General features: G+C 31.8%; 4 protein-coding genes across 5 annotated transcripts; all 4 read left to right on the top strand.

The window, feature by feature from the left end:
• Positions 1-13,251: 13,251 nt before the first annotated feature.
• Positions 13,252-16,270, top strand: LOC108488606 (protein NRT1/ PTR FAMILY 3.1-like). The gene is made up of 4 exons (XM_017792893.2): positions 13,252-13,511; positions 14,193-14,410; positions 14,497-15,059; positions 15,141-16,270. Exons 1-4 carry the CDS (start codon positions 13,388-13,390, stop codon positions 16,051-16,053), a joined length of 1,818 nt encoding a protein of 605 aa, XP_017648382.1. The 5' UTR covers positions 13,252-13,387; the 3' UTR covers positions 16,054-16,270.
• A 14,131-nt stretch (positions 16,271-30,401) lies between these two features.
• On the top strand, positions 30,402-33,105 carry LOC108487541 (ATP-dependent Clp protease adapter protein CLPS1, chloroplastic-like). Its single transcript, XM_017791912.2, has 4 exons — positions 30,402-30,769; positions 31,753-31,851; positions 32,110-32,219; positions 32,798-33,105. The coding sequence occupies exons 1-4, from the start codon at positions 30,559-30,561 to the stop codon at positions 32,876-32,878; spliced, it is 501 nt and encodes a 166-aa protein (XP_017647401.1). The 5' UTR covers positions 30,402-30,558; the 3' UTR covers positions 32,879-33,105.
• Positions 33,106-35,568: 2,463 nt separating this feature from the next.
• LOC108487482 (endonuclease III homolog 1, chloroplastic-like) lies at positions 35,569-40,973 on the top strand. 2 transcript variants are annotated; one of them, XM_017791836.2, is made up of 11 exons: positions 35,577-35,787; positions 35,863-35,984; positions 36,259-36,322; positions 36,783-36,851; positions 37,258-37,376; positions 37,993-38,059; positions 39,025-39,116; positions 39,355-39,492; positions 39,566-39,670; positions 40,175-40,258; positions 40,627-40,973. In XM_017791836.2, the coding sequence occupies exons 1-11, from the start codon at positions 35,634-35,636 to the stop codon at positions 40,765-40,767; spliced, it is 1,155 nt and encodes a 384-aa protein (XP_017647325.1). In that variant the 5' UTR covers positions 35,577-35,633; the 3' UTR covers positions 40,768-40,973. The 2 variants fall into 2 exon arrangements, 1 of the variants encoding a protein (XP_017647325.1); XR_008272079.1 differs by lacking the exon at positions 40,627-40,973 and having other exon boundaries at positions 35,569-35,787; positions 39,355-39,500; positions 40,175-40,201.
• An 806-nt stretch (positions 40,974-41,779) lies between these two features.
• On the top strand, positions 41,780-43,668 carry LOC108489434 (putative pentatricopeptide repeat-containing protein At1g12700, mitochondrial). Its single transcript, XM_053020259.1, has 2 exons — positions 41,780-43,063; positions 43,116-43,668. Exons 1-2 carry the CDS (start codon positions 41,951-41,953, stop codon positions 43,542-43,544), a joined length of 1,542 nt encoding a protein of 513 aa, XP_052876219.1. The 5' UTR covers positions 41,780-41,950; the 3' UTR covers positions 43,545-43,668.
• The last annotated feature ends 28,421 nt before the right edge of the window (positions 43,669-72,089 follow it).

Raw genomic sequence — 72,089 nt, 5'->3', positions numbered from 1 at the left:
TATATGCCATTAGAGATTGTATTGTGGCAAAGGAAATCTAGTTGCAGGTCATCCCTTCAAATAACGAAGATGGTTTTTTTCAAGTAGCCTTCATGAGTGGCTAGTGGATAACTTGCAACACAAGCAAAGCTTGGTGACTGGGGAAGTGGATTGGGCGTCACTCTTTGGCTTCCTAGCATGGTGCATTTGGAAAAATAGAAACCTTTATATTTTTCAAGGTACGACATGGAGCGTTATTGAGGCGATTAATATTTTTTATAGTTGAGCTAAACAACATGCTTCCTGGAATAAGAATAGTTTCTACAAGTGGTAACAAGGGAAAATTCCTTGGGAGGATGGATGGGTTCATTTAAATACAGACGGTGCTGTCAAAAAGGACTGTTGAATCACTGCTTCAGGAGGAATTCTGCAAGATCATGAAAGAAAGTGAATCTTGGGCTTCAATAGGCCATTGGGAAAGTGTTCAGTTTTTTAAGATGAACTGTGGGGAATATTTCATAGATTAACCATGATGCAGAATTGAAATTATGAGAGAGTGTTGATTCAGACTGATAGTGTGGAGGTTGTAAAATCTATTCAAGAATCCTCTTCTCATCCTCGAATTCAAATTTAATCTCACAAATTCATTTGTTACTGATGAAGGTTGGTTGGTGGTTGTTACAATACATTCCTAGAGAAGAGAACAAGGATGTGGATAAATTTAATGTAATTTTTTGTTTCTTTACACCAAAAAAAATAATTCTTCTAAGGGTACTCTAGTCATTTAAGCATTTTTCCTTATGCTATTACAACATCTATTCCATTCAACTAAACACAAGAATACTATTACAACTCTATTCCATTCCATCAAACCAAACAATTGAATTACTAATTACAACTCTATTATATTACAGTCATATTCCATTCACCCCAACCAAATATGGTGTAAAGATGTAATGACCCAATAGTCACGGATATCGAAAATTGTGATTTCGAGTTATTGTTCTCGTAAAATAAATTTGTAAATATTTATTAGAAATATTTACGAATGTTAATTGAGTGATTAATTAGGATTTGATTTAGTGAATTAGTTTGAATTTAGAGTAATTTGAAGAAAGGACTAGATTGTATAAAGAATAAAAGTTTAATTATAGATTAAAGAAAACTTAAGGGCTAAATTAGCAATTAAACCCTAAGTGACACATGTGTGGTAAAATAAATTACATGTGTAGAAAGTATAATACATACATTTGTAATATAGGTATATGTTTATTTATTATTTAAGTAAATAATAATAATTACTAAAATATAATAATATAATAGTTAAAATAAAGTAAATAAAAGAAATTAAAAAGAAAAAGAAAGAACAAAGGTGGAAAGATACAGAGCGGGAAAGAAAAAAAAAAGAAAAAAGAAAAAGAAAGGAAAAATAGGGTTTTGACGTTTGAAGTTAAAATGGTAAGTCAATTTAGTCTATTTTCTTGTAATTTTGATGTTTTTGGAATCCTAGAGATAAGTACTACTTGAATCATGTGGAAATTTAGAAAGTTAGTGAATTTTTAGATGTTGATTAAGTTGAACAAATGGAAGAATTATGAGTTAAAGTGATGGAAATTCAAGTTAGAAGTGGGAAAAGGATTGAAATGTAAAAGAGGTGCAAGTTTTGGTATAGTGGTGATTAAATTGAAAAGATTTCATAATTAATGTTTTATGGTGAAAATTGAGTGTTGAAACTTGTTTAAAGATAGAGTAGAATGAAAATATGGGATTTGTTTTAAACAAAAAGTGCTAGTCTTGTTTAGGGACTAAATTGGAATTTAAGCAAAAGTTATGTAGAAATTGAAATGTATGATGTTAAATGGTGCATTGATAATTTTTAATTGTTTAATTTTTCGTAGCTAACGTAGTACTGGAAGCATCAACAAAGAAAGGAAAAGAGAAGATGGATGAAGAATAATTCGAAAAACTACGGTTTGTATTTCTATAAACCATATTTAATAATTAGTTGTCGCTTTTATTAATTAATATGTATGGTAAATGAAAATGAGGTAAGTATTGTTATTAATGTACTGAATCAAATTGAATATGAGAATCGAAATGAATATTGACTGAAAAATTAAATACCCTATTAACAATGCCGGGCTAAGTCAGATATAGTTGGCATGCCATAGGGTTAGAAGTGTTCAGGGATATTTGACCTGGAATCGATAAGGCACTATAAGTGTCGCATCTTTATTCTTTATTCGGATTAATTCGATGAGGTACTATGTACCATCTTATTCTTATTCTTATTTACTTGGTTTAGCCAATGAGGCACTATGTGCTATACTGGTGTGTGGGTTGGATTCGTGTATCCGTCCAGGTCCGAGTTATGTTAATAGGGGGTAAATTATTGTACTGAACAATTGAATGTTACTGATTGATACTGAATAAAGACTGACACTGTATATTTTACTAGAATAGTATAAAGATAGTTGTTATTGTGAAATGGAAGTGAATGATTGAATTGCTCAATTATAAGGAAATCGTAATTTTTATAGTTCAAATGTTTATGAGCTAAAGTTTGTCTTAAGCATTGGTTTATAGAAATACCACTGAGTGCATACTCAGCGTACGGTTTGTTTCTGTGTGCAAGTTAGGTACAAAAAGGATTAACGACTCAGCATCCAAGCCACTCCCGAACTCAAAGTGGTGAAGTACTTTTCTTTTTGATAAATGGCATGTACCTAGGTTGTCAAAGTGATCGTTTTGGAATTTTAGTGAAAAAGTTGTTGTAAATACTAGAAGTTGAGTTTATAACATGCTAAAGTTAGTATGGAATATGCATATTTTGGGTATGAATATATATATATATATATATATATATATATAAGTTTGATTAGCATGATATTATAGAGTTTTGTTGATATACATTATGGTACCAATGAGGGTATATTAGTTGAATGTTTAAGTTGGTGAATTGAAAATGTTTTAGATGTGTTTAATTGTAATTTGAAAAAGTTAAAAGTTTAGGACTTGAGTTGCTTGCGGTTCAAGAATTGCAGGGTTGGTAAGCTTGACGCTCAAGGCTCATTTCGAGTCCACACGACCTTGCGCACAGGCGTGTGACCAGACCGTGTGAGACACACGGCTTGCACACGGGCATGTGGTTAGGCCGTGTGTCCCCTGTACCTAAAATGTTGTAAAACAGAAGGCTTAGGTATTGCCACACAGGCGGAGACATGGGCATGTGTCTCAGCCGTGTGAGGTACATGGCCAAAGCACACGGGCATGTGCCCTGGCCGTGTGAAAACTGTACTAGATTCGAATTGAAAAATAAATCCACACTGGCTAAGCACACGGGCATGTGACTTGGCCGTGTGAAATCAATTTGTTCATGAGTAACAAGTTAAAGAGCTCCACGGGTAGAGGACACGGGCGTGTCCAGGCCATGTGAGCCACACAGTACGTCAACACGAGCATGTCATAGAGACACACCGGCATGTCCCCTAGACCACACGGACGTGTGGTACTGTTCATTAAAGGAAAAATTGGAAATTTTACGAAAATTTTTATAAGCTTCCGATTGAGTCTCGGTTTATTTCTATCCTCTATTTTGGGCCTTGAGTGTCCAATAAAGGGACAATAAGATATAATTTCTGAACTGTATAATATTTATTTCCATATTATTTATTATTGAACTATAATGACTGGTAATTCTTTGTAATCCTGTTTCGATGCCAGAAAAAGATTAGGAAGTGTCACAAAAGATTTCAACTTCCAAACAGTCATTGTAGGCTCAAAGCATCAAATTAAAGAACCAAAATCTAAGAAAACCCATAATAATTTCATCCATACCAAACAACATCCATTCTAAACAATTTTATTTAATCACACTAATAAGAAACAGCATAGCAATCTAAAAATAATAATAATAAAGTAATAATCTTTCAATATTTTAGTGCATTTTAAAGAGATTATACATTCTTTAACCACTCTAAAAATGAAGTTCAAAATCAAAAAGAAAGAAATAAGGAATTGAAATATTACAATGATAAAATTGTATTTAATTATTTACATGGCTTTAAAAATATTGAAAATGTTAGAAATAATTAGAAAAAAAGTTAGAAAAAAATTAAATTGGAGGAAGGTTGGTGACCACCACCAAACGCTTGCATGTTTGATTGGAAAATACTACACCAAAAATATATTAAATTAAAGCAATGATGTTTGCAAGTATTCAGGTCAAAATGTAATAAAGATGTGTATAATAGAACACAGGAAAGTATTCCGAGAATTGTACCCAAGGGAGGATGAATTAAACCAAAGATTACTTCTACAATAACAAGTCTAAATAGTAATAATTTAAAATTATATTACGACAAATAATAAAAGAGATGAAAATCATAAAATAAGTTAAACTAAACTAAATAAATAGAAAAATAACAAACAACTAAATTAGAACAACAAGCAGAAGATTAACTCGTTTCAATTGTTGTAACTAACTTCAGAATTCGGGTTTAGATTGAATTAGCTATTAATTAACTAGTATTACCACTCAGCCTTTACTAACTAACTAATGAGTAGATACTCGCTTATCTCCCGACCTCACTTTCTCCACTAAGATAAATTATGATTTACCCGGTAAACTTATTTCCCGATTTTGTTTAATCTAAATTACTTCCTAGGTTCTTCACTCCTAGGGTTTAAGCATACATAATTTAAACCAACTAATTCTTATAGGAACCCTTCTTCCTCCGTTAACTATTCTCACATCCACTTGTTAATCTCCCTAGAGAATGAGCCTCTCATGGATCTAAATGTCATAACTCTTAGAATTAATTTCAACATGTAAGAACACAATTAAATTAAACAAAAGAAATGTTTATGAACCTTCCAATGTTGCAGTTACTACCAATTTATCTTTCTACTCTATTGAGTTTTTTTTTTATTTTTTATTTTTGCAAACAATGAGAAATTATACAATAATTTGTAAGTGCTTTATTTGTCATCTATACTACATTTCATTTGTTTATGGTTGTTATTAGTAAAAGAAAAAAAAGTCTTACCTATATAATTTTCGATAAAGTACAAATACAAGTCCAAATTATTATAAATGGATAATTTGATTAATTAAAATATAAAATCAAACTATTACATTAAAACTGATACAATTCAGGTATTCAAGATATAAGACTTTTGCCTTTACTAACTGAGACAAGGCCTCATTAGCAATATTAATTATATTTAAATATAATATGTATTCGTATCATATTAAAAATATATTATAACCAACAAGTATTATATATAATAATAAAACATATCACGTTTCGAATATATATATATATATATATATATAAAATTAAATTTGAAAGAGGATATTATTAAAACTGTCAACTACAAAGTAGAAACATAAATTATGAAAGACAGAAAATATATACTGAATGCATCAAAATAAGATAAAGAGACGTAAGAAATTGGATGTTCACGGGTACATAAATCCTGGAGCACATGGCACCGGCACCCATTTTTGTAAACCCGTGGATGCTATTTTAACAAGTATTGTAATTCTTAAAAAAAAAAAAAAAAAAAAACAATTATTGTAAGTATATTGTCCTTATTCTTTTGTATTTTTCCCAAGATTCTTTTGACATTTTGAGTGTTTATTTTTCAATAGTGTGTAATACTTAAGTATAAAATGGAAAGTTGCCACTTAACCTTTTCTTAAATTGAATAGGAAAAATAAAATCTCACAACCATCTTATTCATAAGCGCATTGTTCAAGAAAATGTTAAAATACTTTTTTTAGTTAAATGATTTGAATATCTGTGGTCAAACTTTTATTTTTACCATTATACTATAAAATTTTATAATTTATATGATTTGGTATCTATATTACTGTATATGATTTGAATTTTATAAATTTTAATTATATAATTTATCTTTTATTTTTAATATCATTAGTTAACTTAAATAATTAATATTTATTAATTATTTTAATTAAATTATTAATGTCAATTTTTTAAATTTAAAAATAAAGAGTCTAAATTCTAAAAATAAAAATATTAAACTAAATTCCAAAAATACTGAAACACATATAAACTTAGAACATACTTTAACTTTAAAATTTTCAATATCCAAACAAATAATTATCCATCTTGAAACTTGAGTGGAGAATTATACTAGTTTGTTATTACATTCAAGACTCTCTGGTTCAATAAAAATTGGATTTTTCAAGGGTAAATTACATCAACAATCACTCAACTTTGATGTAGCTGACAAAATAGCCACTCTGATTTCAATTCAGCACTTAACTTTCAAAAAATAACAAATCAATCTTCCTACCAATTTTTGTTACAGAGGTAACAAAAAAGTGACCTGCCATTTGACCGGGCATGTTGGAGTCTTGTTGTCATTTAAATAGCCCCATATTAAGAACCCTAATTGGGTAGTAGAAGAATAAGAGGAAAAGAGAAAAAGAGAAGAAGAAATAGAGATGTCGCTCGTTTTCTTTCATGTCGCTCCATTCCATTTTACAGTCATTTTACAGTTCTTCAAAACCCATTAATGTAAAATAAGCTTTTCTCCTCTTCTGTCCATTTAACCAACATTAGAGATTTGAACAAAAACTCATTCAACCAACCATAAAGATATGGGATTTCCAAAGGACAATTTTAAAAACATTTCTAAGAGAGCTCATCAAATATGAAACAATTATCGATTGATGTTGGAGAAATTGGAAATTAGGGCTTGAGATTTGAGATTATTGAAGGTGAAGACATTTTTTAAACCTCAACTAATTGTTATGGTGCCACACTTCTTTTTCCCACAGTTCTGACTTACAAACCCTATTTTTCTTTAAATTAAATATCCATCATTTTTTTTTTGTTCTTCTTTTTATACTTGAAAATAGTGGTAAGTGATATAACTTCACTTTTTAACCATCAAAGATTTTAAATGGTGGAGGAAGCAATCAACCCTCGCCCTCTCCAATTTTTTCAAGGTCTTACTTTGGGTTCTTGTTTTTATGTAAATGAAAAAGAAATTAGGTTGTTGGTTTCTTGGTGAAACAAGAAGAATTGTGAGAAGTGGAGGAAGAAGAAGAAGAGAAAACAAAGGTGGCAGACAGAGCAAAGGCAGAGGCAACAACAATGATTATGGGAGTGGTAAGGGTCGACAACCTTAAAAATGCCATAGGTTTTGTTTGGCAATTTTTTCTTTTGATAGTTAGTTGAAGGAGAAGAAAAGGAGAAAAATAAGAAGACCCTTCTGCTTCTCATATCCAACGTGACAAGTTAACTGGCCACGTTATCTAGTTAACTGGCCACGTCAACTGCCCATTAAGCCTATAACAAAAAATGGTAATAGGTAACTGATTTGTCACTTTTGGATAAAGTTAGTGATTGATTTGTTATTTTTTCAAAGTTGAGTGACTGAAATGAAAGCAGAGTGATTGTTTTGTCAGCTACATCAAAGTTAAGTGATTGTTGGTGTAATTTACCTTTTTTTTAAAAAAAGTATTAATATTTTATATGATGCGATTTAAACTCATTGAATTTATATTAAAAATAATATTATTTAGTTAAATACTTATTTTTATTAACTATTTATTATATTTAATACAATTTTAAAATTGAGTGGATTGTTTTGAATTTTCATATGAAGAATTTTTAATTTTTATATTTTCAAAAGGCTAGCATTTTAATATTTATAAATTCAAAATGAAGCATTTGTAATTATTTTATTTGAATAAATAATTGATTTAGAAAAAAAAAAGGTTGTCAGCATTTTACTAATTAAAAATAATTATAAAAAGAATAATTATATTAAAATAAATAATATAAAATATTCAATATGAATATAATTTTAATTTTAAAATTTATTAAAATTTTATTTTAATAAAATTTTAAAATATATATTAAATTAAATAAAATAACTTTTGAAGTGTAGGTCTTTTATCTTATAGCGGGAGCATGTATTTTAAATGAAATAAAATTAAAACAGATTTTGAAAAACCACATATTTAGGTGGAATTTGAAAAAGAAATTGAGCTACTCAAATCCTCCTTGAAATTACTCTCAAATTGTAAATTTTTTAATATTTTTAAAAATTCTTCAATATTTTTATAAATCTAAAATAAGTATATTTTGATAATTTAATTATAGTTTAGAACATTTATAACTATAATTAGATTTTATAATTTAAATATATTTTTATATTTTTTATAATATAATATATAGTAAAAATAATATTTTGTGCACTTTGAGTGAAATTTTAAATTTCATAACTAAAGTTGAGGGGTTGACAATTAGTAAAATATATTTAAAAAGAAAAAAAAAAAACACATAACAATTTTTAAGACAACTTGTGGAATAAAAAATTACACTATTAGTGTATCAAATATTAAACCTATATATATACACATATATATATACACACATTTTGACTTTTAATATTCTTGCTAATCATTATCTATTATCACCTTATCGCTACAATTTGTTTTTTAATTCAAACATATATATTATTATTACAGTAATTAATCTTATTTTACTACTATTTAATAGTATTTGGGTAAAATAAAAATTAAATGTTGAATTTTAATATTAAATTTATAATTATTGAATCTGAATATTTAAAATTCAAAAATTATTTAAAACAGATCCCTCTTTCAATTTTTTCTAATTTTAAATTATGTGGAACTTGTGTTATCATTTCATAATTTAAAAATAATAATTCATACTAAAATATTTTATAATTAAATTAAACAAAATAATAAATTTTTATAATTTAATTAAGCCCTTATTTAATTAATACTGATTTCTTTATAATCATTTAGATGTTGTAGGTTGAAGCATGTTTAAAGACATAATTTTTTTAATTTAATTAATTATAATTCAAAAAATTATGAATAATTAAAGAATTGTGGAAGAAAACTCGATCCAAATCCCAAAACATAAAGTTATCAATTGAATGACAAGTGATATAAAATTTGGGTAAACTATTAAAATTATCATTTCAAGTTACATTTTAATTATTTATATTTAAAATATTACATTTTAATCACTTATGTTATCGTTTTGTTATGAAATGATCATTTTATCGTTAAGATCTATTACCTACCAAACAATAATCTGACGTGACAATTAAAATGGTTTTAAATGCCAACATGGATGTTTAGCCTAAGTAAATTAATTAATTTTTAATTAAATAAATTTAATTAATTGAATTTTCTAAATTTATTAAAGGAAGATGTTAATTTGGTTTCCTCAAATAATCAAAACCAATGCATCAGATTAATCCTTGATCTAGAAAAAAACCCTTGGTCTATTTTTTCTTTTAGTTTTTGTTTCCATTTTGACTTAAAAAACCATCTATTTTCATAATCATCTTTGTTGAATCGAAACAATAGAAATCAAATTGATTGTTTCATCAATCGGTTGGATTTTTTATTCAAAATAGAAGAACAAAGAATCGATTCAATGGAGAGTCTAGGTAGGGACAAAGTCAAAAAAAATTTTAGGGGGGCCCGAAATTAAATTGTCTATATTTTTATAATTTTTAAAAGATTAAATCAAATTTTTATCTTTTTTTGGGAGGTCAAAGTGTAATTTTACCTTTATTAATTTAAAATTTTTAAAATTTAAAAGGTCAAAATGGCAAAATTTTCATTTTAGGAGGGGCTGCAGCCCTGCCAGCCCCCTAAATTTGCCTCCGTGTAGGCGTGGATTATAGTAAGTAATGGGTTTTTTTGTTTTTTACCTAGGTTTTCGGTACAGATATTATGATTTTTTTTTTGTAAAAAGGTGGTCCATCTTTTCATATTTTTATGTACGTGTGACAAACAAAAAGGACATGTTTCATCTTTGTTTATTTGTGTCTTGTAGGCAACCACAACGGCAAGTAAGTATAGAGATTGGTGAGTTTATTTCTTCTTCCTCTTCTTCTTCTTCTCTATTGTTCTGCTCCTCTTCTCTTTTTTTATGGTAACAAAAAAACCCAAAATTGTTACTTCTTTTTAAACAGGAGAAAATTGGGTTTTAAGGCAAAATTTAATATTCTATTTTTATAAAAAAAAATTAACTTTTATCATTTCAGTTGGACATCTACGTTGGCATTTAAAACTCATTTTAATTGTCATGTCGGACTATTGTTTGGGAGGTAACATATCTTAACGATAGAGTGACTATTTCGTAACAAAACAATAACGTAAGTGACTAAAACATAATATTTCAAATATAAATCACTAAAACGTAACCAAAGCAAATAAAAATAAATATTTTAATAAATTACCGTATAAAGTTTTGGGTTTGACATTGAATAACAAATAAAATTCTATTCACATTAATCTGGAAGTTTAATTACTGGACAAACCTACTCGACTCGGCTTGTCCTTGTCAAAAAACAACCAACTGCACAAGATCTAATACGCATGCTGTTTTTTATTTTCCTATACAAACGCATGCTGCATTTGATTTTGATGTAATACTTTCCTTTTCCTTATTTTTGGTAAACTATTTCATGATTTTCAAGAAATGATGAAGACGTAATCGTATGTTAAGTTATACCATAAATTATGAAATTGCGTTGGTGACTTAAAATTTGTTAAATTAATTAATTAATATGTTAATTTTTATTTAGAAATCTACTTTTCTTGTAAAATTAAAAAATTATGCTCGTCTCTTAGAATCTGTTAAATTGGTCTATCAATTTGTTATTTTTCTCTATCAATTAATTTTTCTTTTTTTAGTGTTAAAATCGATTGAATTTGTTTAAAAATAAACTTACGTTTTTCAATGCAAATCTTAGGTGGCATAGTCAACAATAGATTTGTGTTTCTTGTTCTTCCTTTTTATTTCAACGATTATTTAAAAGGATCTTACGAGATCTCACACTATAATGAGATCTTTAAATATATGCTACCTATTGATTCACACTCAATTATTAGTAAATATTTTTGTTATTTAATTATGAAAAATTACCAAATGATTATCTAATTATTTGATATATCTTGTTTGGTCATTAGTAGTTAAATAGCTAACCGAAAAATGACATAACATCTTTGAAATTTGTCATAATAATAAATTTAACCTTCAAAGCTTTTATATAGTATCAATTTAGTTTTGATGTTAAAAAGTTTAGCCCTCAACGTTTAGACATTGTGTAATTTGATCATTTGCTATAAAATTTTTTTCTTTGTGACCTTTTTGTCTAAAAAACTTAAAAAATTATTAGTTAAATTTAATCAAATATATACAAAAAATACAAACATCCATAAACTCAAGATCATAATTCTCATATTTTCTCATTTCTCTAATCGTTGGATTGAAAACTAACGGTTGAGATGATTCAGTCTCCACCGACTCAACCTTCACTGATTTCATAAGACTCATGCTTGTATTGTTCAACATTGATTCAAGTGAGTTGTCCTTCTTATTGTCAATATAGTTGTTACCCTTTTTGGAAAACACTAACATTTTTGGAAAAAGACTGATGGTTAAACTAGTCAAGTCATCGATTCTCGATTTAATTGATTCGATTAGTCCAACCGCCAATCTAATTTCAAGTAAATAAATTATTAAAATTTTATAAAACTTAAAATATAAACATATTTAAAAATTATAAAAAACAATTTAGCCTTTGGCTCAACCGATTTATTATATCGATTGAATCGACTTGTACTGGTTTGCTGGTTATCGATTCTTTCCTTTGCTCCGAACTAGTGTACTAACCAGTTGCCAATCTTACCCAATTTCAACAACCTTGACGAACACAAAAAGCTTCAACACTCTCTCAATTAACTCAATATTAAAAGAAAAATGAAAGTTGGCTTTGAAATCATTAAAGTGCAGAGCAAGAAATGCAGTAAGTTCAGTCGAGTCCGAGGAATGAATAAGCTAAATAATTTGAAGAGTCGGGAGTAGTTCAAATAGAGTTGTGAATGAACTTGTATTATCAATCGCGGAAGCCGGCATCAAATAGTGGATTTGGTCGATGTGTAGGAGTATTTAAAGTGCTGCCACTTCATCTCCTTCATGACATCGTCTTATTTCCATGGCAAAAAAGAAGAAGAACAAATAAATCTATCCAAATTTTGAAAAATGCCAAATTCAATTCCTCAAAAATAAAACAACCCACTTCGTTAATTCAACCCAATAGTTTCATTTATTTTTTTTAGCTTTGATTTACTTTATTAATGACCACGAACTCAAGTTAAAAAAAAATGAATTAATTGTCATAAAGAGATATTAAATTTTCAACCATTTCAAGTATAAGAAAAAATCATAATTGGAGATTATCTTGTTTAATAATAAATAGATTTTTCTTAAAAATGTTTTTATTTCTAATTTATATATTGTAAATTGAATTATATTTTGTGTAAAAAATATGAGAAATTAAGGTAATATGTAAATATTAAGAGTTAACTTTTAAGAATTAAAGCTAAATTAACAAAATGTATAAACATTAATGATAAAATTATTATATCAAAATTTAAATACTTACATGTCATGTTTTCATTAGCATTTTAAAATTGGTGACAACAAAAAAGTCTATAATAAATAATCATTTTATAATTTTTCATAATCAAGTGCTAAAAAATTACTAATAATTGAATAATTATAAGTATATTTTACAAAAAAAAAGTTTGTAAAGCATAAAGCATCTTAACTAAGGTTTACAGAATTGAACTAGTAGTTGAATCGATCATGTCACCAATTCGCGACTCGTATGATTCGATTAAATAAATTATTAAAAATTTTAAAATATATATGTTTAAAAGAACAGTTCAATTGATTCAATTGATTTTTTTATTTAGTTCAATTGATCCATACTAACTCATGAGTCAATTAATCTGATAACTCTTTTTCAACTGATACCTCATCGATCTAATTAGTCTTATGATTGATCCAATCTTATTCAAATATTAACCGGTTGTAATTATTCGATTTGAAAGTTGCTGCAATTTTGCTTTTCTTGCTAACTCTTTTGCCTAAAAAGCTAAAATAAATTATTAGCTAAGTTTGATCAAATATATACAAAAATAAAAACATCCAAAAACTCAATATCATAATTCTCACATTTTTTCTCATTTCTCTTAATAAATTATTAAAAATAAAAAAAGACAGTTTAATTAATTTTTTAATTCTATTCAATTAAACTGTGATTTTCTATCTAACCAATCTAATTCAAATCTTAACAGGTTGTAATTATTATAAAGACAGATATGAATTTCTTGTTGTTGATGGACAAAAAATATACATATAAATGGCAGTAAAGCTCGAAAATTGTGACATAAGATCAGACGTCACTTATGATAGTGAAAGTCAAGCTCAACTGAACCTTTCTCATCGGTTTCATCATTGATTCACATAATATACTCACTGCCCACCCACACCACCCTATATGTACCTTAGGTAGCTGCTAAAACACCATGGACAACAAACCTGCCCCCATGGATTTGCCTACTCCCAACAAGCTTGTTGAAGAAGAAGATGATGATAGCATGCTCAACAACAAGAAGCTTGGTGGCATTAAAACAATGCCATTCATTCTTGGTTAGTTTGCATTCTCTGTCCTTTCTTTTTTTCTATTTCAGATTTCATAAATCCTTACAGTATTCAAAACCTGAGCAAAGTTAGTTCATTTTTCTTTTATTTTCATATTAAAAATTATATATATCGTATTTTAATGTAGATTATTAAAGATAAGTATATTTTAATGACTTAATAGAAGAAAAATATGTTAAATAATTAAATTAAATATTTTTTAAAAAATTTGTATAGGTACTGTTTACAAATATGGTAGAATTTAGAAAAAAATATTATAGGCCCGAGCATAGTCATAGATACCTCTACACCTTATAAAGGTATTATAAGATTTTTACGTTGGGAATCAAATTACATTTTACCCGTTTACTTAAAATATGGATAAACTAATCCTTTCTATTAAAAAAAGATCGATTTATTTTATAATTTAACTATATCTGAATTAATTTAACTATTTTTTAAATAAAAAGAATATAATACAATCTTATCTTAGTATAATGGCTTGTGCAGTATTTTAGCCTCTACACCCCTGTTGAAATGCAATAACTAGCCTTTCATTTCAGTGGCATAACCTTTCTTATAAAAATCTTAAAAGCTGAAATTCAGATCCCCAATTTGTTAACTATTACATTACCCATGGACTGAATCCGGATTCGTAAACTAACTGTATTGGAAATTTGATTTGGACAGCAAATGAAATATGTGATAGATTTGCTTCAAGTGGATTCCATAGCAATATGATAACGTATCTGACTCAAGAACTAAACATGCCACTGGTTCAAGCCTCCAACACCCTCACCAATTTTGGTGGAACTGCCAGCTTTACCCCCCTCATCGGTGCTTTGATTGCCGATTCATTCGCCGGTCGCTTTTGGGCCATCACTGTTGGATCCATCATTTACGAACTGGTATCGATCCCTTGCACTCATTTTGGATCCCTCACTGCCAAACTAGTTTTTCAATAAGTTGGATCATGTTGCCCTTGTTGTTGCAGGGCTTGGTTAGCATCACCTTATCAGCAGTGCTACCATCGCTACGTCCGCCCCCTTGCCCGACACAACAGAACTGCCAGGAAGCTTCAACGTTTCAACTGTGGATATTGTACATTTCACTTCTCCTCACATCGTTAGGCACCGGCGGCATTAGGCCTTGCGTTGTAACATTCGCCGCGGACCAATTCGGCTCGGACAAAGTGATCACGGGTCGGTCCAAAAAGTGGAATTTCTTCAATTGGTACTATTTTAGCATGGGGTTAGCCACATTGACTGCCTTGACAGTGGTGGTTTATGTACAAGAGAATGTTGGTTGGGGCTGGGGTCTTGGAATCCCAACCATTGCCATGATCGTATCAATCATTGCCTTTGTTATGGGCTCACCCCTTTATAAGAAAATCGAACCAGGTGGCAGTCCACTGATTAGATTGGCTCAAGTCATTGTTGCAGCCTTTAAGAAAAGAAAGGAAACTGCACCAGAGAATCCCAAGCTCTTGTACCAGAACAAGGAGCTTGATGCAGCCATTTCTCTTCATGGAAGACTTGTTCATACAGATCAATACAAGTAAGCCATGGTTCTTTATTTGTGTCCGATATTTAGGCGTATTCGAATGGCTTGAATTGCTTATTCGATCTTTGTTTTCAGATGGTTAGACAAAGCTGCAGTAGTGACAGAATCCGAGTCTGTAAGTTCCAACCCACCTAATCTATGGAGGTTAGTCACAGTCCATAGAGTCGAAGAGCTTAAAACTATCATCCGAATGTTGCCAATTTGGGCTGCTGGGATTTTACTCGTCACCTCATCTTCACACCTGCATAGCTTCGTAATCCAACAAGCTCGAACCATGGACCGACACTTGTCGAAATCATTCGAAATCCCACCAGCAAGTCTGTCCATCTTTGGCATCCTAACAACGCTCTCAGGCCTAGTATTGTATGAACGCCTCTTCGTTCCGCTAGCAAGACGGTTCACTGGACAGCCTTCGGGCGTCACGTGTTTACAACGAATGGGAATCGGTTTTGTTATCAACATCGTGGCCACGATCGTTTCATCGTTCATCGAGATCAAAAGGAAATCCGTCGCAGCCCATCACAACTTGCTGGATGATCCCAAAGCCATAGTTCCCATCAGTGTGTTCTGGTTAGTCCCTCAATTCTGCCTCCACGGCATAGCCGAAGTTTTCATGTCAGTTGGACACTTGGAGTTCCTGTACGACCAGTCGCCGGAAAGCATGCGAAGCACGGCAGCAGCCCTGTATTGGACAGCCATTTCCATGGGGAATTACATTGGGACATTGCTGGTTTCGCTTGTTCATAAATACACAGGTGAAAACAGTAACTGGTTGCCAGATAGGAATCTGAACAGGGGAAAACTTGAATATTATTATTGGCTTGTTAGTGGGATCCAAGTCCTGAATCTCATTTATTACATAATTTGTGCTTATCTTTATACTTACAAACCAATAGAAGAGGTTAAAGAGGAAGAAGAAGATGGTGAATTCAATGGAAAGAAGATTTCAGAAAAAGGAGTTGAGCTTGCTAGAAACGAAACAGCTTAGTTGGCTTTGCTATTAAGGGAGTTATGTTAGTTGGTGACTCGGGTCCGTGTGATATGAATATGATCAAATTTTCACGTTTTTACTATCACATCTTTATATTTTATCTATTAAAAGCGAATATTTCAAATATTTGAAATGTTTAAGCATTTATTTAATAATGAATGTTAATGAAGGGTTTACAAGCTCAAGTTTTATTAATATATCTTTTGATAAACTATATTGTATGTCACCATCATTTCTACTTTACCATTAAAATTTTATTAATCCACTAATAAATTATTAATTTGATATTTTTTATTAAAGTTAAGAATATCTTTATAATTAGTTCAATTTATTTACAAAATAAAGATTTTAATAATATCATCATCAAAATTTGAATACTTTAATATATAGTATCACCATATTTAAATATTTAAATTAAATATAAAAGTGGTACTCGAATTTATCCATTTCTCCCAGATTGATACTTATTTTTTTTGTCCCAGATTGGTACTCAAACTTTTTTTTCATCCACTATATTGATACCTAAGACTAAAGTCGTTGATTTTTTGCTGACATGGCAATGTTAACCAATCATGGATTGCCGTGTGACATCCTCTTGCACCTCCTTTTCTTTTATTCTTTTTCTTTTTCTTTTTTCTGATTTCATCGTTTTCTTAAATTCTCCCTCACTATCCAATCAATTCTAAATTGGAAAATTTTGTTAATTTATTAAATTGCTGAACTAATGTAAAAAAAATTGCAATCAGTTCATTTCACAATTTCTACAATATTTGTTTTTTTAAAAATTAAAAGAAAAACAATTAAACATATAAACGGCTGAAATTAAACTTATTGAAAGTGTTACAATACATTGATGGTACCAATATATAGAAAACCTTAAGAGTTGTATTAGGAAAAAGAAATACTAACATTTGATTGCATAACAGTGTTGGATTACACAACTCTGGTTTTTCTGGGGGATGTACAATTATGCATAGCCAAGCTTGCAGCATGAAGAAAGTAGTGGGTTTTGTTTTTCATTGTTTGCTAGTATATAATTGCAATTCTAAAGTGAGAGAATCTGTATTTAATTTTTTACAGGTTAAGAAAAAAAAAAACTTGGGCTTTTATGCAGCCATTGATGTGCAAAAATACCAAATATCCTTTGGTTTTTCATGGTTTTTTGCTGCTTTTGAAGCACCAAAAATACCAACCATCCTTTAGCCATTGATGTGCAAAAAAGAAATATGTATTTTGTTTTTTCTCATACTTCCTGAGGAAACAAATAGAAAAAAAAATCCAACTACCTAAAACTGAAAAAAGGTAAAAAAGTTGAATGAGGAAATCTAAAAAAAGAAGTGGATCAAGACTTTAAATATAAAATAATGATAACTCAAAACCTGTAAACTAAAAAGAAAGCAAAGTAAACCAAAAAAAAAAACCTATTTTTTTTTGTTCTTTCCCATATTTTCTCATGAAACAAATAGAAAAAATTTAACTACCCAAAAATTTTATTAATTATCGAGTTTCAATAATAAGTTTTTCATTTCAAGTCTATTGGGTAATCCAGATCTTTGTAACTTAAATTTGAACTCACTGCCTCCACACCCGAGAATCAAACTCAATACCTTCTACGTCGAACAAAGAAGCAACAACAGTAACAGAAGATTAAGGAGAGGAATTGAAATCAACCATTGAAAGCAAACATGTTTAGCAGAGAAAAGAATAAGAAAAGGGAATTGGAAAGAAGAAGAGAAAATGAAATTAGGAAGAAAAAAAAAAAGAGATTAGGAAGAAGAAATGTCATTTGGAAAAAGAAACAACAAAAATATTTTTAAAAATATTTTTTATTGATTTTTAATTTTTTTTAATTATAACTCATCATGATGTCATTTATTCTACGTTTAACAATCTTATTTCACCACCTGTCCTAAATTTAATGTTGTTAGTCTCAAGTATCGATATAGTGACGAAAAAAAAGTTAGAGTATCAATCTAGGACAAAAAAATCTATAAGTACCAATACGAGAGAAGTGGATAAGTTCGGATATCAATTTTATACTTAACCATATATAATTAAAAAAATTGAAAAAATTTTCTTATAGTTACGCCATAAGAACATATCCAGATAAATTTGAGGTGTAAAAACAACTTCACACAAAATCTTAAATTATTTTTCTTAATTTTCTACAAAAAAAATCAAATTATTTCTTTATTTTTCTAAACAATCAAACAACCAAATAAAATTTCAAAAATTAAAAGAGAATTTAAAAATAGTTTTGGTTTACAAAGAAAAAATTGTAAAAGAAAATTTGAACTCTCCGCCAAAAAAAAATTCCACCTTTTAGCTAATTCTTTTTATTTTATTATGTTTTAATTTTTTTAATTAACGGGTTTCTTTAGTTTTGATCATCATTGTCTTATTTTATTTTTAATTTTTAAAATTGTATTTGGTTGTTTAATTGTTTTAAAAGTAATGAAATAATATGGGGTCTTTTATAGAATATTAAGAAAAAATGAAGATTTTGTGGAGAAGCTATTTTTTCGAGTAAAATTAGATAAAAAAACCATTTTAAAAAAATAATTAGAGATTTAGGTTGTTTTTCTTCCCGAATTTAGGGGAAAGAGAAAAACAAAAAAACACGTCCTATAGGAAGTGTTTTCTGCTGAGGTGGCAGCTAGGACGCGCTTTTAAGCTCCCTATTGTCACCTCAGTAGAAAATGCTTCTTGCAATATGCGTTTTTTGTTTCTAAATTTTTTTTTTGTGTTGGGTGTTGAAAATTTGGCGATAAAGATTTATTTGTGTTTGTGTTTGTGTTTGTGTTTGAGGTAGACATTGTGATAGTTTTAAGGTATGTTTGAGTTCACAGTGCTGCAATAGTGCTCAGAGACCCCATACATTTCATTTATCGTATGGGGATGGAACCATCACCTTAGAAGCTTATTGCATTGCAACTCAAGCTCCTAGTTCACGGTGGTCATATAGTGACGGGTTGAAGTATAACTAGGGCTCTCAATTGACGGTGATTATAAGATTACAGGTTAAAATATAACTCGGGCCCCTAGTTGTCAGTGGTTATGCGATCACAGGTTCAAGTGTCATGAAAGATGATGCTTTATAAACCCCATACATAAGTTTGAGACCATAATCATATAGAAAGACAAAGGGGCTTTCCAATATAATCAACTTATTATTTTTCTCCATATTCATCAAAGGTAGTACCCTTAACCTTATTGTCTATAACCTATGACAGAGTTAGGGGCAAAAAGACCTTTAAGAGGAGGAGTGATTGTGACGGTGGAGAAAAAGCTGAAACTCGAGTCAGGGTGGGGGCAACAATTGGACTTATTAATGAGTTCTTGAATCATAACCATTGTTGTCGCCCCAAGTCACGTTTCAGCTTTTCTCCATCAACACAATCACTCCTCTCTCTGAAAGTCTTCTTGCCTCCAACTCTATCACAAGTTACGGATAATGTGGTTAAGGATATTACCTTTGGTGGAGATGGAGAAAAAAAATAAGTTGAATATATTAGAAAACCCCTTTGTTTTTCCTATGATTATGGTCTCAAACTTATATATATGGTTTATAAAGCATCCTCTTTTGGTGGCATTAAATTTCAACCCGTGACCGTATAACCACAGTAAACTTGGAGACCTAGTTGCAATGCGATGAGTTTCTAAGGTGATAGTTCCATCCTTATACGACAAATGAAATGTATCGGTCTCTAAGTGCCTTGGCATCACTATGAACTCAAACACACCTTAAAACTATCACAATGTCTCCATCAAACACAAACACAAATAAATCTCTTCCTCCAAAAATTTCAACACTCAACAAAAACAAACAATTTAGAAGAGATTTTTTTTATTTTCTAAGGGACAGTGGGCAAGAGAGTTGATGGAGTAGGGGGAGAAAAACCCCTTTTATATATGCAAACGGAGGGAAATTTAAAAAAATATAAATTATGTGGAAGCCTATGACCGTCTAAGATTCTCAAGATAGGATGTATGAAAATTATTCCAAGATTCCCAAGTTCTGAAAATTTTTCACGGGTTAAGGTTAGGGTTAAAAATGTGAGGGAAGAAAATGCCTCCTATAAAAGGCATTTTTAGCTGAGGTGGTAGCAGAGATGCTAAAAACGTGCCCTGTAGGATGCATTTTCAGCAGAGGTGGTTGTCAAGCAGGCTGAAAGCACGTTTTACAGGGCGCGCTTTAAGCGTCTTTGCTGCCACCTCAACTGAAAAGCCTTTTACTAAATGTGGTTTCTTCTCTCACATTTTCAACCCTAACCCTAAACCCAACCCTATCCTTAAACCAAATATCCTCAAGCCAAAGAATCCCGAATAAAATTCAAACATCACATCTCAAAAAAATTTTGAAAAATGCTTCTAAAAAGAAATGTTTTAAAAAAACTATTCAGAATTTTCAGGAAAACACTTCTTGTTAGAAGAGTTTTTTAGACTTTTCATATCCAATCTTTTCCAACATTTTGAAGTTATGTTTAATTTCTAGGGGTAGTATTTCTTATAAAATGAATACATTTTTGTAGAGGTTTCATACTAAAATTTTTAGCAAATTGTTTAATAAGGAGATTTGCATAACGAGAAGATTGTTTATGTTAAAAATTTGAATTTAAAAAATCGACGCAACAAAGTAAATTAGTTCAAGTATGTGTTGTTGTTTGAATTTGGATAATGCGTACTAATTTTTCTATATAGTGTTTTGGTTTTAAACATGTGAAACAGGTTATTTGGTTGAAGATGATTAAACAATTTAGAGTTGTTATTTATTGCAATGGTCAAATTTTTGACACAAAAATTGAGGTCGCTTTTGTATTAGACCAATCTACAAAAATGGCTTTCAACTCTAGCATAAAATTGCACGAACTTTGATCAAAAATTAGAAGAAAAATGGCCAATTCAAGTCGGAGAAGAATTTCAAGCTTGAAATATATATATCTAACGTCACTGAAACCCGTTAGGTATGATATATTTGAGCTCACAAGCGATATGAAGGTCGAGGCGATGCTTAATTCGCATTGCTATAATGGATAAGCTATACAAGATTTATATGCCCACTTTGTTGACGTCGATGAAGGTGTTTCGTGTTCGATAACAGTTCCAGTTAATACTTACCAAGAAGAAGAAACAGAAAGTGTAACACCCCTAACCCGTATCTGTCGCCGGAATAGGGTTACGGAGCATTATCAAAGTTTACAATTCAAACGAACATAATTTTAAAACATTTCAAATAATATCAATAATCATTTTAAATCCAATCCAAATCATACATATTGTTCCCTATACAGGCTCTTGAGGCCCTAAAAACACGTTAAAAACAAGTCAGGACTAAATCAGAAACTCAGAAAATTTTACAGGAAACAAGGAAAATTTTCAAAACTCTAGGGGTTACACGACCGTGTGGGCATTCGAAATAGGGACATATAGTCGTGTCTCAGCCCATGTAATTCACTGACTAGGGTCACACGGCCAAGCCACACACCCGTGTGTTAAGCCGTGTACCCTTCAAAATAACCCCACATGCCCGTGTGCCAGGTCATGTTCTAAGCCGTGTAACAGACTGACTTACAACCCTTTGAAAGCTACAGGGGACACACGGCTGTATCGCCTGGCCGTGTGTCACACACAACTGAGACACACGTCCATGTGGACAAAAATAGGCCATTTACAAGCCATTTTTCTCATCTATTTTGGCATGTACCTACAACCAAAATTTCACATATATACAAGCTATTATAAAGCACCAAAATCATGCATATTCTAGCTATTCAAACATGGTATAAGATCATACAACCAATATGACCTTAGGCACCTCAAATGACAACATAAAAACATGTATAACCATGTACCCTAATTTGGCCAAAATAATCATCTAACTTCTAAGCATAATTGTATCAATACATATCATTAAATTTACTTACCAAAACATACTAAATGGTGCAAAACATGCCATTCAACTACTAAAATTAACATTTATAAATGTCATTCACAATAAAGTACCAATTCACCATTTTTCCAAACATGTCAAACACTTATAAAAAATTAAGCATCATAACTACTTAAAATCAAACTAATTCACATAGCATACTTGAAGTGTTCAGTCATCTTCATATGGCACCAAAAGATTTATACAACTTCTACTTATATAGGTTCCAAAAGTTTTACCTAATTAAGCATAAAGTTCAATGATCTCAACTAGAAACAAACATAACAAGTTACTTACAATATTTACATCCATAAAAAATATTCAAGTACTATAGTCCCTTTCCTAATACATGCCACTTAAACCAAAAAACAAGAACCAAAATGACTTCCAAGATGTTGATGGTAGTGTGCAAGCTTTTGAGTCGATCCAATCAAAGCAACGATTCTAAAGGTCCTACAAGAATAAATCAAACTATTAAGCATCAAACAGCTTAGTAAGTTCGATATTAGTTCCATTTATACTTAACCAAAAACTATTAAATTAATGCAAATTTTCAATACACCAGCATATAGTCTGCTAGGCACATAGCCCGAATAGTCACCGGCATAAAGCTTGCTAAGTACATAGCCTGAATAAGCACCAGCACAAAGCCTGCTAGGCACATAGCCTGTTAGGCACATAGCCCGAATAATCATCGGCACAAAGCCTATTAGGCACATAGCCCAAATAATCACCGGCACAAAGCCTGCTAGGCACATAGCCCAAATAGTCACCATATTTTTATTTCGGTAGAACACAATAAATAATAACACGTATAGTTTGAAACTAATTACTCATAATAGGACATAAAATACATAAGACATTAAAATAAAAAATTAGATTAAATTGTGAATAAAATGAAATTTAAACAAATAAATACATCAATTAACAATACTAAATGCACTACAATTGTTTATCATGGTCTTGTCATTAATTATGAGTTTGGGTCGAGTTGATTTGTGATACCAACTCAATCAACAACATTATTAATACTAGAAACTCTACCATATGAGTATGTGTGTGTGCTTAAAAATAACATACAATAAATAATGATATATGGTTTGAAACTAATTAATAATAATACATGAAATATGTACGATTTTAAAATTAAAAATTATATTAAATTATAAGTAAAACAAAATTTAAACATATGAATGCATCGTATTAAGTATATTAAATGAATACAACTATTTATCATTTAAGCCTAAAATTATTAAAATATTATTAAAAATTTAGAAAAATATAAAAATTATTAATATATATATAATTGACGAAGATAATAAAACATGCATAATAAAGTTACAATATATAAATAAATTAAAATAAAGCCTTGCTTAAGTGGTAAACTTAATATTTTTTAATGTAATTAGATGGGTTCAAATCCTACTGTAAGTATATTTTTATTGTTTTTAACTTAAGAAAACTAAAGTACCTTGAATAATATAACATATTTTAAATATACAAGGTCATTTTGCAAATTTTCTAATTAAGTTGGTACCTAATTATCTCGTGATATCAACTCAATCAAGGATTTTATTAATAGTGTAGATTTTAGTCTTCCAGTTTTTTAACTTTATGAATAGGATTACAAAATCTATTTATGGTGCATTTAATTTTTTTGTTAGTGAACTATGAAATGTAACAATTTTTTTTTCTTTTTGGTGTTAAATATAACCCAACACAATAATCACATTACACTATTTAAAAATAATAGATTCTCAGCAAACATTTGCAGCCCCTTATTTCTATCGAAAGCTAACTTTGTTACGTAATTTGCTTTTGTGTTCTCTTCCATAGAAACATATAAAAGTTCCCATTTCACCATTCCCACCAAAATCTGTTGAATACGTATAATAAGTGTTGAATGTGAAGGCCTTGAAAATGCTTCTTTAATAAACTGAATAACCTCCAAACTATTTGGCCCAATTGACACTTTGCCCCATCTCCTATTATGGATAACAATCAAGTCGTCTAGGATACCCCATAACTCTGTGTTAAATACAAAACAAAGTCCCAACCTTCTATTAAATCCAAGAATCCATTGACCATGGCTACCATTTATCACTCATTCTAACGCAGCCTCACCCAAGTTCACCTTGATTGCTTCATTAAAATATATTTAGATCCAGTTCCATAAAGAAAGTGATGTGACCTGTATGTTTATTGAACTGGTGTTGTCGGCCTTATGTGCGTAAGAACATTGCATGGCCCACTTACAGGAACATTTGATTATATATTTATCACTTCATGATGTATCCTAAAAAATGAAGAGATTCTTATTTTCCATATAGTTCAAGTGACTAGTCCAAAAAAACACGACTATTTGATAGCCCCTAAGGAAAAGTTATGTTTATTCCCCAAATTAGCTACAAGCCACTCTTATACGTCTCCAGAAAAATAATCATGTTTATCAATTGGAATGACCTACGACCAAACTATTTTAGCCGCAGGGTAATCTCTAATGGCATGAATAAGATTTTTCGAATTATGCCGACAAATCTAACACAGATCATCTCCCCCGATACCTCTCATTACCCGCTCAACTTGGGTGAGTAGTCTATGTTGAAGAACGACCCAAATGAAACTTTGGATTCTTTGAGGACCTAGGAATTTCCACACCAATTTCCAATATACTCCATTTGATCCCAAGATCTCTCCCTAAGCATCGTGTAAGCATTTTTAATAGAAAACTCCCCTGAATTAGTCTTCGCCTAATCTAGATTATCAAGTCCTGTAAAAGGATGAGGAGAGGGAAACTTACAGTACGTTTAATAATGTCTTTAGATAGCCAAACTCTAAACAGCTCTTGATTCCAAAAGCTTTCATCTGTGACCATGTCTTTAAAAAGACAATTCTTACCCAAGCCAGTTTATCAAGTCCTACAAAAAGATAAGGAGTGGGGAAACTTAGACTGCATTTAATAATATTGTTAGACAATCAAACTCTAAACAACTCCAAATTCCACAAACCTTCATCTATGACCATGTTTCTAATAAGACAATCCTTATCAAGATTATTATGAGAAGGAATTTGGTTGACTAATGGTCCTATATCTGGTATCTAGTTATCCTTCCAACATCTAACATTGCTTTTATCACCCACTGACCAAATTAAGTTTTCTCATAATAAAGGCCAAATCTTTGAAAGAGATATTCAAAGTAAAGAACAATTTACACACGATATAGCTTTAAGAATACCTTCCTTAACTCTATATTTGGATATGAGAATACGAACCCACAAAAAGTTAATGTTTGTCACGATACTGAAACCCAGTTTAAGCAAAAATAAATTATTTTGGTCCCTTATTTGACGAAAACTGAGACCACCACAATCCTTAAGTTAACAAACTGTCTACTATCTTGCTAAAGATAACTTCTTGTTATTTCCGGGAGAGCCCCAAATAAATTGTCTCACCAACTATTCAATATTCTTGCAAATATTTTATGGGACAATAGGAGACTACATGAAAAAATTAGGAATTGAAAGTAAGACCGATTGAGCTAGAGTTACTCTACCAACAAAAGATAATTGTCTTGCCTCCCATCCTTAAAGCTTGTTTCGAACCTTGTCGACAACAAATCTCAATGAGTTATTTGTGATTCTTTCATGAAGAAGCAGAATTCCTAGGTACTTACCTAGGCTATGGACTTTGCAGAATCCTAATACATTACACAAATTATCCTTCACCTCTACCTCTACTTCTACCCCTATAGAGAATAACACATTTGTAGAAAGCACAAAATTCCTCTAATAAATTCTTAATCAATTTGTCTTGTTTCAAGTTAGCTTGTCCAAAGATGATCAAATCATCTACAAAGAACAAATTCGATAAATGATGACCTGAATGCGACAAACATATAGACTACCATAATCCAGAACTAATGCTCGAGTGAATGCTATGCCCGATTCATTCCATGCATAAGACAAACAGATAAGGTGATAGAGGAAAACCTTGCCTTGCCCCTCTTGCTAGATGGAATTTTGAGAAGGCACTCCGTCTCAAAGAATTTGCATAGTGGAATTAGATATTGCAGACATAATAATTTTACTCAGGAAGTTAGGAATATCAGTTGCATGAATGGAAACTTTAGTGAGATCCCATCTTACTCGGTTGTACGCTTTTTCCAAATCTATCTTAATGGCCATCCACCTCCTATTCTTCTGTTTGTTCCTCATAGAATGAATTACTTCTTGAGCAACGATAACATTATATGTTATATTCCTTCCTGCAATGAACCCTGCTTGTTCTGGAACAATAATTTTAAGGAAAACCATCTTAAACTGATTACAATTATTTTTATTACTAGCTTATAAAGAGTAAACATAAATTTATTGATTTAAATTGGGCATAACTCCCTCGATTTGGAACTTTCGATAACAAAACTATCAGTGTGTTATTTAACTTCTGATCAATATTCTTTCTAAAAAAGACTTGTTGAATCCATTCACAAATCACCCCACCAATCGAGTCCCATTAGTTCTAAAAAAACAAAGCATGAAACCTGTCACTACTTGGTGCTTTTAAAGGAGCCATTTCAAACAAAAAAGCCTTAATCTCTTCTCTCAAAACCTCATTTCCCAAAAACATGATGTCACTATGATCAAGTCTCGGGAAATTACTAGGTCCAAGTTCAAGCATGTGATTTAGTATTTCATCATATAATTTCAAGAAGAATTTAACTGCTCGAGTTTAGAGTTCACCAATATCATAAATCATTCTTTGTATAGTACGAAAATGATAAAACTTCATATTACGATCACCCAAATGCAACCAATCGCACCTTGGTTTATGTTTCCATAAGAGTTCCTTGTGGTGAAGGACGGTGTCGAGTTCCTCACGAACCTAAAATTCCTTATTAACTAAATAAAAATATTGCGATTTTTCAAGTGCCCTTTGAATCCCAGCCAATTTCTGTAAGAATTGTCTTTTACGAAGTCCAATATGCCCATACACAGTTTTATTCTAATATTTAATATTTAAAATAAAATTAGACAAAGACTTAGCCATGTTATTGGTAAAAAACCAATTCTTTTTGACAAAATTAGAGAATAAATGATGCTCCACCCAACCAGCTAAGAACCTAAAAGATCTTCCTTTGGGCAAGATAAATTCTAGCCTAATAGATAAGAGTAATGGTCTATGGTTAGACTTCAACCTAGGAAGGTGAGTAACAAAACAATGTGGAAATGCCTTGACCCAAGCATCATTTCCTATCGTCCTATCAAGCCACTAAAAAAAAACCTCCTCTCTGCCAAGTAAAGGAAGGACCCCTGAAACTCAAATCTAGCAAATCAGCCTCCTCTATAAAGTTACCAAAAAGCATACACCTCCTCCCTTCTTTACGACCACATTTCTTGTCACTAGATAAAAGGATAGCATTAAAGTCACCAATTGCAAGCTAAGGAACAATACTAGGAGGAATAACTGACCTTAAACCCTCTCAAAGATTTTTCCTTTTCTGCCTATTTGGGCTTCCATAGACAAAAGTGATAAAAATAGGCTGAGAATAAATAACATCGATAATTCGAATTAAAATAAATTAAGGGTGATTACTAATAATTTCCTCTTGAACCATCTCATTCTAACCAATTTAGATACCACCAAAAAATCCAATTGTCTCAACATAGTGAGAATGTTGAAACCCCAGTTTAGCAACAATACCATCTGCTTTGCTCCCACTAACTCTTTTTTTGAGAATACTGAGAATATCCTTCTTATGTTCCAAATTGTATTCCCGAAGAATTTGCGAAAAATTACCACTAGCACAACCCTGGAAGTTCTAAGAAAATATTGATAAATTCATAATAAAACAAAAAAAAAAAACCAAAATTGGCCTTTACTAATCATTAACTCCAGTTCCATTGATCGACTTGTGAAAGGTTACAATTTCGATTATTAATATTATCGAGTTATAGTGTCCGTTAGCAACCTAAATATCTAATATCTAATTTCACTCCTAAACTATTTATTTAGGATATATTTGAATAGCATGAGTAATTGAATGAAAGTGTAATTACTAAGATAATAATTACACTTTCTTGTAATTACAAATTACAAAAAATTGTAATTTCCTAGATGTGTTTGGTTGGCGAGTATAATTACATTATACTTCACTATTTCATGTTTGATAATACAAATTGCAATTACGTAGTTACATAATTCATATTTTAAAAATATTAATTACTATAAAAAATTAGTTTTAGAAAATTTATTTCTAAACAAGTAACTTAAATCATCATATGTGTTATGTTAGTATCAAAAGTAGTTGATAATACAAATACTAATAAAAATAGCAAGAAACTAAACATTATATCTATTTTTATCTAATTGTTCTAATGCATATTTGTTGGGTTATTCCTATTTAATATTTAATATATAATCCTTATCATCATTTGTTGGTCATTGATTGAGTTCATCAATTGAATTAGAGTATGTACCATTAATATTATCATTAATATTATCAAAATCTCTTTCTTTCATGTACCCTTTGAAGTATAAATCATTTTAATTCCACCTATGATTCAAGTTATGAAATATGCAACATGCTAACACGATCCAACCTTATTTTTTTTATGTTATACTAAGGTGATGTTAATATGAAAAATATTTTTTTAGAATATCAAATGTTTTCTTAGCCACATTTCGAATCTTTGAATGTCTCAAATTAAAGAGTTTGCGAGTTGTTTACGATGCTTGTGTCTAGCACTATTCTCTCAAATGGTATTATACCCTACGATATGGTGCAAGAAAACACTTTGTATTTGCATAATCGACATCGACCTTATAATATTTGAGTCCATAGTCTAAATAATATGTAGCTTTAATTATAAAACTTATATAAATTTAATTTAGAGACATACTTATGCTAAGTTATATCCCTTTTATAATATGTAAACTAAGTAAAAGATAATATAAGTTATCCATGAACTTTTATAACACTTCTTATAAATAATATAACATTTTTTGCAACTTTAAAAAGTTATTTTTATAAATAAGCTATGATAAAAAAAAAACTATAATATTTTTATATGAAAAAGTATGTTATTTGTATATATTAATATATGGTTAGTATTTGGTATACTAGTATGTTTTTATTCTACAAGCAACTTAAAAAATAGTTATCGTCTCTTTTTTTAAAATATTTTATTATACCTCTATAGGAAGTCAACGTCTTAACTCTACTTGTGAAGTGTAAAAACTCTAATTCTAGTGTACCAAATATCATTCCATAAATATATTATAACATTTTTATAACATGTAATTTTTTTTATAATAAATTTTAGGATTTAAAAATATACTTTTTGTTATAACTTTATAAAATACATAAATTATTTTTATAATATAATTTTTAGGATTTATAATATAAGAAATTTTTGTATAACCATTCAATCACTCATACATGTTCATGCTTATAATATAAATTTTATAACTTATGTAAAAATAACTTTCTAAAATTAGATTTGAGTGTAATTTCAATTCTTCCCATTCTCTTAAGAATTGTAAAATGTGATGGGAGTGCTCTAATTACACTCAAGTGGGACTCACTAATTCCAATAAGTACCTAAATATGTTATCATTGTATAATTATAAGTAATTATAGACAACTAATTACTAGGTTACTTTCTAAACATTATCTTAATTTGACATTTTTACAAAACTTTTAACAATAATTCTAAAAGTTTATAAAAATTCTTACCTTTACTACTATCGTAAAAATCGTGATGAAACCACAAGGTTGTTGAGAAAAATATTCTCCTACCAAGTGGCAAAAAAACTAAAAAAAAAGGGGAGAAATGTCGAGGATATTCTACCAAAAGCGGGAGAAGGTAGAGGGAAAGGAAAAGAAAAGCAAAGCAAAGAGAGATAAAGGTAAAGAGGCTTGCAACGGTCAGCAGCATTAAGCCTCGGATTTTGGATGGAATTTATGTCGAACATGAGTCTAGTTTCAGAGTTTTTTCGAACTTAGAATAATTTAGACTCAAATTTTATTGAATTGGAGCTTTCTTGAGTTCAATTTCTTCTGAATTCAAATAGTTATTAACTCAAAATGACATGAATAAGTATTTAAAGATTGAACTTATTTTATCAAATTAAATTCAAACGAATAACACATTTATATTTATATTGTATAATGTATATATTCACACGTCATATTTGATGAGTAATTTACAATTTATAAATTTAAAAATACTAAACCTTGTTTTTTTTCCATTTTTTGGCACCATACAAAATAAAGAGGAAAAAAAAAACATCGGTAAACCGAATGGATTCTAGAACCTTCATGAAAGAAGGAAGTATTACTTCAGCGAATCGCATCCACTCGTTTCCAATCAAGCCGCGATATGGTGGGACCCAACGTAACACACAAATCAAATTAGAAAGAAAAGATACTGAAAAATTAAGAAAATAATTTATGAATATAACTGTTTGTGCAACCATTTCTAGTTTCAATTACTACGAACGAACGAATTTATTGTTTTGTTGAAGAGGTTGAGAAAAAAAAAAAAAAAAAAAAAGAGCAAAGTTTTCGGTTATGGCGTTTGTTGCAGGAATGGCAACTACGTCGTCGTTTGGTATGGTCAAGCTTCACAGCATCCCCTCGGTTTCTGCCAAAGGGAAAACTGGTTTGAAACTTATGAGCGTGAAAGTGAGAGCTGATTCTTTTAAGACCGGTGGTGCTGGTGTATTGGAACGACCTAGTTTCGATCAATCTCAGTTTGACCCTTCTTCCCAAGCTCTTGAAGGTATTCTTCAATTTCTTGGGTGGAATTAATACCAGTTTTTGTTTTCTTTGAATTTTTATATTCTATTCTAATCGCGGTATGACTATTTAATGTGAATCTTTGTTCTTTTCTTGAATTCAAAACGATGGATTTTGTATAATCAAGTTAGTCTTTTGAAAGAAATTTGATGTTTAGCATCTTGAAAATGAAATGAACGAGTCTTTGATGTTTTCTTTTTTTTGTTTATTGCTTCAATTTACGTTATTCAAATCTGATTATACGCTTAACATGACAGGAGTATGTACATTTTTGACCAAGTTTTATTGACTATCTCCGAATATATGTGGAACAGGAATACATTAGGAAACATGAAGATCCTTTGTAAAATAGATTTGCTAAATCCTACAGAGATAGCCTGATTCATTACCAAAGTAAATTGAACATCTGTATATGTGCATTGAGGTGTCTTTTTTATGTTTGTGTGAGTTGGATCAATTCAGTCTTCTTTGTGGTTATATGGGTGTGCTTTCTCTGTATAGCTGTATGATCATGAAATACTGATATGCTTTATTTGTGATTAATGACCCAAGTCATCTGTAGTTTCCTAGATTAAGGTCCAAAATGGATGACTATCGTAGTCAAGAAATGACAAAACCTTGAATATCTATTTGAGTGTGATTAGGGAATCAAGACAAATGTCTTGGCAAGTTATTTGGGTCAGCTTGAAAACCTTGAATTTGGTTTGGTCATTTATGAGAATCTTAATGCTGGACTTGCATATCTTGTGTGCTTAGTCGAATTTTTATGCTTTTATTCTTTATTTTATTCTTAATATTTTGTCGATTTGAACTCAAACTCGAGCTTTAAAAGTAAAACTTAATGGAGCTCGAGCCAAACTTGAGGTTCTTAAAGTTTGAGCATTGTTTGGCTAGATGAGATTACACCTTCTATGTAATGCCTCTGATAGATAACTCGCTTACTATGTTTATTTCTAACAATCACAGGTGGTGATATTGGGCGATCGAAGGATAAGAATGGTACTGGCAGTGGAGACAGTTATAAAGTTTTGCTGGTTGATGATGCTCGTCATTCTGAAAAATTAGGTAATTTATTTGGATAACATGGAGCATATGTCAAAACATAAATAGTTTATGTCTAGGAGCTAATATTTGAATTTCGTTGGTAAGCAGCTAGCAGTATTTAATGCTCTGGTTATATGGAAAGACGCTACTCTATTGAGCAAATGAATTTGTTTAATATTAGAACATAAAAAATCAGTCAGTCTTATTTAGCAGTTGATCATAAAGTTTTCATCAGTTTGATACTTTTATATTGTATTCATGTTTGATATTCTGTTGCAGTTGCAAAGGTTTTGCCTCAAGTTGTTCCATCTGTTACACCCAATGATGCAAGAAAACTCTTCCATGTATCGCGAGAACACGGATTGGCGGTTGTGATTGTCACAGTTAAGGTATGTTTGTTGTTTGGCATCATCTGGAATTTTTTACTTAAGTTCTATGATTCCCATGTGCTCTCTTTTGTTTTCCTTCTGTTAATAACTTGTATAAGTTCGTAATCAAGAGTTGAGCATGCACGTGTCTAATTCACTCTTGCCTTTAAACTTTCCTGAAATATTTTTTCGAGTCTAAATTTGAACATGGCCAAATTGTCCCCCAATCCTGTCCTCCATTTTGGTTATTTCACATTTTACGACTTATAAACCTTCCACATAAATATTCTGTTTTAAGATGCAGCTACCTTTTGCTCATCTGCAACATTATTGGACCTTTTCGAATACGAATATTTCATGGAATTTTGGTGAACATTTTTATTGCATAATTGAGTGACTGTGGTGTTATTTTGTATGTTAATAGTGAAAGGATCAGTGATGGTTTTATTGTCTAAGCCGCATTTATCATATAGGTTTTGTAAGCCGCATTTATCATATAGGTTTTGTGCATCGGTGCTGTTTTTGTTTTGCAAGTGCCTGATTCTGGCTTGCATGTATGGAGATGGAAAAATTAATATGATATTTACGGTAAATTGCAGGAGCATGCTGAATTCTATTCCCAAATGATGGTACGAGGTGGACTGCGATCAACAATCGTGCCTGATTCAGATGTGGTGTAAAGTGGTTGCAATTTTTGTGGAAGGTGCAACAAGCAAAGATTTTGCAGTGTGGCAATTTTGAATTTTGAAGTTAGGATAGGCAGATATTAGATGGGAATGTGAGATTACAGATTTTGCATCCTTTAGGAGTATGATAAAAATAAAAATAAAAAGAGACATTCCATTTTCCTTGTTCCAGCTAACTAAGAAATGAGAGTTTGAAGTTTGTTTTGCTTTGGTTTTATAAATTTTCTCATTTATGGTTTTATGAATTTTACCTGAATTTTGGAACGTCATACGCCAACTTTATTTTTTATTTTTGTAATTATAAAATAAAAATTTAATTGAAAATTGAATTTTCACTATTAATAATAAAAATCGAATTAAATTGAATTTTCACTATTATTTTATAGTCAGGTGAATGACATATTTTACTATTATTTTTAATAAAATAGGTTTTAATATCAACACGTAAATTACTAAGTTGTGAACATCGTTAAATTTCTCATTAGGTCATTAAAATTTATCATTGTTAGATTTTGTTACTAATAGGATTTATTATTTTTAATTTTGTTTGTATTATAATAAATAAATATTAATTTTTTCATGTTCAAAAGTTAAAGTTGAAACCATTCAAGTCTATTATAATTTAAATTTTAATGCTAGGGATATATAATATCTAAAATGACCCACTACAAAATTATGTTAGAGTATTTTATTATTTTAATTGTCTTTATCCACGATAATGTTAGAAGATGTAGCTTTTTTATGGTGAATGTACCCTTGACTCATATTATTAATAGGAGCAAATAAATCTCTCTACTAAAAAAGAACAATTAAATGTTCATATTGTTAAAATGTAAGCAAACAGGTAAAATTGTTAACATCTGAATTGAAAATCATCTAAACATATGATGACTTCTTGTCACATCAATGCTTACATGACATTTATAAGATGTTAATATTTAAATATAAACTTAAAAATAATTCTTTTTATTTTTAAATTTAAAAATAATTAAATTACTCTAAAATTATAACTTACGAAGTTGAAAAGAAACCTAAAATAAAAGGAAGATTGGCGTGTGTGCATCAAATGGAAAAGGATGAATGCTAATCCCACTTACTCATTTTGTTTTTGCCATTCCATTTTTTAATCTTAAAACTTAATCCTGTCTCTCTTAACAACCTTATTTTTAAGGTTTAAATTTGCATTCTTTTATTTAAATTTTACTAATATGCAAAGTATAATGTGAAAGAATTTTGTTTATTTTTTTTTTATTTTGTGGCAAATGCTAGTTAAAGTAGAGGTCAATTTGTTGTTGGATAGTTTTCGTTACAAATATTAATAATTTTATCAATTTGTTTTAGATTTCATCATGGATCAATTCACTTAACCTGATTCGAAAGTCCGCTCGAAAAGTGGAAGGGTTTGGACAAAAATATAGATCCCAAAAATGGGCTTATGCAAAAAAATAAGACCTACTTAGAAAATAGGCCGAGCCTCGAATAAATTTTTTTGGCTCAAGCTCAACTTAGCCTAAATTTGCCAAAAAAAAAAAAAAGAAGAAGAAGAAGAAGAAAGAAATTACTACTTTTTTACTATTTTGTCACTATTTTCTTTGTCATTTCACTATTATATTATTACTATTTTGTTTTTATTTTTGGATATTGTGTAAACTTATTTTATTGTTAATTTTGCTACTATTTTAGATGCATTTGTTTGTAAAGTTGTATTTTAATATTATTTAAGTAGACTTTTTAATTTATTGAGAAATTTGTAGTGTTTTTTTATAAATTATATTTTAAAATTTATTTTTATATAAAAACAATATAAGAAAATTAATACAAATGAGTCGGACTAAATTTGAGTTTTAACTTTTTATCTAAATTGAATTTAAGTAAAATTTTAATCTCATTTTTCAAGTTGAATTGAACCTGAACCTATTGAACTAACTTGAAATTTTATCATGATCGATCCGAATCACTTCTAATTTATTTGCACTTAATTGTTTTTTATTATTATTAAATAGAGGAGTTGTTTGCTCCCTTATTGAGAATACAAGAGACTTTTGGGGATACCTGAATCCTTTTTGACGGACCATTTGGTGAATGAACAAGTAGTAATTATAACATGTCTTATATTAAATACTTGCACATATTTGCTGGTTATTAGAATTGTAAAAATTGAATAAATTATATAATGTTATACAATTTAATAAACTAATATTTAGATTGTTACAAAATATAGATGTAAAAATCTATTTCAATTAACAATATATTAAAAATTTTCAATCTTGAGATTTTAGTGTTTGAAATAAACATATAACTCTTAATTTTCAGTTAACAATATATTAAAATTAATATATTTACAACTTAATTACAGATTAATTAATAAAGATTAGTCTCTCTTACTGACTTCTCTCCAAATACTTACAGTATCTCTTGATGTGGTGGTTACAACTATCTAACAATACAAAACTTTTAGAGTCTCTTAAGAATTTTTAAATTATAATTTTATTTCTATTTTTCATAAAAATAAATAAAATAAATAAACATACAGCTATTTTATGGAAGATTTCTCTTTGTTTTCTAAATATGATAAGTTTGGGCTTAACCTTTTATCTGATTATAGGTTGTATTTATTTTTTATATAATATTTATACTAATAGAGTTTTAAGTAAAAATTTTAGTAAAAATAACAAGTAGCACTAATAATTATTAAAATAATAATATTTCATGTCTCTTCCCCTCCTAAATTACTAACAGAAACAAAAAAATGTATGAGGTTGTATCAAGGAGTTTTTCACTTCGTTTTAGTATTGGATTTGGATTGGCCTTGGGAGGGATGGAATCGAACAACAAAATGCCAAAAACAAGATTCTCTGTCAAAGCCCTCTCCTCTTCTTCTTCGGATCAAAACCCAAACCCAGGTTTTCAAACCCCTATCATCCTCTTCTTCTTCTTCTTCTTATTTCCTTTTGTCTAAACCTTTTGAGTATTTTCAGGTTCTGGATTGACCAACAACGTTTCTTTGCCTCAAGTTCGAGTTTTTACCAGGAAAAAAAGGCTTAAAAAGACACTGGATGTTGTAAAAGAAAATCCCAAACCAGAAAATGAAGACCATAATGTAAGACCATTGTTTTTTTTTTCCTCCATTTTTTCCCTTTTTTTCCCCATTAATTCCATTATTTTTACTAGTGATATGTTACTCAGGATATTTTTTCCTGTATGATTCTAGAACATGCTTATATGCTCTGAAATTCGTTATTTAACGGTGTCCTATTACTGTATTAGTCAAAAATTGAAATTTGACAACATAATGGATTGATCACACAACCTATCGTAGATTTGTCGGTGTAGAGTTGTTCTTGACCATCTAACCATAATGTCTTTTTGTGCAGTCGTGTAGCTTACCTGACATAGAAGAATTTGCATACAAGAAGGTAGATGGACCTGCTCGGTCAGGTAGGATTCCTGTGGTAATGCTATGTTCCTACTATTAGTACGCAAATGGTGAAAGTTTTTGCTTAAAAGGATTGTTGGATTGACAATGTCAATGCATCGAGTTGTGATGGAATGATTTCCGAATCTCGAGACAATTCACCACGTTTGGAGACTTCGCACATTGCTATCATGCTGTTTTCCTATTGCACATATGAACCCCCGCACTAACAAATACACCTATGAGCCGACAAAGTCACTGTTACAGTGGCAAGGTGGTTGTAAGTTGGCACCAAAGACCACGGTTCAAATCTTGATCCCCTTCCCCAAATTTGTAACGATAAAAGAAGAAAGACCTATTTACCTAAGCACACAGATGCACAAATGCTTGGCTGTGATATATGCTTATGCTGAATTTTGTCCATTTTAATGGATTATCTCCCTGGGTCTGATTAGTTTTTTTCACATACCAATGATTTTGCAGGGAAGTCGAAGTCCGCATGTGATGAGCTTAATGTGGGTGTCGGTATTGCTTCTCCTATTGGAGTGGGAGGTAAACAGTGATAATTATGTGCATGTGAAAATGTTATTTGGAATTACACGAGAAGAGAGATTTTCTAACGTAAAACTTATAATGTACAATGCGGGCCAATTTGCTCTAGCTTGTATGCATTTTTTTCCTACAAATAAATTGAGTAGTCTAATGTTGCCAAAGTTTGCAGTTGGTGTTTGCACCCTATCATTGTGATTCAGATATAAAAGAATTATAGACTTCTGTCTGTAGAGTGTGTGTTTAGGTTGTTAATTACATTCGCTCTTCTTAATGAAGAGGTCCATGTAAACAATGGAATGATGCGACGGTTTTGATTGACAAGACCTTCTTCCTGGTTCATTTCTTTTGAGTGTTAAAACAAAGAAAAGATGATGCATTTGCTGTTGATTTGTTCCACATGATGCAGGCAAACCACCTGCCAACTGGGAAAAAGTGCTTGAAGGAATCCGTAAAATGAGATCCTTAGAAGATGCACCTGTGGACACTATGGGATGTGAGAAAGCTGGAAGTGTTCTTCCACCCAAGGTACAATCTTGTCGATCATTTGTAGGTAGATATATCATTGGTAATCAATAATTTATCCTTTTTATACTGTATTTGCCATTTGCATTTCTGATGCTGCTTTGGTTCTTCAAGTTTAAGGCATCAAATTTGGGATTTAAAGTAAAGGGCACTGAAGTGCTTTATTTAATCTGAGGCTACATGAAGAAATATTGAACCCCACATAGTTTATTAGCTAGAGAAACTGCTTAATGCCAGTATGGAACGTGCTTCATGTTGTAGCTTAAATCATCTTTGGTTCTTGTAGACGAATTATCTTGAGCTCAATATTCCCACTTTGCAGCACCAACTAGTGTCCTATATATTTGATTGTTGACAGCGAATATGATGGGTGGATGGAGATTGATTTTGCCTTATTAGCCTCGGCCCTTGCTTCAAGCTCCATTAGTGGGGTCTGGCTTCCAAAACTATGATTTCGTCATTCTTGATTCTTGAAGCAATGTTGTTGAAGATTCTTTGCATCCTAAAGACATTTGTTTTAGATTCTTATTTACTGATTCTTTTCTATTTAATGGATGTTTAATTATGTATGCTTGAAAACATATAACTAGTATATCTTTTAACTCTTACCGTGTGTTAGGAAAGAAGATTTGCTGTCTTGGTATCATCACTACTATCTAGCCAAACCAAAGATCATGTTACTCATGGTGACTCCCTAATCTTTTAGTTTAGTTTACAGTTATATATCAATTCAACTAATCATCTTCTTGAAGTATTAGACATTCTAGTTATAACTTGCAACAGTAGGAAATTGGGGCATCTAGTGCTAGTTTTGCTTGGTGGCCGTAAAAAGTTTTGCATCAGAAAGTTCTTAAGCTTTATACTTTCATGACTGTTTATGATGAAAAAGTTTTCTTCAAAGTATATCATGGTTATGCTTACTTTTAATATAAAATTTTCATAATCTAAATTCTTATAAAATCTCAGTCAGGGATTTTTAATGTTCTCATTTCCCTTTTTCTACTGGATCCATAAGAAGTTTTTTTCATGTTTTTATTTTTGGCAAAGAAGTTTATCATGGATGAAACTTGATGTATGATGAAATAAGTTGTTCATTGTGGTTGCTTGGTTGGTGAGTTTCTATCCTAACATCTAGATACTTGAAAATAAGTATATGCTTTTTAATTTAATGCATGCCTTAAGAGTTTGTGCTTGTAATCTCAACTGCGGAAGGGAATGATATAGAGAAATGTTTAAAAGCTTATATAACTGTAGCTCAACATGAAAATGAAAATTCTTAAATAGATGATAGTTATGAGCACTCGAAGTAGGACAAGGACATTACCAAATCAAATTAGTTTAATGGTAATGAAAGAAAAAATCCATTTTCTCTCTCTTTCTCTGTGGCTTGGACTCTGGACATGTATTTATTGGTAATGGTCGTGAATGACTGAAATAGCTTTGAATTAGGCCACTGCCACTCTTAAATTTTGCATTAAAGATTTAGGCAAGGAATACCTTTGCAACGTATGAGATGTAACTGATAGTATATTCTGTGATGTTATTATCATTGAAACTTTGTATAGGCTTTGTCTTTTCTGATATAGTCCTATGTATTACCCTGACTTTGTTGATTATGTTCTTAACACTAATAAAGATGCTGTATGCGCAGGAGCAATTCAACGTCTCAGTCAGAATTGTCTTCTGACTCCTGATGCCATTGACAAAGCTGATGAAGCAACTATTAAGAATTTGATCTACCCGGTATGTCATCCTAGAAGTTGCTTAAAAAACTAGGCATCAAAGCTTTTCCATTTTGACCTGTGTGTGCTAGTCCTGATAGGTATACAAGTTTTTTTTCCCATAAGCTGTAGCTTTAATCTTATTGCCTATTTTCTTTCTGTCTCTTCCCTCACGTCTTTGTCAGCTACTGTTATGAAATTTCATTTTGTTTGTTTTAGGTCAGATTTTATATTATGAAATTTCATTTTGTTTGTTTTAGGTCGGATTTTATACAAGGAAAGCTATTAATATGAAGAAAATTGCAAAAATCTGTCTTATGAAGTATGATGGGGACATTCCAAGCTCCTTGGAGGAACTACTCTTGCTCCCAGGGATAGGCCCGAAGATGGCTCATTTGGTAGGAGGGTAATTACATAACTTTTTAAAATTATATGTATACGGAATTTGTAGTTTGATGTGTGGTGCTTTAGGTTATGAATGTTGCGTGGAATGATGTTCAAGGGATATGTGTAGATACTCATGTGCACCGCATTTCCAATCGGCTTGGATGGGTGTCTCGACCAGGGACAAAACAGGTACCTCAATCTTATTTTGTTTAGTTGCTTTTTTTTTTCATAATATATTTTTAGTATTAAAACTACTTAATTTACATACCTATTTGAAATTAATCAGGATTGTATATAACACCGAAATTTGTAACTTAAAATCTGTTTCTGTGTCTAAAGAGAAATGTCATGGATTTTTGCGTGTAATTATTTTGAAAATGCAATTGACCTGGTTAGAAGTTATGAGTAAATTATTTAAGCAACTCAGTTGACCTAGTTAGTGGAAGGCCTTTAGAGATATGATGTTTGTTCCTCCCTCTTCCCACATTCTAATTAATCACCACTTACAAACATATATGGTCATACAACTTCAAAGTGAACCTTTAAATAGAATTTGATTTATTAGTTCTGAGTTACTACAAATTGGAAAAAGTGTCTTTCTTCCTTGGAAAATTTGTTTAATAGATGCTCTTTCGCTTTTCATACTTAAACAAATGGCATATGTCATTACTCATTATCGTGTCGGTTTGCTAGAAAACTTCGTCTCCAGAGGAAACAAGAGTGGCATTGCAACAGTGGCTTCCAAAGGAGGAATGGGTCCCAATTAACCCTCTTTTGGTATGTAGCCATTTCATTTATTCGATTTGCTCACACCTAAATATGCACTCTTATATATGAAGAATTTAGATGCATGCATGCAATAAAATTTATCTCTTCTGTTAAAAGGTCTATTCATGCTACAATCATTTGTATATGATTCACTTTCATGGTGTTCCAAGTTTACCTACATACACAAGAGGCATGATTTCAGCATCCTCGTGTTAAAAAGGTTTCCAATCTTTATCAGAGCATTATAACTAATTCGTGATGATTAGTGCAGTTTCTTTTCATCATGTGTTTCAAATGATCCTAATGCAAACCCCTAAACTGATGCAACTAACGTCTAACAACTTAATGCTTGTATGAACAAAATTGAGTTTGAACAGGTGGGATTTGGACAGACGATTTGTACTCCACTCAAGCCACGGTGTGAAACCTGCAGCATTACGTTGTTTTGCCCATCTGCCTTCAAGGAAGCCTCGAGCCCGTCTAAGGTGAAAAAATCTGGTGCTAGGAAAAAGCTTTGATCATTTTAATTCTTGAAAACAGGATTTTAGTTTCATTTTGCGAGGCAACCCTAAGAAATCTCCGGCCGGGTATGTTGAATGCAGCCATGTATTCTTAATATCGGTAGGAGTATGTATTTTGTTGAAGGGCTTAGAAAGCATATTCTTTTTGAGGTAACTCTCGTATAAACTTCTTAAAGATTAATGTGATGACACAAATTTGGGAATTCATGGGTCATATTTTTTGTATTTACTCACACTGCAGCTTTTACAATCAAACCATGCTCAAATATCCGTTATCCAAAATCGATCCTTGGGCTTGATTAATTATATACAAAATAAAATTTAAATGAAAATGTTTTTTTTTATTAAACACTATTCAATGTTTATACCAAAATATAAACCAACCATTCAATGTGTTTGACAAAAAGAAAAAATAAGAAGAAACTATTCAATTTGTACGAATTTGAATTTTATTTTAGAAATTTTCGGGATCAATGATTGGATCATGCAAACTAGAAATACTTTTTCTTGAATCAAGTAGATCACTCGATCCATTTCTGTATCGCTCATGATCTATCTCATTTTTGTACAGTAGGGATATGAAAATCCATGAGAAGCAATTGGGCATATTGTATGTGTCAATTGCCATTTAGCGAATAAACTCATAGAAATTGAGCTTCCACAAGTGGTACTTCTTAATACTGTATTTGAAGCGGTTGCTAGAATTCTTTTGTTAAAACCAATTGATATGAATTTAATCCAATTAATTTATGCCTAATGATTGAATTTTTTTCCAAAGATAAAAGAGCTACTTAATGTGGAATTTTTTAATTATTTTTTTTCTTTCAACATTATCTTTTAAATATTTTATCTTTAAAGTTTTCAAAATTATTATTTAGACTTATCTCTCCAATTCTTTAGATTAAAATGGAAGGATTGAATTGAACATTTCAAAAACTTTGTAGCCCAAATTGGGAGAAAAATAAAATAAAAGGACCACTTCTACTTTCTTACATTGAAACGAAGCTTAAAAGAACTCACACATCAATCATCCATGTACAGTAAAAGCGGCGCAAAAAGAGTTCAAGAAAATCACAGCAAACTCTGTTTTATTGTAACCCAACTTTTCCCAGGCCATTTGTGGTTTTCATTTGAAACTCAGCTCAGCTATTGCTTCTTCCGTTTTGCTTAATTTCAACATATGGGTAAGCTTATTCCTTCTATTTTCCACTCTTCCTTTCCTCGATATTTTAACACCTTTGCTACCCACATTCAAGCTTTAAGTGAGAATTCCATGTCTGTAAGGGGAAACCCAAAAAATTCTGATCGCTTCCGTAATGTTGAGGATGCTTTGGCTTCCTTTAAAAAGATGATTGACAAGTACCCACTGCCTTCAATTCTGGAATTCACCAAAATATTATCATCCATTGTTAGAATGAAACATTATGCTACTGTTGTTTCTATGTGTAGGCAGATGGAAGTATTAGGAGTTCCCCATAATGTTTATTCTTTCAACATCTTGATTAATTGTTTTTGTCAATTAGGTCATACTGATTTCGGGTTTTCTGTTTTTGGGAAAATGCTCAAGTTAGGTGTTGAGCCTGATGTTGTAACCTTTACCACTTTGATTAATGGACTTTGTAAGCAACGTAAGATTTCTCAGGCTGCTAGTTTGTTTCATGAAATGATTGGAACAGGGTATCAACCTAATTTAATTGCTTACAGTACAATACTTAACGGGTTGTGTAAGACTGGGAACACCAAAAGAGCTGTTAGGTTTTTATCGATGATGGAAGAAAGAGGTTTCAAACCTGATATTGTAGCATATAGCACCGTCATTGACTGTCTTTGTAAGAAGGGCTTGCTAAATGAGGCTTTGGATCTCTTCTCCGAAATGATGGTTAAGGGCATTAGACCAAATATTGTTACTTATAGTTGCTTAATTCATGCTATGTGTAATTCCGGTCAGCAGAAGCAGGCAACAAGGCTTTTGAATGAAATGGTGGATAACAATATCTCACCTAATATTTTTATATATAATATATTGATTGATGCACACTTCAAGGAGGGAATGATTTTTGAAGTTCTAGATATTGTTAACACAATGGGAAAGCAAGGCATCGAGCCTGATGTTGTCACATATAGTATATTGGTAGATGCATATTGCAAGAAGGGAATGATTTCTAAAGCTGAAGATATTGTTGACAGTATGAAAAAGCTAGGCATTGAGCCTGATGTTGTCACATATAACATATTGGTTAATGCGCATTGCAAGGAGGGAATGGTTCCTAAGCTGAAGATATTGTTGACACGATGAGAAAGCAAGGTATTGAGCCTGACGTTGACACTCATAGTATATTGGTTGATGCACATTGAAAGAAGGGGATGGTTTTGAAGCACCAGATATTGTTGACACAATGAGAAAGCAAGGCATTGAGCCTAAAGTTGTCACATACAACACTCTTATGCAAGGTATGTGTCAACTAGGGAGAGTTTCAACTACCTTTGTGCTTCGAAGAAAGATGCTTGCTTCCAGAAAATTTCCAAATCTAGTGACCTATTTGATTCTGCTGGTTGGTTTATGCAAAAGTGGTAAACTTGAAGAGGCATTGAAAATTTTTCGAGCAATGCAAAACAGTGGGTTGGAACTTAATATTACCTCCTATACTATTGTAATTGATGGCCTGTGCAAAGCTGAGCATATCGAAGATGCAAAGGAATTATTTCGTGAACTCTCTGTCAATGTTTTAAAACCTAATGTTTGCACAGTGATTATTGGATTCTGTAAAGAGTGACTGTCAGATGAAGCATAGTAGTTGTTTAGGAGCATGGGAGGAAATGATTGATTACCTGTTATTATGTAATGATTCAGGGGTTTCTTCGAAACAATTATACTTCAAAAGCAACACAATTTCTTAAGTTGGTTAGGGTTTCTCTGCAGATTTACGCACTGCCATCTTATTTCTGAATCTAATCTTATGATGTGAGAAACTAATCTTAATCTGAAATGTTTCAAAGATAGTGTCACTTGCGATTATGAATCAGTTTGTTCATACAGTTTCAAACATGGTGTATAACATAATAAAACACGCTAACACAAAATGAATTTCATACCATATTTGTACCTGCCAGAGAGTTCTTAAGTGAGAATCACTTTCTTGAACAATGAGAACACAAGTTCTTTTGGTAATGCCACCATTTGCAGTTCCATTTCAAGCTCTTATCTTCTTTTTGTTTTTATTCCCCATTTTGCTAAATTCTTCATTAATGCTTATTTTCAATTGTTAATGGTTGAATGAATCTTTGTAATTTCCACTCTTTGTTTGCCATTATTGTTTCCACTCTTCTTTGTTAATTTGTTATTTTTAATTAATGTGGGTAATCTGTAACTCTTATTCTTCATTTGGTCACCAAGTAATAATACACAATAATTAGTACAAATTTAAATTTATGTGAAAAGCAAAATCAGCAAATTACTTTCTCTTTACCAAAAAGAAGTGATGGAAGTGATTAAAGATTAGTTTATTGCTAACTTGTAGGATTAAGCTGGAATAAAGATTACCAATTGAAATTTGGTGCTGTTTAACTAGGATGCAGCTAATAGGGGCAAGTGAGTCTGCAAAAATGCCTTATGTTTTAACCTCAGCATTTACAAAATTGATGAGCATGCATAATTTTATGAGGAGTACCTGTGTGAGAGAGAGCATAGGTGCTTTCAACACAAGTACATGCACTTTCTCTTGCATTTGGACCTTTGAAGTATTAATTATTACCACTGTTTATTTCTCCTAATGTGATGGTGTAGTTTCACCAATGTTGCCATTTAATAGAAAATCAAACATTTACTCTGATTATTTGGTATCTTTTTGAGATGATGGACTGTGACCATCTCTGTTTTCCCATTATAATTTTGAATCTATATTCTGTAGTCATGCTCCTTCCTGACAAGATAGGAGAAATATGGTAAATGATATTGTGCCTTTTTCTATTTCAGTTTCACTTCTCTAACTTCTTATCATCATTGGTATCTGTGTGACTTGGAAATTCATTTTTGAATATGAGTAAATCAATGGTAAACCTGAATATACTTAGCCACACCAATCAGTTAATTAGCTTACCATTCTGCCGCCATTTCTGGTTTTTGGATAAAAATTCAACCGAATTCTTTCATTTGCTTTTTGACTTTTGAAATCAATATTGTATTGAATAAAATTTGAAATATCCGAAATCGATAATTTTGATTTGATTCGGTTTAATTAAGTTGTTTTTGATAAATTTGAAATTTGTTTATCAAAAAAATAATATCACCTTGTTTTGGACTTCAAAAATATAATATTAAAATTTTTTATTTCTTTTCACAACAATCATAATACATATGCTACATTTATTTATGCATTTATAAAATAAATTAAATAATTAAATTAATATCATAATCATTCATAGGACCGTTTAAAAAAATCTTTTAAATTATTAAATTGATACCATTGAAACTTGTTAAAAGGAAAGTTAATGTTTTAAGGTGTCGTTTCTTTTAATTAGTTATAACCGAGACAACTGTAATATGACATATACTTATTTAAATTTATAACTATCAAATATATATATAATTGACAACATTTGAATAATTATTTCTTTTATAAATAAAATATTATAAAATTTCATAAATTGTTTTTAAATTAGAATTATGCATATAATTATTTGAAGGAATGATTTTTTTTTTCATTAAGTAAGGATTCACCAAGACTAATATAAAACAACTATCTCAAAAATATTTTATTGTATGGTTATATTTAGTTTTTCTTAATGAAAAAAAATTAGGTTAAACAAATTAATCTATCTAGATATGGGTCAATCTATATAGTTTTATTTTATAAATATGATATTGTTTTCATTCAATTTAATTTAAATAAAATGAATTTTATGCGAGAAAATCAAATCCAAATTGAATTATGTGGTAAGAGGTAATCCACCAATACAAAACTATAACGGATTTAAATTGAATGCATTAATTCGAATAATTTTTCGATTTCCTTAATTTCTTCTTTACTTCTGTTCTTAATATTTCTAATTTCCACTCTTCTTTTACTCATTATTTTAACACCTTTGCTAGCCGCATTGAAAAAAATTAAACAATAAATATCAACAATTGTTGTAAATAAAAACATGCGAAGAAAGTTGCAACTTCCAAATTAATTTAAAGCTATCAAAAATTATAATCAATGAAAACCATAGCCTTTTTAAAAAAAATAATCTAATTAAATTCTCTAAAATAACTTTTTTTTTAATTTTCCTCAAATTTATTCGTGAAATGTTTAATTAACTTCTATTTACCTACACTAGAAATTGTGAAGTTGAAATTTGTTGAATAATTTAGAGTGTCATTTAGATGGGTTAAACTGTATATTTATATGATATGGTTACTGTTCATGGATATGATATTGTGGTAGATTCCCATGCACATCGACACGTACCTTACTCCAGGGTTAACACGTGCTTTCTAAATGTGGGTTCGCCTACATGGTAGTGCGAACCCACACTATACGGTCTTATAGAAGAGTGCGAACACTTTGCATACGAACCCAAAGTGTGAACCGCGTAGCGTATGGGTCAAGACCTAATCGGGTAATCAAGTAGCGAGTCGGTAATAGTGAGTAACATGTCCTCCGCCTGGATCGAAGAAGAGTTATAAAGTGACTTTTCTTAGAACTTGATTTCACAAGATGAGAGGTCACATAAGGAGAAGCTTATTAAATACATTTTGTGCTTTAACTTGTCACGTACAGTTCACCACGTGTTAAGGAGTGATATAGTTGTACATAGCTGATTGTGCCCATATTTTTGGATACAGGAATCATTACAGTGTAAAGCCCTTTAAAAGGAGGTTACCTGAGCCCTAAAAACTAAACTATTTGAATTCAAAATTTTGAAGAATGAGTCATTTTCAAGAGAACGACTTCAGAGGTAATTTTCTTAAAATCCCCATTGTTCTTGTGATTTTTTTGAAGGGTTTATTAGAACACAATGGTTAGGACGAGAGGAAACAGTCGTGTTATTCAGGGCATATTTTCACAACACAGTGAAGTGAGTACTCCAGTAGAGGCAATGGCTTATGTTTGCATCACCAAAAAGGAAGAAATGAATCGTGTTTTGGCTGCTTGGGGAATTCAATTACCTAATTTCGCTTATGACTTCTCAATTGCCGAAGGATTGAACTGATTAAGGGACACCACCAGTGGAAATTTCTAACTTCCACTGCACGTGATAAAAACAAGTTTCCATGTACCACTCCACCCTTTCTTGTACCATCTTATCGATGAATACAGGATAGCTCCAGGACAATTATTTGGCTTTTCGTGGTGGATCACAATGGCATATTTCATTAAATACAGTTGACGAGAGGAAGTGTCATTGATTGTTGTTTTCCAGAATTTGTACCAACTAAAAGCTTGCAATTGAGGAAGTTCAACGGGTTTGTGTTATTTCTCTCATCGTGAAAATTTACAATCAATCACCTCGAACTGGTTATCATACCTTCACCTAAACCGTTGCAAGTACATACGAGTTAAGTAAAAGCATAAAGTTGGTTTTGATTTTCCAACTGAATGGTTGTAACACTTGGGTTTGTGCAAGTATACACAATCATTATCAAGTACTAAATAAGTATAAAGTTATCATTTTTACAACGATTGTATATGTTAATTAATATTTTGCAAAATTAAAGTTTTACAAATTAGTGAGAAAACACAATTAATTTGAGTGTTAGATAAAAATAAGTAATTAAATGAAAAATTACCCTAAATGTAATTAATCCTAAGTGTGATGAATAATTAAAATGTATGAGGTGGATTTAGCAGCAAATTCGCAAGCTTTAACAACAATAACATGAATAGGTTATAAAATTACAACATTTGACTTGGTTCATTTTCATCATGCTCACAATGTTCCACAAAATATTCCATGGCAACTCAATCTCTCATTAACTTTGAAACCAATATTAAGTCATTTTAGAATCTTTTACTTAGAAAAGCATGCATACTACCATGATTATATTTAATTAAAGGTTTCTTAGATTTTATGTGAAGTAACAGGGACAGATTAGGCTTGAAACAATTTAATCAGACAAATCTAAAAGTTATGCAAGGTAATAGAGCTCTCTTGAGTTATTAAGAACTTTTAATTTAGTCGAGCTAGGATCTAAATTAAGCATGCACCTTTCAATTATTGTGTCCATTAATCGTCATCTGGCTAGGATTGATTAACTAATTCTAATGCATTCGATCACATTTTAATGAATGAAATACATGCATGATTTTAATTGAAAGCATGATCGACTGAAGCACAGAACATCATGGACATAAATCAAATGAACTTCATCAAATTAATGTAATCATTCTAGCTAAACAAAATTAAACTATCATTGTTAATAAAAAAGCAACAAAGAAAATTCCAAACATGTTGAAAAACAATAAAGATTAAGGAAGAAAAAACTTTGAAATAATTTCAGTAATCCTCAGAAAATTGATCGCGGTGGCTTCTTCCGATCCTCGTAATTGCTCTTTCGCAAGATATTCCTCAAGGTGGCCAACTAAGAGAGAACTTTCTCAAGGAATTGCTAGTTAAATGGAAGGGAAAATGGATGGTTGATACGTGAGAAGGAAAGGAAAGATTATAGAATGTGAAGTGAGGGATTGAAGGATTATTGAATGATGAGGGATTATTGAATGGGAAGTAAAGGGTGGTATTTATAGTAGAGGGATAGCTACGGAATTTACTAAAAATAGTTTTGAATATCCCTCAGGTTTCTCCTTTACTTGGCCGACCATGAATTGTGGAGAGGAGAGGTTGTTGGTTGCTTAATTCATACTTGATTTCATGCATGAATCATGCAAGAAGGTGGACGAATTCCTGGGTAAAAGTTGAGAGCTAATTTTTAATTGTTTTACAAGTGTAAGGACCTCTGAATAAATCTTTCAAAAGCTAATTTTGGGCTACTCATATGCCCTTGTTGAATTTGGGTTTCTTTCCCCCTTACTTCGACGGTTTTTTGTGACCCAATTACTTTTCAAACTTATTCTTCAATTAAATCAACTTTAGCTGGGTCAAAGTGACCTTCTCTTGACCCAATTTACTTTCCTTTATCGTCCAACTAAGGTAAAATGGAGCTCATATCCATGTATAATTAAAATAAGCTTATCAATTATTAACTCTATGGTCCCACTGCAACAATTAAATAAAGAAAATTACTATGTAACATAAAATAATTAAATTATGCAAAAATTTAATACATAAAAGCATAAAATTGCATACTTTACTAAATTATGCCCATTATCTCAATGTAAACAAAATTCACCCATTTAACTATCAAATATTCGGGATTAACATAATTTTTAAGTAAAAAGGTGCTATAAACAACTATAAAAAATCCATATAATTTAGAGTTTACAATGGTCGATACCTAATAAGAGTATGTACTTGAAAAAAATGAAAGATTATGTCTGAAGTAGGGTGGGGTTAGTATTTCAAACTTTGCAAGGGTCACGTACTAGATTTGGAGAAAGTACTAACTATTAGGAATGTGTTTCACTATTACCTCTTAAATCTGAGTTCTAATGGATGGCGGTATATTGATGATGGTAATGGTACAGACACCGTGCGGGTATTGCCTGCGCAATTCATGTGGCCACATGGAGCCACTGATGATTTGAGGCTTATACTCTTAGGGAAGAAAGAGGAACATAATAAATGGTTTTATAGCTTTCATAAATTAAAGTCTCTTCTATAGTTCTCTAAACCTGCAGGAGATCCAGAGTGTAACAGCCCGATTTTGGGCCTAGTCGGAATAGTAGTTTTGAGACCACAAATTCGAGGTCGAGAAATTATTTTAATGTTATTTTATGTGTTATATCATGATTATATGGATGTTTGATAATTTTGATGAATTAATTTCAGCGATTGCATGCTTAATTTTGAAAAAGGACTAAATCGCATAAAGTATAAAAGTTTTGTTCTATTAGCTAAAGGTGTTAATTAGCTATGGACCATTAAAATAGAGGTCCTTATTAAGGAAATAAAAAATATTAATGTGATGGCTGGATATGGAGACAAAAATCATGAAAAGTCAATGGTTAGTTGGCATTAGGTGACAAAATTTGACTAATGAATAAAAAATAATAAAAGCCTAGTTATCATCTTTTTTTTTCCATCTTTTTCTCTCCACCAATTTTCCCTAAGAAAAATGGCCATGGGAGCTTGAAATTTTCAGAAACTTTAGACTCTTGCAAGTAAGTGATTTTGATGGTCATTTTTGTTGATTTTTATATTTTTGGAACCCTTATAACTTAATCTAGCTAATGAGGGGACTATTTTGCGAAATGGTTGAAAGTATAGGGTTTTTACATGAGAATATTCATGTTGTTTGCTGCATTTTTATGGAAGAAAATGAATATTGGTTGTTAAATAAACAACTTTTGTTAAATGATTTTCATCAAAACACTTAAAATGGGCCATTTTGTACGTGTTATAAAATATGTGGTAAATGTGTGAAATAATGGAAAATGTGGGCTACTCTACATGAAAAAGATTCGGCTATGCATGGGCAGTAAAGAAATTGAATACATTTCATTTTACGAGCCTAGGGGCAAATGTGTAAATATGACAAAGTATAGGGGCAAAAATGTAATTTTACCAAAAATGTGAAATTGGGCTAATTTGAGTAGCATGATGAGAAAATAAATTAAATGTGTTGTTATAGATCAAGGAAGATGAAATTCGAAATTAGATCGGGGAAAAGCAAGATAATCGAGTAATTGACTTATTTCGTCATTTCATACCGAGGTAAGTTCGTATGTTAATAAGCTTTAAATTTGATATGTTTAAATGCTTAATCGATATCATGTATTATTTAGTATGTTATTATTGGATCATGAATAATATAAAAATACGAGATTGTATTGAAAGATCAAATTAAGAGAAATGCAGGGTTGAGTATGATCGAATTACGATATGTTATGAATTGACGATAAAGATCATGGTTGGACCATGGCAATATGTGTAACCGTGTAAGACCATATCTGGGATATGACATCGGCATTGTTATGTGGCCAGTGTAAGACCATGTTTGGGACATGGCATTGACATTGTTACGTGAGCCAATGTAAGACCATGTCTGGAACATGGCATCGGCATTGTTACGTGAGCTAGTGTAATACCATGTCTGGGACATGGCATCGGCATCGTTATGTGAGCCAGTGTAAGACCATGTCTAGGACATGACATCGGCATGAGGCATCGTGTAAGACCATAGCTGGGCTATTGGCATCGATATGAGATTTTCATGTAAGACCATGTCTGGGACATGACATTGGTACGATACATCATGTACAAGTTTTTCCCGAGTATCATTAGTATCCCAAGAGGTTCAACGGGTAAATCCAAAGATTATGTCAAAGAAATGACAAGGTATGATCATGTTGAAAGGGTACAGGTATGTACGCAAAATTCATGAGTAATGAATTCGATGTATATGAGACATTTGGTAAGAATGTAAATGAGTAAGTCCTACCTATGAAAATGATCTTGTGATGACCTTGTGATTATAGGTCTATACTTATGATATATAAATAGGTGGTAAATTTGATTGATGATCATGTGTGAGGCTTTTAGGCCAAATTAAATTGAGACATGATAAGTTTAAGTTTTGTTGTTAATGTATAGGTTAATTGGCCAATGAATGACGTGTAAATATTTGGCACTAACTAGCTATTGGAATGACTAGTTAAGGATATGTTTTGGTGTTATGTATGATTAAATGGATGTTAATACAAAGAAATTATGAAAAAGTAAAGTTAGCAGTAAAACTGTTCTGGACAGGAGCAATTATATAATTTTGAAAAATCCCCAAAAATTGTAGAAATTTAATTATAGGTTGAATAATATATGAAATTAAATATTATTGAGTCTAGTTTCACATAGAAGAAACAATGTAAGAAAAAGAATTTCATATTATGAGATGTTTGAATTTTTGTGGGACAGGGTCAGGATGAATCCAGAATCCCCTATTCTGACTTTAGAAAATCATTAAAATAGTATAAAAATAATTACAAGTTATAATTTATATTTTTAAATTCTTAATAAATCTATTTTCAAGAGAATCAAACAATAACATCATACGAGTCCCGTACGAGGAGATAATTAATTTTTAGTGAAGAAGAGTTGAAACTGTCAGACAATAGAACAGGGAAAAATTTAAAGAATAAACTATACTTATTGACTAAACCAAAAATTTTGAAAATTTTATGGTAAGGAGATATGTGAGTCTAGTTTCACGAAAAATTAACAAAACTTAATTTCGAGTTCCGTAGCTTAAGATATAAATAATTTAGTGACTATAACTTGCGTAGACAACTTGATATGAACATAAGTGAATAGTGGAACTTTGTGCAATTATGATTGCATTAACTTGAGAACATATTATGAGGATTCTTAAAAGCATGTTAATAAATTTTTTATTTATTTACATACCTACTTTCTAAGCTCTATGCTTACTATATCTTCCTTTCTTTTTTCCTATAGTGTCACAGATGCTAGCTCGAGTTGGAGGTCGTCGGAGATCCTATCACACTAACAAGCTATTGATGGGTATCGATAATTTTCTAGCATTTTAAGTGTAGGCATGTATAGAGATTTGGTTATTATGTACATGATATTATGAGTTGGCCTAGAATATTGACTTATGCTAATTGAAGGTTATTGTTGTATAAGGCCATTTAGTGTGGCCAATATTTGCCATGTTATAAGTCTATGATGAAGCATTACATGGATGTGCATGCTTGTTTGGGTTGGATGAGTGAATGTGTGATAATTATGTGTGGCAAATACTAAATGTGAATGGTTGAGTAAGTTACATGTTATAATTAGTTAAGTGTGTGTGTGGTTGTGCATGATGAATGTGATTTATAAATAGTGTGTGAATGCCATGGTGTGGTTATTGGAATGCTTAAAAAAATGCCATGTTGTGTGTTGATAAACTTAGTATGGGTGTGCAAGTGTTTTTGGATGGAAAAAGGCTTGGTAAATAGTCTAATTATCATCCACATAGATGGCCACACGGCCTAGCACACGGGCGTGTGACATGGCCGTGTGACCCTAAATGGGCAATGACGTCATAAACAACGAGTTACAAGGGTGGAGGACACGGACGTGTCTTGAGCCACATCGGCGTGTGACTTTCCAAAATATGATAATTTTCTTAGTGTCTCAAAAGTTTCAAAAGTTCTCGGTTTAGTCCCTAACCACCTCCAATGTATATTTTTGGCCTTATAGGCCCATATAAGGGACTTTGAGATAGAAATTGAAAATTTTTAAATTTGAACGAAATTTTATGACTTGGAAATGTTTGTATGCATGCGTTTGAGTCCGGTAACGCATCGTACCCTATTTCAGCGACAGACGTGGGTAAAAGGGTGATACATTTAGTGGTATCAGAGCTACAGTTTAGTCGGTTCTTGGACTAATGTAGCGTATGTGATATCTCCCGGCTCTAACGAAATTATTTTGTTAAGACAGAGATGACTTCCAACCGAGCTATTTTCAATAATGCTGAAAAATGAAATTGAGGTGATTGAAATGTGTTTATGATGAAACGAAACTTAGAAAGGTATGAATAGAAGTTCATGATATGTATGTGTTAATGTACGAAGTGAGATAACCATGAGTTGAGAAATGTGAAAACGTAGAATAAAATAAAAGTTTATATGGTGATAAGCCTATCTGCTTTTGCTTAGCATGCATATGATGTTATGTGCTCAACATATTTGATTTTTACTCAAATAGACGGAATGCGTGTTTATGTTCACTTGCTTGAATAAGTGTAATCAGTATGTTCATATGGTAGAATCTTATGTTTAATTGTTAAATTAGAGATAATATGATGTTTTGTTTTATGTCTTTGTTATTGAACCATGAATATTATAATAGTATGAAAATTGAATTGGAAGATCAAATTGAGTAAAACGTAGGAAATGAGTACGATCTTTCAATGAGAAATTGATGGTTAAGACCATGGTTGGACCATGGCAAAGTATGGAATGTAAGACCATAGCTGGGCTATGCATCATAATGACATGTAAAACCATAACTAGGCTATGGCAATTGTGATTTTGTGTAAGACCATAGTTGGACTATGGCATCAAGTAAGCGACGTACTTAAACCCGTAAGGCGTTCTCTAATTTGACAAATGTCGATAAGTAAAATGGAAGCTAAGTGTTGGAATTTAATTAGATATTAATATTGAGCTCGAGTAAGTAAATTCATTGTTTGAAATTGTGGATGACAGAAAATATTTGTATAATAAATAAGTGTGTTAATTTATTTGGAATGAACTATGTGATTATGATGGTATTACATTAGTGATGAATGCTAAGACATATGTATGTATTTATGAGAGTCAAGTTAGAGGCTTTATGACCTCACCCCCTTACCAGTGTTGCTTTATGACGAAATTTTACGAGAATCATGTTGAATAAGTTCATAAGTGTGAACTAAAGAGTTCAATGGTGAAATAATTAGTTATACAAACAGAGCTGAGTATAGTGTGATAAACGAACTCAGTTTTAAAAGAAATATCAGATTGTTTTAAATATTATACGGATTATGCAATGTCACGGTTAAAGAAGAAAGTAGTCTTGGCTAATTGACTTAATTAGGTATTGAGTCTAAAGATGTGTTTACTGAAAGTTCTTCTGAATTGATTTTCGTTAGTGAGTGGAAGAATACAGGGTTTTATGATAATAGGTTTAGTCGGAGAAATGATGTTTGAATTGTAAAGATGTCTGTGTGTAACAATTATGGTTGAATAGATTACAATGATCTTTTCTGAGTATTCTGAGTATATATTCAGTATTCGAGTATATATTCATTCATCCTCAGGGATTCACTTTAATGTCCATTTTCTGATGAAATTCTTATCGAGTGAGAATGTTAGCTAACTTTAATGTTAGATAAAAGTATTGATGGTCTGTTTGAATTATGTTGCCTCATCTCTTTGGGATTCTATCCTAAGATGTGGAAATAAAGTCGGTGGTAAAATTTATGTGAGACTATTCATCTATTTTACTAGATGTTGTTCTATCTATATAAATAATTGGAATGTGTCTTAATACAATGTTGTTCTGTCTATATAAATAATTGGAATGTGTCTTAATACAAGAATGTAAAGAGGTAGTTTGTACTTTTAGATGGTTAAAGTTACATAAAAAAGAACTGTTCAACTGGTGATTGTTGACCACTTTTATGTCCATGTTGTGAATTTGATGATATAGTGTGTTCAATGGATAATGTCATATGCTTTCCAAATCCTGATGGGTTAAAGTATCTAATGTTGCAAAAAAAAATGAATTTAAGACAGTGTTAATGACTTGAGTTATTACAAAAGTATGTGTAACTATCGATTTACCTTTCGGAAAGCAGATATAGTGCAGATGTCTGGAGGGAAAATCCTCATTTAATTGGTGTGAGTTGATTACTCGATTGATCTTATGTGATGATGGTTTAATTCTAGCCATACTATATGCCAAAGCGAGGTTTTTTTTGCGAAATAGAAGCTCAGAAATGCGATAGTGAATGGTAATCTAAATGAGTTCAGTGTGAGTTTACTTCTGATGTTAAATTTCAGATCGGACATGATTCCTGTTATTATTTTTATTTTGAGATAGAATTTGCATATTGATGAATCCAGAACTTATGTAGAAGTCTTTGGTACAAGGCTCAGTAGTAGCACGTCTATTCACCCAAGAATAATAAAATGAGCAGTTATATGAGTAGATGTTCTGGTGATTGAGTATGTATCACGATATTTTCGTGTTTATGTTTAGATGTCTATTTGTTATCAAGTAAGCTGAAATCAAGTGTATGCAGGACTAATACAATCAGTGATGGTACGAAAGTGATGATGAGATAGAGTTACCATAAGGTTCATATCGGGATTGTTATAATTTCCGAAAAGGAAGATGTTATTTGGATTGTGGCTGATTGTTTGGAAAATATCCGTATGATCATTTCAGTATGTGCAGAGTTCTTATTTGACAGATTACTAAGTATATGTATTCCGGAGAGAGTAATTCAGATTTTGACAATGTGCTCCAACGCTGGGTGCTAAAGTTTAAAGGTTATTGGAAAGAGATGTACGAGTTTAAATCGATTTATGATTCTAGAAAGTTAGTGAAAGTGTTTCATGAGAGTTGAAGGTAACTTCTTCTGGTAAGATTTTCAAGAACGAAAATCCCTAAAGGGGGGAAGAGTTGTAACAGCCCGATTTTGGGCCTAGTCAGAATAGTGGTTTTGAGACAAAAAATCTGAGGTTGAAAAATTATTTTAATGTTATTTTATGTGTTTTAGCATGATTATATGGATGTTTGAGAATTTTGGTGAATTAATTTAAGCGATTACATGCTTAATTTTGAGAAACGGACTAAATCGCAGAAAGTATAAAAGTTTTGTTCTATTAGCTAAAGGTGTTAATTAGCTACGGAACATTAAAATAGAGGTCCTTATTAAGGAAATAGAAAAATATTAATGTGGTGGCTAGATAGGAGACAAAAATCATGAAAAGTTAATGGTTAATTGGCATTAGGTGACAAAATTTGACTAATGAATAAAAAAATAATTAAAAGCCTAGTTATCATCTCTTTTTTCCATCTTCTTCTCTCCACCGACTTTCTATAAGAAAAATGACCATGGGAGCTTGAAATTTTCAGCAACTTTAGACCCTTGCAAGTAAGTGATTTTGATGGTCATTTTTGTTGATTTTTATGTTTTTGGAACCCTTGTAACTTATTCTAGCTAATGAGGGGACTATTAGATCGGGGGAAAAGCAAGCTAATCGAGTAATTGACTTATTTCGTCGTTTCATACTGAAGTAAGTTCGTATGTCAATAAGCATTAAATTTGATATGTTTAAATGCTTAATCGATATCATGTATTATTTCGTATGTTATTATTGGATCATGAATAATATAAAAATACGAGATCGTATTGAAAGATCAAATTAAGAGAAATGTAGGGTTGAGTATGATCGAATTATGACATGTTATGAATTGACGGTAAAGACCATGGTTGGACCATGGAAATATGTGTAACTATGTAGGACTATATCTGGGATATGGCATCAGCTTTGCTATGTGAGCCAGTGTAAGACCATGTCTGGGACATGGCATCAGCATTGTTATGTGAGCCAGTGTAACACCCATGTCTAGGACATGGTATCGGTATTGTTACGTGAGCCAGTGTAATACCATGTCTGGGACATGGCATCGGCATCGTTACGTGAGCCAGTGTAAGACCATATCTGGGACATGGCATCAGCATCGTTATGTGAGCCAGAGTAAGACCATGTCTGGGACATGGCATCGGATGAGGCATCGTGTAAGACCATAGCTGGGCTATTGGCATCGATATGAGATTTTCATGTAAGACCATATCTGGGACATCGCATTGGTACGATACATCATGTACGAGTTTTCCTTAGTATACAAAGAGGTTCAATGGGTAAATCCAAAGATTATGTCAAAGAAATGACAAAGTATGATCATGTTGAAAGGGTACAGGTATGTACGCAAAATTCATGAGTAATGAATTCGATGTATATGGGACATTTGGTAAGAATGTAAATGAGTAAGTCCTACCTATAAAAATGGTCTTGTGATGACCTTGTGATTATAGGTCTATACTTATGATGTATAAATAGGTGGTAAATTTGATTGATGATCATGTGTGAGGCTTTTAGGCCAAATTAAATTGAGACATGATAAGTTTAAGTTTTATTGTTGATGTATAGGTTAAATTGGCCAATGAATGGCATGTAAATATTTGATAATGACTAGCTATTGGAATGGCTAGTTAAGGATATGTTTTGGTGTTATGCATGATTAAATGGATGTTAATACAAAGAAATCATGAAATAGTAAAGTTAGCAGTAAAACTGTTCTGGACAGGAGCAATTGTATAACTTTGAAAAATCACCAAAAATTTTGGAAATTGAATTATAGGTTGAATAAGATATGAAATTAAATCTTATTGAGTGTAGTTTCACATAGAGAAACAATGTAAGCAAAAGAATTTCATATTATGAGATGTTTGAATTTTTGTAGGACAGGGTCAAGATGAATTTGGAATCCCCTATTCTGACTTTGGAAAATCATTAAAATTAGTATAAAAATAATTAAGAGTTATAATTTATATTTTTAAAATTTTTAATGAATCTATTTTCAATAGAATCAAACAATAACATCATATAAGTCTTGTACAAGGAGATAATTAATTTTCAGTGAAGAAGGGTTAAAACTATTAGACAGCAGAAAAGAGACAAATTTAAAGAATAAGTTGTATTTATTGGCTAAAACAAAAATTTTAGAAATTTTATGGTAAGGAGATATGTGAGTGTCGTTTCAGGGAAAATTAATGGAACTTAATTTCAAGTTCCGTAGCTCAAGATATAAATAATTTAGTGACTATAACTCGCGTAGACAACTTGATATGAACATAAGTGAATAGTGGAACTTTGTGCAATTATGATTGCATTATCTTGAGAACATATTATGAGGATTGTTAAAAGCATGTTTATAAATTTTTTATTATTTAAATACCTATTTACTAAGCTATATGCTTACTCTCCCTTCCTTTCCTTTTTCCTATAGTGTCACAGATGCTAGCTCGAGTTAGAGGTTGTCGGAGATCCTATCACACTAACAAGCTATTGATGGGTATCAATGATTTTCTAGCATTTTAAGTGTATGGCATGTATAGAGATTTGGTTATTGTGTACATGATATTATGAGTTGGCCTAGAATATTGGCCTATGCTAATTGAAGGTCATTGTTGTATAAGGCCATTTAGTGTGGCCAATATTTGCTTGTTTGGTTTGGATGAGTGAATGTATGATAATTATGTATGGAAAATACTAAATGTGAATGGCTGAGTAAGTTACATGTTATAATTAGTTAAGTGTGTGTGTAGTTGTGCATGATAAATGTGATTTATAAATAGTGTGTGAATGCCATGGTATGGTTATTGGGATGCTTAAAAAATGCCATGTTGTGTGTTGATAAACATAGTATGGGTGTGCAAGTGTTTTTGGTTGGAAAAAGTCTTGGTAAATAGCCTAAGTATCATCCACACGGATGGCCACACGGCCTAGCACATGGGCATGTGACATGGCCGTGTAGCCCTAAATGGGTGATGACGTCATAAACAGAGAGTTACACGGGTGGAGGACACGGGTGTGTCCTGAACCACACGGGCGTGTGTGACGTCACGGCTTGCCCACACGGACATGTGACTCTCCAAAATATGAAAATTTTCTTAGTGTCTCAAAAGTTTCAAAAGTTTTCGGTTTAGTCCCTAACCACCGCTAATGTATGTTTTGGGCCTCGTAGGCCCATATAAGGGACTTTAAGATAGAAATTGAAAATTTTTAAATTTGAACGAAATTTTATGGCCTGGAAATGTTTGTATGCATGCGTTTGAGTTCAGTAACACCTCGTACCCTATTTTGGCAATGGATATGGGTAAAAGGGTGTTACACAGAGAGTGATGTGAACCCCATTATGGTAACTGGTACTAACAATTAACTTCTTGGTGATGCAGACACAGTTCCCTTGTTAAAGAGAATTCAAAGGAATCTACAAGTCTGTCTAGGGAGATCGATGAATATATGGATGTTCGATCGTTCATGCAAAATGTGCGAGGTGGTCCCTCTAGTACTTTCACTGGAGAAGGAAGTGCAAGTAGTAAGGAGAAGCGAAAAATAGTCGTAGGGGTTGCTAATATCATTTTGAGTAGCGAAGACGAAGCTAGCCCTATAAAAGAGCTTCGTCAAAAGAAAGGAAAAGATCATGTTGCAACATATGGTGATGTGGTCCCTATTGCTATAGTCGCTTTTGAGATTCCTTCTCCCCCTAACTCTCCTGTTGCTTTTCAACCACCACCAAGACCACTAACTGAAGATGCATTCAAGGCAATTATTGATTTTGGCCCTCTTGGTGGTTCCATGAAGTTTACTATTTTTGATGGTGAGACAGAAACATTATTCTCGTGGCATGAGCATCTTAGCATGCAAAAGTTTCCCTACAGTCCTATTAAGGTTAGCAAGCAACGAAAAATTTCTATGCCTGAAGAAGCGAAAGAGCATATTTGTCCATTTGCATTATTTAGCTGTAAGGAAACCTTCCTTATAGGAGCTAATAATATCTCTCTAAGTAGTCTTAGCTGAAGTTAGCATGGTCAATGTAGGGCTCGTTAAAGGTATTAGCGAAGCAGAAGCGAAGAAGAAAGAGACCGAAAATGTTTATTAGTCTACCATAGGGGTACTAGAAAGGGCTCATGAAGTACATAAGGGCTTAGATGAAGAAAATAAGAAATTAGTGGAGTCGAATATGAGACTATAAGAGTATCTCACCCTTGCTGAAAAAGATATTAAAAATTATATAGAGAGGTTGCAGGTAAGCGAGCTGATAAGGATGTCTTGGAAGTGACCATGAAAAGTATGGACGAGTAATACAAAGTTGCTTTCAAGATTACTTTCTAGATTTAAAGTCTAACTTCTTGTTGCACACTCAAGTAGTTGGTAGTCCCTTCTATGCTTACAAGGTAAACTTTGATGCTTTTAGTCACCTCACCAGGGCCTAGTTGGATTTCGATGTTCATTTCCCTTCTAGAGCAGCTTGGGAAGAGTTTGTAGAGGAATGGAAGAATTCTACTAGGCTTTACTTCGCTGAAAATCCTACTAAGATAAATGTAGGTGAAGGGGATAGAAATGAAGGAGAAAATGAATGAGAGGATGAAGAGCTCGCCAACCCCTAGGATACCAACGCTAATTCATAATTTCATTATTTTCATTGTACTTGTTTCTTTTTATTTGAAATGAAAAATTTATGTTTATTTTGTATTGAAACGGTGTGGTGTTTGATTGTGAATTTATTTGAGCAAACAACATAATCAAGTTGTCACCACAAATTAGTTAACAAATATAATTTAAATAATGATTGGAAAATCAGGTAACACAAATGAGATTGTTCATGATATTGAATAGAATGAACTTAGGTTGTGATATTAAATTAATGAACTTTAATGATATCAGCTGCGATATTAAATCAGTGAGCTGTTTGGTGTAGCGATATTAAATCAGCTAACTCAAATAAGATTGTTCATGATATTAAATCGAATGAACTTAGGTTGCAAATTTAATTCAGCAAACCTTACCGATATCAACTACGATCTTAAATCAACGAGCTGTTTGAAGTAGTGATCTTAAATCATCTAACTCAAATAAGATTGTTCATGATATATAAAGTAAAATATATTTGGAAATAGTGTATCTTTATTGAAAAAGAGAGATAAATCATTCATACATGATATTTTTTGAGATGATGTGCATTCTATGTACAAGGTAGAATAGGGTCATCCACTTTTTCTATCCTGTAAGCTTCATATTCTACAACTTTGTAAGGTTCCTCCCAATTTGGGGTCATTTTTCCTTGTTGCGATGTTGGAAAACTTGCTTTAGTATTTCTTAAAACAAGATCACCCATTTGAAACTATTTATTCTTCACTCTGGAATTATAATATCGAGCAACTTGTTAGGCTTGTGCAACATTTCTAATCTCTGTTGTCTCCTTAACTTCATCGATGAGATCTAAGTTGAGTTGAATGGCCTCCTGATTGGCACTTTCATCAAAATGAGTTGTTCTATGAGATCGTGGGCTATCTCAGTAGGGATTACTGGCTCTATCTTATATATGAGTGAGAATGATGTCTCTCTAGTTGCTTATGAGGTGAGGTTTGCATGGCCCATATAATTCCTGATAACTCTTCTAACCTCGCACCTTTGGCCTCACCAAATTTTTTCTTTAGAGATGCTAGAATCTTCTTATCCATTGCCTCTACTTGACAATTTGCTTGGGGAGTTTTACAGAGCTTTGAGCGAGAGCAATTTGCATGTCATTAAAGTTCTTAAATTTTCCTTGAAATTGGGTTTCATTGTCTATTATAATCAGGAGTGGGATGCCAAACCTACAAACAATGGATTTTCAAAAAAAAAAAAGAAGACTCCATTTGTCTCTTCGTGATTATAGTCAAAACTTCAGCTTCTATCCACTTCGTGAAATAGTCTGCAACTACAACTATGAATTTCTTTTGAGCTGTGGCTATTGGAAATAGACCTAAAATATCTATTCCCAAGTTGCAAATGGCCAAGGGTTAAGCATTATTTGTAGAGGTTCAGTTACTGATCGTTATACTTTAGCATTTTTTTACAAGAATCACAAGTGCGAACCATATGGTGTGCATCCTTCTGTACTGTTGGCCAGTAGTATCCTTACCTGAGGACCTTTTTTGCTAACAATATCCCACCTAGATGATTGCCGCATATTCCCTCATGTATTTATCTCATAACATACTCAGCTTTCAAGGGAGCCAGACTTCACAAAAGAGGTTAGGGGCAGCCTTTTTTATAAAGCACACCTTCTAACAAGATATATCTAAAGGTGATAGATTAAATGGTTTTAATTGAATGAGAATTGAATAACTTGTAGATACAAGGATATATTAAATGTAAATCATAACATCATACATTATGTTGAATTTTGGCAAACTTCTTTTTGCTTAGGTGGTGAGTTTCCCCTTGTAGTGTTTGTACAATGGGTGTCATCCACGTTTCTTCGTAGTTCAGACTGAGCACTTGATGAGTGTCATTGCTTGGGTAAATTTATGATTAAATAGGATTTTTCCTCTCTATTCAATAGTAACAAAGGATGCTAACTTTGATAAAACATCAGCTTTTGTATTCTCCGTCCTGGATAGTTGTGTAACTTGTGCCTTATCAAACTAAACGAGTAGTTGGGCTGCTATGGCATAGTACTTTTTTAAGCTTGGTTCTTTTACTTCATACTCTCCATTCATCTGTTTTGCTACGAGCTGAGAATGAATATGTATGGTCAATTCCCTTAACCCTAGTTGTAGAGCCAATTGTAATCTTAAAACAAGTGCCTCGTACTCGACAACATTGTTAGATTCCTGGAAGGCGGAGGATAGACCAAATCGCTACTCATTTTCATTAGGATCTATCTTGACCTTATCTTCACTATCGAGCCATCAACATAACTTGTCCAACACTTTGGCTTTACAACTAAACTCATTTGCCCCTATGATGAGCTAACTATTACATATTGTGTAATCAACAGAAAAAGTTTTTAGAACCAAATGAATACTTGTAATAAAATATTGTAAAACAAAATAAGTATCCGTCAAGTAAAATTCCAATAATTTGTGTGACATGCTACTGTATCATTTATGTAAGTAATAGTGTTTGAAATTAAAAGTTACTTACAGTGTCTGATGATTTGTCGAAAGAGCATTCTACCATGAAATAAACTAAGATCTGAGCCTTGATTGTTGTTCTTGGGACATATTCTATTCCAAATTTTGCCAATTCAATTCCCATTTGGTCATTCTACCTGAAGTATCCACACTAGATAAAATATCATTGATGGGTTGATTCGTCATGATAGTCATGGGACGAGCCTGAAAGGAAGGTTACAACTTGTGAGTTGCCACTATTAAAGCGAAAAAGAGTTTTTTTTTCTTTAAATATATTTGTTCACCGATCTGTAACACATTGCCAACATAATATACTGGAAATTGGCAATCTCACTTTGTTTTGATCAAAACTGCTACTATCGTTTCTTCCGAGGTCACCAGATAAAGATAAAGAGTCTCCCCCACTCTAGGTGACATCAGAAGTGGTGGAGATGTGAGATATAACTTGAGCTTCTCAAAACCATTTTGATACTCTTCTGTCAAACTAAAAGAAGTTCTTAAGATTTTAAAGAAGGGTAATCACTTATTTGCCATCCTTGAGACAAACCTATTGAGTGCAAACTGTGTAGAGTATGGGTCTGGACCCAAACGGGTCGATAATAATGAGTATCATAATAAAATTATATATTCTTTATAAAAATGAAAATAGTAAATAGGTAAACAACATGACATGAATAAAAGAGTTCAAAAGAATTGCTTATACTTAATATAGAATTGTAAGCTGTAAGAATTTAGTAAACATTAAATATAAATAATCTTTATAAATATAAAAAACCATGTGAAAATAAATGTTAGTTTAAAGCCATCATAAACTGAAATGAATGCAAATTATACTCTAAATTTTAAATTAATTAAATTAAATTCTTCATATATATTTTACTTTCCTCAAATTTATTGAGGATGAAATAATTTGGGCTTATGTTTGGTAACCCCAAATTTTGTTTGGGTATAGAAAATGTTGGGTCAATTTTTGGATTGGCTCAGAGTAGAGTATCTTAGCCCATTGTAATAAATAACGATGGTAATAGCTTTAAAAGCAAAATAAAACTGAAAATTAGAAAGGGAAAGTACAAAGCAAAGCAAAGCAATCGAATTGGAGCAAACCTGTAATACTGCTACTTGAAAAATGGAAGAGTTTGAATAAAATACAAGACTCGAAAAATGAGTTTGGGTAAAATTTAAGGTCCATTTTCTATATGAGCCAGGCCTTGGGCAAAATTTTTTTACTCAAACCTGGCTCAATCCGAATATTATGTTATAAAATAATAATATATTAATTATATATGTTAAATAATAATCATATATATATTTATACTTATATTAAATCACTAGCCCAATAACAATTAAACATATTACCCAAAACCTAAAAAAAACTTACCCAACTAAATAACTCAATCCAAAATATAAAATTTTAAAATTTATATTTAATACAATAAAATATATATTATATATATTTGTGTTTTTAATATAGTAAAACATTTATTATATTTATGGTAGTGTTTTATTAATATAAATACTTTTTAATGTGTTATAATATTGTTTCGAATTCATTTTCACAGCTCAAATAAGATATAATCATGGCATAAAAGAGTGAAACTCTGTTTCATATTCAGATATGGATTAAGAGTATGATCCTTAGTGTAATTGTACTCAGGATGGGCCAACATACAAGAGCTAAGCTATCAAGGTGAGCAGGAAGAAGTTATGTTTTCTGATATGAAATGAGAGATGAGCTCAAGTTTTCCATTCCATAGTTTGATTAGCAGTTAGGAATGTTGAAGGTGAGTGCTTCACAAAGAAAAAAGTACCATCAATTTCAGGTTAGAAATCCCTAGTAAATGACCAACAAGGGGATGCTTGCTTAATCATTTCTAATGTTGGATTTAAACCTAGGTTTGAAATTTTTTTATCTGTAAATTATTGCAAGTCGAGTATATGTATATATTGATTGTTTTTCTCTCAATACATCCAAGATTGGCTTATATAACTAGACTTTGTTAAGAGGATTATTGAATCAATACTAAAGTAATTCCCCTCTTTTTGCCTTCTATTGTTTAAACAAATCATTTGGAAAAAGCACCTCTTTGATAGATATATATTAGGAAAGAAATCAAGGAATATATTTATATATGCAAATATCTGTTAAATATGTAAATAATATATTTAGGAGAGAAGTTTAGGGTTTTATTCTAGAAGTTAGGGATTTTCATAGATTTATTAGGTGATTTATTTCCCATGCTTATCATGTATATATATGGCACTTTTTGGCCTGTTAATACAGAAGAAGGAAGTCATTTTCTCTCAAAAGATTTTACATGGCATCAAAAGCCAGAGAAAAACAAAATAGTCATCAATAGTGAGGGAAATAAACCTGTTTCCACCTATGTGTTGACTTCGAGCAATAATCCTGATAATATAATTACTCGGGTGCAATTGAAAGGAGACAACTATGATGAATGGGCTCGAGCAATACGAATTGTGTTGAGGGCCAAGAAGAAATTTAGATTTATTGATGGAACGATTGAACTACCTGATGATGATTCCTCTGAATTGGAGGATTAGTAGATTGTAAATTCTATGTTGATTCCATGGATGCTCAACACAACTGAGCCAACCTTGCAATCTACTATAACTTATATGGATATTGCAAAGGATTTATAGGAGGATATCAAAGAACAATTCTATATTGCTAATGGACCTCGTGTTCAGCAAATCAAGGCATAACTTGCCAATGGCAAACAAAAGGTTTTCCAATTGTGACTTTTTATGGAAAATTAAAACAACTATGGGAAAACCTTACAAATTATGAGAAGATTCCCATATGCTGTTGTGGAAAATGCAATTGTAATATTGCAGCCGTACTCGACAAGAAACGAGAAGAAGAGAGGCTTTATCAATTTTTGATAGGGTTGGAAGATGCGTTATATAGAACTGTTCATTCCAATATTTTGAGCACATATCCTTTGCTAAAATTAAACAAGGCATACTCGTTGGTGTGCCAAGAAGAATGTGTTAAAAAAATTTCACAAAGGAAGGAGGAACATGTAGAAGTTGTGAGTTTTGCAGTGCAAGCCAAGACAAGAGGCCTAAAGTATAAAACAGAAACAAGAGACAAATCAATTGTTTGCTCACATTGCAAAAGAAAGGGACATGATTTTGAAACTTGTTTCCAACTCATTAGATATCTAGAATGGTAGGGTGACCGATCCAAAGAGACTAGGCCTGGACAAAGGGGACAAAGTACAGGGCAAGGACGTAGTAATGCGCTAAAGTGAATACAACTCATATAATTGGGCAACCATATCATCAGTGGCTGTAATAGGAGAACGTACAGCTTCTGGGGTATTGACAGCTGAACAATGGACACTCTTTCTCAATTTTTTGAACACGTGCAAATTGGGTACTAACGAAAAGTTGAATGGTAAGAGTAATCTGAGTTGGATCATTGATTCGGGTTCTTCCTAACATATGGCAGGTACTTTAGAATGTTTAACAAATTTGAAAGAAATTGAGGCATGTCCAATTAGTTTGCCTAATGATGATGAGGTAATGGCATTGAAGGAGGGATCAGTTTGTTTGGGAAAACATATCAAGCTGGACAATGTTCTTTATGTTCCAAATTTGAATTGCAATTTGATATATGTGTCACAGTTGGTTGATGAATCTAATTATGATGTCCAATTTACTAATAAAATTTGTGTTATACAGGACCACTCCTCGAGGATGGTGATTGGAACAGGTGAACAACGTAAGGGGCTTTACTGTTTGAGGTCGGCAACATCAATCCAAGCATGTAAGGCTAGTCATGTAGATTCCTTTGAATTATGGCATAGGAGGATGGAGCATTCGCCTGCAAAAATAGTTGAATCTCTTCCTCAGATTAAACTCAGTAATAGTTTGGTGAAGAATAAACGATGTGACATTTGTTTGAGAGCTAAGCAAATAAGGGGAGTTTTTGCTTCTAGTGACACTAAAGTAAATGAAAATTTTGAATTAATTCATTGTAATTTGTGAGGACCTTATCATGTTAATGCTTCTTGTGGTGCCTTCATATTTTTTTACCATTGTTGATGATTTTTCTAGGGGTGTAAGGATATATTTATTGACTGAAAAAACAGAAGGGTCTTGTCATGCGTAATTTTTTTACTATAACTAAAAGATAATTTTATAAAGATATGAAAGTAGTTAGAACTGATATTGGGATTGAATTTGTATGCTTGAAAGGTTATTTTCTAAAAATAGAATTTTATATGAAACTTCATGTGTAGGAACACCTCAATAGAATGATCGTGTTGAAAGGAGGCATCGTTATATATTAAATGTGGCTAGAGCTTTAAGATTTCAAGGCAATCTTCTTATCAAGTTTTGGGAAGAATGTGTTTTGACGGTTGGATATTTGATCAATCAGACACCTTCTAAATTGTTAAGAGGAAAGACTACTTATGAAATCTTGTTTGGTAAACCTTCTAGTTATAATCATATTTGAAATTTTGGATGTCTTTGTTATGCTCGAAACTTGAATAAGGAAAAAGACAAATTTGCTTGTAGAAGTCAATATTGTGTGTTTGTATTAAAAGATGTTGTGTTCTCTGAATATGATCTTGATACAAGAAAGTATTTTGTATTAAAAGATGTTGTGTTCTCTGAATATGAATTTCCATTTGTTGATGTTAGTAAGGAGGGTGCATGACCAAATCTAGTACAGAGTGCTCCTTTCGGTATCACCAATCATGTTGATGGTGACTTGAATGAGGATGAAGAAAGTGAAGTACTTAAGAATTAAACGTGACTCAATATGATAACGATGATAGGAGGTGTCATTGAATTCTCGGGTGAATTTATTCAAGAACAAGTTGGGCGTGGCCATAGAATAAATGAAGTTTCTACTCGACTGCAATATTTTGGAACATATGCTATACAACAAATAAGCCCATTTGCATGTTCATCCAAACCAATCATGTCCTCAGGTATCTCTTATCCTATAACACATTATGTAAATTGTGACCAATTTTCTCTAAAACATCATTCTTTCTTAGCAGCTATGACAGCTGAAAGGAAGCCTACCTCGTATGTTCAGGCCATTAAAGATATTTGATGGTAAAAAGCTATGATGAAAGAAATTGAGGCTCTTGAGGCTAATGGGACATGGACTTTGGAAGATTTACCATCAGAAAAACAAGTTATAAAGAGTTAATGGGCTTACAAGTCAAATATAAATAAGATGGGTCAGTTGAACGTTATAAAGCTTGATTGGTGATTCTTGGAAATAATCAGATTGAAGGAATTGATTACAATGAAACCTTTAATCCTGTAGCAAAAATGGTGACCATTCGTACTTTTCTTTCAGTGGCAGCAACAAAGAAATGAGAACTTCATCAAATGGATGTTCATAATGTAACAGCTCGAATTTAGGGCTAGTCGAAATAGTGGTCTCGGGACCACAAATCCAAAGTTGAATAAATTATTCCATTATTATTTTGATGTTATAGCATATTTTTAATAGTGCATGAAAAAATTTGGTGTAGTAATTTTGACGTTTGTGAGTCCAATTACGAAAAAAGACTAAATCGCATAAAGTGCAAAAGTCCTAAATTGATAGCTAAAGGTGTCAAATAGCTAGGGAATAAATATTGGGGGCCTTTAAAGGGAAATTAGACCCTTAGAAATAGGGTGGCCAGCCATAGGGGACAATGAATTGAAAATTTTCAAGGTTAGGTAATTGAATTTTGACTTTTTGACTAAAGTAGAAACAAAATAATCAAAGGATGATATCATCTCTTTCATCTGTCCTTCTTCACTGATTTTACCAGCAAAAATAGGGCTTTGGAAGCTTGAAATTTCAGCTACTTAGTTGACTCACAAGTAAATGATTTCCATACCCTTTGTTGATGAATTTTTGCATTTTTGAGACCCTTGAAGCTTAAGCTTTCAAATGAGGGTACTATTTTGCAAAATGATTAAGAGTTTAGGGTTTTGCCATGAAAGGATTTGTAATGATTGCTGATTTTTTATGGAAGAAAATGAGTCTTGGGTGTCTTATAAACAACTTCTGTGAAAGGTGTTAGCATGAAAACACCTAAAAGGACTATTTTGCATAAGTTGTAAAATAGATGATAATGGTGTGAAATAGTGGGAATTTGGAGTTGCTATAAGAGTAGAAAGGGTTCGGCTAGGCTTAAGGTGTGAAGAAATTCGATAAAAATTGATTTTTGGGCTTAGGGGTAAAGTGGTTATTTTACAAAAGTTTAGGGGCAAATTGGTCATTTTGCCCAATTATGAATTGTAGAATGCCTAGATTGATAAAGTGACTAAATAAGTGCATTTTGTTATTATAGATCAAGAAATACTGAATCCAGATCTAGACTGGGGAAAAGCCAAGCAAATCGACTAAATCGACTAGTCGCCACATTTTATAATCTGAGGTGAGTTGTATGTAAATAATACAACTACAATGTTAATGTATGTGTTGAATTGTACTTGAATTTAATATAGCATAAATTGCTTGTGTAACACCCCAAACCCGGCCTAGACGTTATGATCGAATCTGGCGTGTCACATTAAAATGCTTTATCGAAAAATTTTGTCTTATTAATAAATCTCGCTTGAAAGAGAAAAGTCCCTTTGTTTAATTCTAAAGACAACTTAATTATTTGTTAACCATTTTAAACCAGCCTTACTTTTAAAAACATGTTTGTTGCCGGGAGCATTTCAACAATGTTGCGAAAACGTGATGTTAGGAAAACAGATATCATTTTGGAAAACCGCGCTTTATTTTTAACATAAATAAATCATAATAGTTAAAAACCCCCAAATTAAAAGCTATAAAATTAGAGAAAATGCCTTATTACATCAAATACCTAAAGAGAAAGAAATTTAAGTAATGTAAAAGAAAATACGAAAATTTAAAACTGTTCGTAGTGTGGCCAGCTCTGAGTCCTCCCATATGTCGAACCGCCTACTGAGGATTACCTGAAAAATTTAAAAGATGGGTGAGTTTACGAAAACTCAGTGTGTACAACCCTCATCGATCATAAAGCATGCGTCACATCAATTTGGGCCTAAGCCCATTACAATAGCGGTGGCACTTAGGTCTTAGTCCATAGTAGCCTCAGTTGGGCTTGAGCCAATGTCACAATCAGAATCAGATTATGCAATGCACAAATACCCAACCAACCCTGCACTCTGTATCCCGTCCAACCCTACACTCCTGTGGGGATTTAATCGACCCACCTATCCCTACACTCCTAATGCAACACCAGTTGCGGCAGTAACCAATTTCGCAACAGAGCTGCCAATCACATAATGGCTTTAAGCCGTCGATGGATCCACAGTCGTTAAGCATCCAACCGACCCTAAAAAATCATACACTTCCTCCAAATCAATGATCCTGTCCCCCATGCAGCATAATATCACATGAATGCAAACATATCATAAATGGCATACAATAACAATCATATATCATGTAGGGGCATTTTAGTCATTTTTCCATTCAGGGGCATAACGGTCATTTGGTAAATTAGGATTTAAGTACACTTACTGACCCATCAGTAGGTTCACAGTTGTCTCGCGTGACCCGTGCAGCCTTTAGGAAACAAACGGAGCAATTGGGCCCAAAGCCCATTTAAGTAAGCCCATAGGCCCACACGACCCATTGGCCCACCAAGCCCAATTTCGATCCAAGCTATGTGAGTGACATGGTCGGTCCAATGTTTTCCCACCTATTGGTGAGTTTTACACATCAATGGGCCCGTACGGCCCAATGTGGCCCATTACGGCCACAGCCCATGAGTTCCCTCATGGTGGCCTCTACTATCGCATCAGATTTTTCACTCGTGCGTTCGCACGCTCATGTAGTAACCGTTGCCATTCTTTCGGCTTCTCGGCATTTTGAGATTTACTGATCTAGAGTTAAGGTGGTGTATGTAGACACTTGGTTTATGAAACGTACTACGAATCCCCTAGCAATGAACCTACAATATTCAGGACTAATAGTTAGCCACTCGATTCATATTGTTGTTCTTCTTTTCCTACAACATGAATTGAAACCACATTAATACATACCTTAAATGGTAAAGCCTTGATAAAAGGGATTGTAAAAACATGTGGTTCAATCCACACTTGGCAATTCATAGGGTCATTAAGAACATTCGGCCTTCACTCATAACAAGGCAAAAACACTTACTTGACCCAAAACTAGGAGTGGGATACCGATTGCTTCACATCACTTGCCCCACTATCAACCCTCGAGCGAACACTTGATCCTGGCAAAAAAGGAGAAGAACGCAACCTTATGATAGGAGAATAGAAGGGAGACGGATTCGGCAATACCTAATAGAGAGAGAGAGAGAGTAGGGAGTATTCAACTTTACACACCTTAATATTAAAGAAAATAACGTTGCAGTAAGGGAATCCAACTCACAAGAAGTTGGCTGAGAGAAAAAGGATTTCGACTATGAAAGACTAGTGGGAAAATAGAAGAGAAAGGCCACGATTTAGAAAAAGAAGAGGGTTAGCATTCAGCTCAAGCCAGAAGGAAAGAATAGAGGTAAAAGGAATAGAAAAGAAGGGAGAGGACTAGAAGATGAGAAATGGGGAAGAAATCGGCTAATAGATGGCCTAAATGGTAATGCACTTTCAGCTAAAACAAAACAGCGGACAACTCGGAGTCAGAGAGCCTTAAAAACGAAAGGCAAAGGTACCAAAATGAGTGAACAAAACAAAAGAAAACACCCATAATTCTTCTAGCAAGATTCGGCTATACCAAAATAATACCCCAAATGCCGAAAATGAACCAAATCCCCCTTTGCCAAATTCTTGTACAACCCAAAGTCCCTATTCGGCTAGACTTCCTCCTAATTCAAATCCTCATTGATTCCCTCCAACAATCAACTCTATCCCTTAACTTCCTCCTCATATCCCTCAAAGACTCATTCAACCTTTATCCTATAGAGTTTTGATCAAACTCTACCAC

The sequence above is a fragment of the Gossypium arboreum genome, chromosome 10 (genome assembly GCF_025698485.1).
Source record: "Gossypium arboreum isolate Shixiya-1 chromosome 10, ASM2569848v2, whole genome shotgun sequence".
Lineage (NCBI taxonomy): Eukaryota > Viridiplantae > Streptophyta > Magnoliopsida > Malvales > Malvaceae > Gossypium > Gossypium arboreum.
Note: the sequence above shows the minus strand (reverse complement) of the source record. Positions and strands in the feature narration are given on the sequence as shown.

Coding starts and splice junctions, on each gene's coding strand:
- LOC108488606 (XM_017792893.2), top strand. CDS start 13,388: ATGGACAACAAACCTGCCCCCATGGATTTGCCTACTCCCAACAAGCTT. Junction 13,512..14,192: donor AACAATGCCATTCATTCTTG/GTTAGTTTGCAT, acceptor TGATTTGGACAG/CAAATGAAATATGTGATAGA. Junction 14,411..14,496: donor GATCCATCATTTACGAACTG/GTATCGATCCCT, acceptor TTGTTGTTGCAG/GGCTTGGTTAGCATCACCTT.
- LOC108487482 (XM_017791836.2), top strand. CDS start 35,634: ATGTATGAGGTTGTATCAAGGAGTTTTTCACTTCGTTTTAGTATTGGA. Junction 38,060..39,024: donor CAAAGATCATGTTACTCATG/GTGACTCCCTAA, acceptor CTGTATGCGCAG/GAGCAATTCAACGTCTCAGT. Junction 39,117..39,354: donor TTAAGAATTTGATCTACCCG/GTATGTCATCCT, acceptor TGTTTGTTTTAG/GTCGGATTTTATACAAGGAA.
- LOC108489434 (XM_053020259.1), top strand. CDS start 41,951: ATGGGTAAGCTTATTCCTTCTATTTTCCACTCTTCCTTTCCTCGATAT. Junction 43,064..43,115: donor TGAAGATATTGTTGACACGA/TGAGAAAGCAAG, acceptor TATATTGGTTGA/TGCACATTGAAAGAAGGGGA.
- LOC108487541 (XM_017791912.2), top strand. CDS start 30,559: ATGGCGTTTGTTGCAGGAATGGCAACTACGTCGTCGTTTGGTATGGTC. Junction 30,770..31,752: donor TTCTTCCCAAGCTCTTGAAG/GTATTCTTCAAT, acceptor TAACAATCACAG/GTGGTGATATTGGGCGATCG. Junction 31,852..32,109: donor TCGTCATTCTGAAAAATTAG/GTAATTTATTTG, acceptor ATTCTGTTGCAG/TTGCAAAGGTTTTGCCTCAA.